This window comes from Dryas octopetala, chromosome 3 (assembly GCF_963921425.1).
Source record: "Dryas octopetala chromosome 3, drDryOcto1.1, whole genome shotgun sequence".
Classification (NCBI taxonomy): Eukaryota; Viridiplantae; Streptophyta; class Magnoliopsida; order Rosales; family Rosaceae; genus Dryas; species Dryas octopetala.
This window is the reverse complement of record NC_141368.1, coordinates 26,682,283-26,754,371: the sequence shown is the minus strand read 5'-3', so window position 1 is coordinate 26,754,371 and position 72,089 is coordinate 26,682,283. Positions and strand designations below refer to the sequence as shown.

The window sequence follows — 72,089 nt, the reverse complement described above, 5'->3', positions numbered from 1 at the left end:
CACTTTACTTCTTCCGGCCTTCTCTCACTTTCTATTGGTTGTCTGCATATTATTTCATAGACATTTCAAAATTCATATTCTTGTTACACTGGAGACAAGATTTGGAAGGCTTGTGCAATTTTTCAAAATTACAATATTTAAATGATTTGGGTTGTTGAAATGCAGATATATTACGAGTGATGAGGTTGTGGAGTTGAAGGGAAAGGTTGCTTGTGAAATCAGTAGTGCAGATGAGTTGACCCTGACAGAGCTCATGTTTAATGGGGTTTTCAAGGACATGAAGGTAGAAGAGATGGTGTCTCTTCTCTCATGTTTTGTGTGGCAGGAGAAACTTAAAGATGCTACAAAACCAAGGGAAGAACTTGACCTGATCTTTTCACAATTACAAGATACAGCTCGGAGGGTTGCTGATGTTCAGCTTGAGTGCAAGGTAAAGAAGTAACTTCCTTTCTTTTGCAGTTGAATTTATGATTGAAGCTTTCCAACTCTGGATAACAGGATATTATTTGTCACTTAAATGTTTCATACTCAGAAAACATAAGGGTCAAATGAAAGTTGGATGCATGTTGAGTTGTCTAAGATAAAAGGACAAATTGAGAAAGTAGCCAAACTGTTTTTTTTTTTGGGCCTTATTGATTGCAATCTTAAGATATTGCTAATTAATTTACTACACCTAGTCTGGTGATTGCAGGAACCATATGTTTAGAAGATATTTGATACAAGAACTCCCTAAAGTATTTTCATGATGCATTTGAATGATGTCCTTGTAAAATGACATCTTATAACTTGTCCATAAATTAAGGTCAATATCCATAATCCCATTCTGCCATTCTATCAGCCCGAGCCCTACCCAAATTTCTACTTCCCTGCATATTGAGTAGCTACTACCAAAACTGGAACATCCTATCATAGATGCATAGTATCATAAGGAAAGGAGTTTGATGATTATTCGAGTTATAATCTAATAGCTTGTGTTGAACAATCATCCTGCCCTGATCAACTTGATTAGAAAATTAAATAAAGTATGTAGCCACTTTTTTAAAAGTAGCATATTAGTTCTAACTTCATTCAACCCATGTGTATATGCATGTGTCTTTTGCAATACAATTTGTGAGAAATGAGATCCCTTTTTGTGTAGAGTAACATTTAGCCTACCAAGGGATTACAATTCATAGACTAATAATATAAGATGAAATGACTATAGCCTATGCACTAGCATAATAATCTGAGCCTATTGCAAATTACTATTATCTTTGCTCAGTGCACAGTTTATGTATGACCCAACTGGGCTACTTCATAGAACATCTAAAGTGGTGTTTGCCCTGCTTGATTTTTTTTTTTGGTATGGTATTTCAAATAGTTGATTTTTACCTTTCTTTACAGCAATTGATTTTTTTTTTTTTTTGTGTTATATATATTGCAGATCGAAATTGATGTTGAGAGCTTTGTGAGTTCATTTCGGCCTGATATCATGGAGGCTGTGTATGCTTGGGCAAAAGGGTCCAAATTCTACGAGATCATGTCAATTACACCAGTTTTTGAGGGGAGCTTGATCAGGGCAATTAGGAGATTAGAGGAGGTTCTTCAGCAACTTATACAAGCAGCCAAGTCTATTGGTGAAACTGAGCTTGAATCAAAATTTGAGGAGGCTGTTTCGAAAATCAAGAGGGACATTGTCTTTGCAGCTTCCTTGTACTTGTAATTTTCCTGGAAAATGTCTTCATCCTGTCCTTTTTTTTTATTTTTTTTTTGGCCTTTTTAAGCTACTAGGGAATTTTCAAAGATCCCTGTAGGAATGCACTGTCAATTGACCTGTGAGTGGATGCATTTCATGGGTAACATCTACAGAAATTTTGGGTTGAAGATGTACATATTGTTTCCAAAGTAAAATATCATTTTATTTGTGTTTGTGACTTTGTGTTACTCCTACCGGAACTTGAAGGGGGGTTCATTATTGATGTAATTGTAGCACAAAAGCAAGTTAAGTGATACAGAATCCTTGTCAGAGTACTCAAACATTTCTACAATGAGTTTTAGCACGTCCGTATTGTATTATACCAAAAATACAATAACACCTACTTGCACGCATGCATTTTGATGCCAAAAATACTGTTCACCCAGAATGTAGAAAATTGGTGTCTGCATCGATCTTATCCTTTTTTAGCCGCTCAAATTTATGAAGTATTATTAGGATGAGTTTGTACCTGAAAATTCATAGATCACCATGAGATGCCACTCTGCCTTAGATTACACAATTCACGGCAAAACCAGAATCCACGAGAATATTTACAGAAATCAAACAAACTATATGTATTTAGGGCATTTCTTTGCATGACGTCTGTGATTTAATTAAAGATGGGACATAAATTTTATGGTTTTTTTTTTCCACCTTTTGATCATAATCTTAGTTGGGTTTAATATTTTAGGGTATAAATTGTCAATTGAGACCCATTCATTGGTTCAAGATTTTGAGCTCCAATTCCTCCAGAGTTAAAATTTTAATTATATTATCCAACAATGATTCTATACTCTAAAATATAAAATCATATATCCTAAAATGTGAACCTTGTCAAAAATTGAATAAAAGATGGTAAAAATGATAAAAAGAGCCAAGTGCGTTCTTTAGTTAAAGAAAGAATTTTTGTGTATATATACATAGAGAGAGAGAGAGAGAGAGAGAGAGAGAGAGAGAGAGAGAGAGAGAGAGAGAGAGAGAGAGAGAGAGAGAGAGAGAGAGAGAGAGAGAGGTATACATCATTTTAACCATAATGAGGTATACCTTGTGGGACCCACTATCACGCTTCAATTTTGGGTGTAGAGGAATATTTGACTCGTGGCAAACGGTGTACTTCCTAGAAGGCGTACTTCCGTGGTACATTATCTTTACATCAACTAGAAAGCACAGGCCTTTAAAATTACCGTTTTACCCTCAGAGGATTCAGGTAGGAAGAGTCTACAAACATAACGTCTCACAATCACATGAGCTCATCAGAAGATGTGTCTCTAATTCATTTAATTAAAATTAGGCCCAAGTTGATAATTATTATCATATTAATATGCAAATTAATATGTCATCATCAGATACTAAACCAATCAAAGTAACTATAAGCCAGAAGTGTAAGTAATTAACACACTATATAATTACAAGAGATTAATGTCATTTTGCTCCCCAGACTATTACACTTGTATCAGTTTGTTTCCCAGACTTCTAATTTGGAAAATTAAGAATCCTGACTTTTTCAATCTTTCCAATTGAGGTTCTTTCGTCAATTTACACATTTTTCATCCTAAATGTCGGGAATGATCAACCAAAATTTAGTCAGAAATAAATAAGAGAAAAATGATGTATGAGGAAAAAATGGTAAGATCTAAATGGAAGAGACCATTTTGCCTTAAAAAATTTGGATGAAAAATGTGTAAATTATCAGGAGAACCTCAATTGGCAAAATTGAAAAAGTCAGGGTCCTTAATTTTCCAAATTAGAAGTCTAGGGAACAAACTGATACAAATGTAATAATTTGAGGAGCAAAATGATATTAATTCCTAATTACAAAACACCCTTGTAATATCAAAGATCCAAAAAATAATTATCTGCTCTCAAGACTATCTAAGTAGTACTTATCTGTCACACATTAACTACTATTTGACACTGTTTCCAAGTAGAAGCTCTAAGCTTTTAGTTTTTTTCAATCATATATAACCTGCAAAATCTGTTTAGGGGTGATCGAGCTTAACCATGGCTCAGTAATTAAGGATATGGATACCACAGTTATGTGTCACATATTGAAACAAATAAATTATAACATGATATCAAATGATACGGATGCATGAATGTGACTCTAGCTAACTCTTCTCTTACTCCCGTTAACCCACATCACATCACATCAAACTCAAATTCCCCTTTTGTTAGTCATCTCGTCTATCATTTGATCTCTAGCTTTGAAATCCAATATGATAATTTTATCCCCCTTTTATCAAAAGAGTTTCACTCTCCATATGTGCACTTGTAAGCTGACTTGAAGTCTGGTGCCCCGAAGACTAGACTCAACTACACAAAAATATTTCTTTCCTATATTTCCCATCATCGCATAATTTCCATCTCACCATGAATTTTTCTAACTTTTCTCAAGTCACTACAACCATATAACACTATCAAGTATCATTTAAATTGCACAAAAATTTAATATAATAAATTGCCGTAAGGTTTCCCCAAAACTCCCTACCTTGATTCCGACCTAGCTAGCCTACTCAATTATTCTTCCAGGACCTCTAACACCACACCCAAACCTAACCCAAACACACAATTAAGTACCCAACAATAACAAAAAATATAAATTAAAAAATAATTTAAACATTTTGAATAAACTAGATCAGTCTCTCTAATTAAAGTATAAAATATAAAATAAATAGTTGCAGGTCTCAGATCACCTCAAAATCAGGGCCATTAGATCTGTATCGAAAAACAGAGTGAGGAGAATAGCACAAACATAGGCCGCACACGCCCCCACACGCCGGCAGTGCGCATTGGTGTAGTTAATGTTCATCTTCTTTCTCAGACCTCACATGTTTTGGATAGATTTTTCTCTTTGGTCCTGAATTTGAGATACCAAATCTTAATGAATCTTATACGTACTCATTTTAAAGTTTGTAACACCATGTTTACAACCGTAATTTTATTTTTCAAAATGGAGTTCTGTAGCTCAAGATATATATGAGGTAAAAAAAGATGGGTGAAACTGCCTTTTTTTTTTTTTTTTTTCCAGAAAAAACCCACTTTTATTCAAAGTTTCCACTTTGTTTTCTTTCAATTATAACACTCCGAATCTGTTTATGTATAGGACTCAAAATCATTGTATAAGGCTTCATTTTTAATTCTAATCAACTAAATCACAAGGCTGCAGCTCAAAATCAACACAACCAAAATTCTGAAATCTGATGTGGACATCCAACCTTCCACAATCATTTTCAATTCCATTTCTAATCTGTTTCAATCAATTTTTCAACTTGTTTCCAAGCTTTACAACAGCATAAACAAGTTTCTTAAGTTCTGAATCAAACCCAGCAAGAACACATGATTCTATCTTCTTCTTTCTTACATCTCTCTCTCTGTTTTTCCCTTCTCTCTCCATTCTGTTTTGTTTTCCTTCTCTAGCTTTCAGTAACCAACGAAACAGCTCTTCCTCCTCTCTCTTTCATCAGCTGGCAATACATCCACTTCATAGCCCTTCCACCACCAGCTTCCTAGACCTCCACCTCAAGCTTCCTAGACCTCCAATAGCAGCTTCCTAGGCTGCTAGCTAGTAGCTACTCTCCACAAGCTCAAACACTCAGCCACAAGTTTCTCTTGGCCACCCACATACACACTTACGTCTCCTAAGCTACACACGAGCAGCACGAATTGGTTTGCTATGATTCTTGTATAGGTTGGCATCTTATTCACCATGTCCATGTTGGATGTGTGAAACTTGCTTGGAGTACTTCCTGTTGTACTTGTACAACAACTCTAGAGTTAACACTCCTAATACTTTGGATGAGGTTATCAATTTGGTAAATAACTTCCTAAACTAAATAGAGATGAGATAAAATTTCAAGTAGGCAATAATGGTGTTTAGTACCAAAGTCTCCACGGGTGGACTCATACACCTTACATTATATATAGAGTAAATTTATATATACTAGATAGCACCGGCCCCATAGTAATATAATGTTATAAGGGCTTCTCTATAGAAGTTGTAGTGTGGTAGGAATATATAGGCCAACGGTACCCTCAAATGAATACATTTATATTCTCAATGCATCTAAAACATGTGAATTAAATCTCTAATGTGATCTCTATTGAATATTGCACACTTATTGACGCAGCGTAACTCGCAGTTAAGAAATATTAGGGAAAACCAGCGTTAATCCCTAAGAAAGAATCTGGAATCCACCAGAGAAATGAGAGAAATCTCAAGGTTTTTCTGATTGAAAAATAATAAAACTGAAACTTACAAACAGCCAAAAGGTTTCTTAAATACGTTCAGAACCCTAGACGTTCGAAATTCAAAACGAAAATAAAAATGGAAATAAAGTGCAATTTAGGAAATTTATTCTAAAACACTAAATTGCTTATTTGAAGCCCTAAACGAAGGAATTTGTCTCGTCGTTCCCTTCGAATCGGTATATCATGGGCCCATTTCTGACACCGGGCCGGGCTGAAGCTTGTTTCTTTTCTTGGGCTTCTGGCGGTCAAGTTGTTGCATGAACCGTTCTGCCATTTGTTCTACATCACTTATTGGGCCTGCTTAAACAAATAAAATTTTCTCATTTTTCTTTTCTGAAAATTCTAGGTTATTACATAGGGCTCGCTTGTAAATTACACTAATTTCATTTGAGATCGGATTGGGGTACGTGATTCTTATTTTGAAATACTCATTAGGAAGTCTAGTTTTAGTGATCATAAGGTTGGTTTAAAAGCCTTTTCCGAATAGTACTAAATTTTAAAAACTTGCAATAAGGTCAGTCACGTACTACCATTTGAAGACAGTTTGGGGTTCTGTAGATAAAAGAAATGTTTTTTGGCCAAGCTACATATCAATCGGTGGAACAACATTTTGACTTACCTAAACTGAAATAACAAAAAATTTTGATATTTAAAATGAAAAAAAAAAATCTTATTAATTTTTTACCCAAAATCCAGGCACAAACCCTTAATAAAAAGGTAATCACGTTCAAAACCTATTGAATAACACAATTACACAACATAAAACTCACAAATAATATATAAGAAAAGAAAAAAACAAATGAAAGCTTACCAGCTGGGCGAGTATTTTCTAATTGAATCTCAGATTGTGTGCCACTTATTGATTGTACACACAACATTTTTAAGATCTTTGATATGGGTCCCCATGCTTTAGCTGTGTATTAAAAAAATTAAGAACGTGTGAGTAAAAGAGAAAATATATACCCATAAAAAAAGAAAGAGAAAATGTATAACACTTGTGAGTGTGTGCGAGTCATATTTATGAATTTTCTTAATCACTAGATATGTAACAACTGAATGAATGGAAATAAGTAAGAACAACAAGAATATCGAAGAATCCAATCTAGCCTACATATAAAGATTGAAATGCCTACAAATTGTAAGACAAGGCTTTGGTATGCACTGGGAATTGGTGGACTTTTCTTGGAACCTATGTTGAATAACTAAAGGATAGATTGATAAAGGAGTCTTTAACCTCTTTCATGTATGTTATTGCTTTAATTTTCTGCTGACTTTATTATTTTGGTTACACCTTTAAATATGTGATAATTACAACTAAATTAAAAAAGTGTAAAAACATGCAAACAGCCCTCTAACGCCATCTTCCAATAAAGATAGGAGAAGCTTACTCCACTAATATTATCCTATCTGCCCACAAACTAGAACTAACCCAACTCCTATCTGACTAGGAATCTAAATTATTCGAACTAAAAAAAAAAAAAACATTCTAAATCAAAATTAAAAACGAAGTAACATTTATTCCCTCTTAACAAGGGGCATTGTCCTCAAGGCCCATGTTGCAAGCTTCGACCGTAGTCAGGGATGGATCTAGGAATTGAAATTGGGAGGTCCTAGTCAGGTAAAGTTTGGCGCCACGAAGCGGTGGCGAAATTTTTTAGAAACCGGGTTGGTCACCGGCTGAGGCAAGTCTCCAAGACTGGGTTTTGATTGCAAAGGCAAAGCCAAGTTTAATTCGCAGCTCTAATGAGCTTTGTGAAAGGAGGAGAGATCTTTTTTGTCTCAATAGCTGCCTTCTCTGCAAGTGGATCAATCTTGTCTTCAAACTTCTCATAGAAAACAGGCACAATATAGAGCAAAACAAACACTGTTTTCCAAAATGGGGAACTTAATTATGTAATTATTGGCTTGGTATAAAATAATAAAATTGAACACAAACCTATTTTGGTCAATTAATATAGGCTAGCATGTACAACATTGGGGGGCTAATAGGATATTTAATGTAAGAAAAAAAAAAAAAAAAAAAGATAGGGGGTGCTTTAGACCTCCTAGCCCACAACGTGGGTCCGTGCCTGACCATAGTCATCTTGTTCTATGCGCACATCATAGTCGCCTTCCTCCCAACAAGGTGAAATCATAAATAGCTTTTTGCACCAATGCGCGCATTTGAATTGTTCATCGTAATTGAAACATAGCACCTTAATTTTATGTTCTTGCATCTCACTTGTTGTTAGTTGTTTAACTGGAATGGTTGGAAATTAAACTAGTCGTCAAATTGAGAGTATGAGAATTTTAACAAGATTGAGATCGACAAATTGCATGCCTTATATAGACGTGCTAATCTAATTGCGACTATTAAGGAACTTGGTCTAGCAGCTAGAACATCTGCCATGTCATCTTTTAAGCCACTAACAAAACAACTCAAATGTCGGATTTGTGGAAGAGACGTCCATGCTTTGGCAATTAGGAAGTTTCTCAAACTGAGTTTGATACTCTTGTACTGAATTAAAATTAAAAACAACTCAACATCATGCATAACTCTTTACGTTTGACATCACTCAAGCCAAACACGTAAACAACAAATATTAGGTGATGTGGTAGTACGTGTGACCATTTTTTTTCTCTCTCTGTCTCTCTCTGTCTCTGTCTCTCTCTGTCTCTCTCTCAATCTATTTCTCTATTTCTCCTTCATCTAAAGCCTCAAAAATTGCAGTTATACGACCCCAATAAGTGACCGACCCGTTTTGCGCGTCGAACACTAAGAATGCACGTTCTTCACCGCACTATTCTCATTCTCATTTTTCTGATATTAGTTCAAAACCAAATCCCTGCTTATCACAAAAATGCCATTTTTTTCTTTGTTTCCCACCTGGGTTTTTTTACCATGTTTCTTCAACTGAACCTCCTGAACAACATCATCATTACCATATCTATCATGGATTCAAGGGTGGGTCTTTGAAACCCTAATCAATTTCTAAGAAAGAATACATTGTACAGTTAGAAAGAACCTGAAGGTGCAAAACAATATATAGCCATGCAATTGTCAAAGATCTTTACTATATGAGTTGCTGAAAAAGTGTGCATTAGAGAAACCAAAGAGGAAGATTAATTTAAGCGAATTCTGGGAAATTAACAATGAAAAATTAATTGTTAGCAATTAACAATTAACAATTAACACAAAATTGTATTAGTTAAAACTAATTGTCCAACTATCTAATTGATCACAGTATCTCCAAGAATCAAGAAGACAAGAAAAAGAGATAGAGAGAGAGAGAGAGAGAGAGAGAGAGAGAGAGAGAGAGAGAGAGAATCTTGAAGAAGAAACTGTGTTTTCATTAAGAGCAGATCGTATTACAAGAATAAGGAAGCTAAGGACATTTTATACTAAAACAACTGCAATAGCTAAAGCCATCTGGCTAATAAGCTTGCTAACAGAAAAATATCTAACAATTCCTAACAGATGCTCTAACTAAAGCCACATGTCATATACTAATAGGTCTTCAAATAACCAATACTCCAACCACTAAGCTACTGATAGCTAGACAGTCAACACCCCCCCTCAACCTCAGCAAGGGAACCGAGTCTGAGGTTGCAGCAATGATGATGATGCAAGGGACTATGAAGACTCTTGGTGAGCACATATGCTGTGTTGTTTGAAGTAGAGACATACTCCAGTTCCAGGTCTTTACATTGGACCTTCTCTCTAACATAGTGAAAATCTGTGTCAAGGTATTTTATTCTAGAATGAAAAACAGGATTCGAGCCAAGAGCTATAGCTGACAGATTATCACACCTGATGATCGGAGGAAAAGGAAGACTGATATGCAGATCCTTGAGAACATTTCTAAGCCAATAAAGATCAGACACGGTATTAGCCAAGGCTCTGTATTCTGCCTCAGTGGAGCTGCGAGCTACTGTGCCTTGTTTCTTGGACTGCCACGAAACAGGATTTCCTGCTCGATACACAATGTAGCCTGTTGTAGACCTCCTGTCATTAATATCCCCACCCCAGTCAGAGTCACTGTAGGCAGTCAACCCCATGAGTCCCGAGTGATAGTGAAGTCCATGATGCAAAGTACCTTGCACATACCTTAAGATCTTTTTTACTGCATCATAGTGAATCTCAATAGGTTGGGCCATAAATTGACAAACTGTGTTAGTAGCATAGGCTATGTCAGGCCTAGTAAAAGTCATACTGTAGAGCACCTACTAAACTCCTGTATAGAGTTGGATCAGAAAGTAAATCCCCTTCATCTTTGGCCATTTGAAGGTGAGGTTTACAAGGAGAATTGCAAGGCTTGCAGGTAGACATGCCAGCTTTGGTCAAGCTGTGTTGACTGTCTAGCTGTCAGTAGTTTAGTGGTTGGAGTATTGGTTATTTGAAGACCTATTAGTGTATGACATGTGGCTTTAGTTAGAGCATCTGTTAGGAATTGTTAGATATTTTTCTGTTAGCAAGCTTGTTAGCCAGATGGCTTTAGCTGTTGCAGTTGTTTTAGTATAAAAGGTCCTTAGCTTCCTTATTCTTGTAATACGATCTGCTCTTAATAAAAACATAGTTTCTTCTTCAAGATCTCTCTCTCTCTCTCTCTCTCTTTTTTCTTGTCTTCTTGATTCTTGGAGATACGGTGATCATGGTATCAGAGTCAAGTTCGATTCTTGATTCATTCCCTTTAGTACACGGTTTGTATTCTATGAGCTTCTAGTCTGCGATATCGATCACAATGGTGGTTTTTGGAGATTTCACGATGAGTTCCTCTGTTCAGTTCTCAAGACTACCATTGAAGCACAAATCGAAGCAGTGGATGTTGGTATTGTGTTTCTTCTAGTTTCTTTACTGTTGACTGAGAAATTTTTTTTTTCTTTTTGGAGTTTTGGTACTGAGATTAATTCGAGGTCAATTGGATTTGGGTTCTTGAAGTTTTTGCTGCTTTCTTTGAAGATAGTTGTGTGTTTTCTGAAGGGAAGAAAAAAAAAATTCTTAAAGATTGTGATTTCTTGGGTTCTTGAAAGTGTGTATTGTTGAAGATTGTTAAAGATTGTTGAAGATTGTAACCATGTCAATTGCGAGTAAGATTCATGGATTGTTTCCATTTTTGACTTTGAAATTGAATGATTCGAATTATCTGAAGTGGAGTTTTCAAGTAAGAACAGTAGTGGGAAGTCATGGTTTATTTGACTATTTGGATGGGTCTATTGTGTGTCCCCAAATTTTGTCGTCAATGAGCATGGAATGGGTACACTTGAGGTTAGTCAAGCTTACGTTGAGTGGAATCAAACAGATAAGGCATTAACCAGTCTATTAATGGCCTCTGTAACTGAAGATTCTATGGAGTATATTCTGGATTGTGCTTCTGCTCATGAAGCATGGATGAGTGTCAAAGAAAGGTATAGTACTGATTCCAGAGCAACAATCATGCAGCTCAAGACTGATTTTCAAACTCTCCAAAAAGGAGTAGACACTGTTGAAAGATTTCTAATGAAAATTAAGCATGCTCGAGCCCAATTAGCTGTTGTGGGAGTCCATGTTACTGATGAAGATGTCTATGTTGTAGCCTTGAATGGCTTGCCTGATGAATTTGATCCTTTGAAGGTAGTCTTAAGAGGACATCAAGGTCCAATGTCAATGAAAGAATTTCAATTTCAGTTGCTTGCTGCTGAACAAGATATCAATAAAAAGTTATCTCTTGCTTTGGTTTCAACTCAGACAATGTCTACTATGGTTGCAAAGCTTCCCACTTTACATGGCAATACTAGCAATGGCAATTTCACTAGTTCAGGATTCAATGGTATTGCAGATTTTACTAGTTCTAATGAGTCTGTCAATTACAATGGTACTGGTGACTCAGGTAACTCATCTGCAGTGGGTTTTCATAATGGTGGTGGTTATAATAATGGTTCTGGAGGTCGAGGTTATCCCAATGGTGGTAAATGGAACAGTAATTTTCATGGTAATGGTAATAATGGATATTGGAACAATGGGGGCAGGAATGGTGGTCGAAATTGGAATGGGGGAAGGTTTCATACTGGCAATGGACGAGGCTGGTCTTATGGTGGTAATGGAGGCAGATATAATAATAATTGGGGTAACAGTTGGAACAATGGAGGGTCTTGGAATGGTAACAAGCAAGTTCCTGAATGTCAAATCTGCTCTAAAAGGGGGCATACTGCTGCTAACTGCTATGACAGAGATAGAATCTCTCAGAATCATACTTCTTCAGTGGTGGAGTGTCAAATCTGTGGGAAAAAGGGACATGTGGCTTTGGATTGTTACAACAAGTCTAATTATGCCTATCAAGGGTCTGCACCACCTCAGTCACTGAATGCGCTTACTGCTCAAGCAAATGTAGGTTTTGCTTCTGAGGATGTATGAATTGCAGATACCGGAGCCACTCATCACATGATTGCTGACCTTAATGGTAATAATGGATATTGGAACAATGGGGGCAGGAATGGTGGTCGAAATTGGAATGGGGGAAGGTTTCATACTGGCAATGGACGAGGCTGGTCTTATGGTGGTAATGGAGGCAGATATAATAATAATTGGGGTAACAGTTGGAACAATGGAGGGTCTTGGAATGGTAACAAGCAAGTTCCTGAATGTCAAATCTGCTCTAAAAGGAGGCATACTGCTGCTAACTGCTATGACAGAGATAGAATCTCTCAGAATCATACTTCTTCAGTGGTGGAGTGTCAAATCTGTGGGAAAAAGGGACATGTGGCTTTGGAATGTTACAACAAGTCTAATTATGCCTATCAAGGGTCTGCACCACCTCAGTCACTGAATGCGCTTACTGCTCAAGCAAATGTAGGTTTTGCTTCTGAGGATGTATGGATTGCAGATACTGGAGCCACTCATCACATGACTGCTGACCTTAATAATCTCACAGTTGCCGAACCATATGATCCTAGTGAGAAGATCACGGTTGGAAGTGGTGAAGGTTTGGGAATCAAGCATGTTGATTCAACCTTTTTATCACCTTCCCTTGCATTAAGCTACTGACAGCTAGACAGTCAACACTAATTACTATGTTTTTCCTCGATCTCTTAATTATTAGTGGGAATATTTCTTGTCTATAGAGTCTTGAACCGCAACTTAATTACTCCCACAAACTCAAGACTGATTCTACTAAACCAAACAGCCATTGCAGCTCAGTAGCTAGACTATCCAAGCTAAAACACAGTCGTATGACTAATCATGTGTTTGCATCCAGCATGCTACTTGTTAGAGCAATAAGATGGATTTGCAGAGAAGTTTATAAATGGATTTAAAGAATATTTTCCTATACAAGACTTGAAGGAGGATGTTAAGAACATGCATATATATATATGTGTGTGTGTTGTGTGTGTGTGTGTGTACGGTCCGATTCAAGTGCAGACGTTTGCACTGTGTGAACGCCGCATCTAATCGTTGGATCAGATTAGCCGACCGTGATCCAACGGTCAGATGCGGCGTTCGCACGGTGCGAACGGTCTGCACCTGATCGGCTCCGTATATATATTGGATAATTAATAGATACACAAGCTTTCCAAAAACGTCTTGCAAATATTAATGGTACTCTTTCTTCTTCTTTTTTTCCCAAAAAAAAAAGAAGACAAAAAAAAAAAAAAACCCAAATAATGCTACATAAAATTAATCTTATATAAAATAAAAGAAGATAAAGAAGTTGTATATATGTGTAGACAGGGTACCTGGGGAGCTGGATTCAAGATCAGTGGAAGACATCAGTGTAATGAAAACGGGGGGACAGATATTTTTCTCTTCTGGGCAAACAAGAAGACAGAAATATGAATATTGCATGTAGAAGGAAACAATCCATCCGTGACATAGATATAATCGGTCAATCTGTAAGTTGTTACTCCTAGGTCAATTAAATATTGTTTAATATAAGTTTTTGTTTTATTTTGTATGATTTAATCTCTAGTTTTTATTTTATGGTGCTTTAAATAGAAGTTCAAAATAAAAAGAAAGATAAGCCATAATCCAGCCAGCCCAAAACTTAAGTAGAAAACCAATCTATTCTACCGAGCGCTTGACAATTCTACAGAGAGTTCGACAATTCTTATCTAGCGCTCGATAATTCTATTACTCTTGTATCAATTTGCTCCCAAGATTTCTAATTTGAAAAATTAATTAAGGTATTTAACTTTTACAATTTTGTCAATTTAGGTAATTCTGCCAATTTACTTGGTAAATTGATACAAATGATGAGCACATGACTACCATTTTTCCTTCAATAAGGACTCTTCGTGATGGGGATTTCATGCACTTTGTGTAAACGAAACTTTGGATGGAAAGCAAGCAAACTCATAAAATTACCTCAATTGGCAAAGTTAAAAAATCAAGTACCTTAATTTTTGAAATTAGAAGTATGGGGAACAAACTGATACAAGTGCAATAGTTACAATTTAATTTTGCAGTTCCAGTTGAAGAAATTATCATATTTGATGTAGCTAGCTACAATTTCAGTTTGCAGTTTTAGTTGTAAAAATTATCATATTTGATCTACCTGTTTGAATTTAAAGTCTCATAATTCTTAGTTTTTCATTACTATAACAGTTTTAGAAAGACTTGCTCTTATCTTTTTATATTTGCTGTGATGAGTTTGTTTTTTTCTGGCGCCCCTATCTTAGGTCTTCTAAAAAGTTACCTACAAGTTAAGTTTTGGATTAGGGTGATTTTGGTTAAATTTTTAAATTGTCAGTACTTTAAAATTAACAGACTCTTAAAAGCACGTAATGCTAAATTTTCTCTTGGATATTCTCAATTGCATTTTTCTTGACAAGTTCCATTAATTGGAATTGTCCAATCTTGAGGCTATCGATCTCCCTCTCTCAAAAAGAATTATCCACTCGTTGGAATAAGTCAACAGCCAATCAATCTTTTAGTTTATCTATATTCTAAATTGGCATATAATCTTTAGACTTGCGCATTGGTTTATCCGTTTTGCAAATTAAATTCATAATTCTACGTACGAAGATTTTCCGTTCCAACAAATTTGTTCTTTTCCGAAAAATATAGGACAGTCCAACCTTTTATATGGCTAGCTTTAGCACCAAACAAATACAATACAATTTGTCCGTCTTAATTCAATACAGTACAAAATCCTAAGACCTCGTTTGATGCACATAATTGGATTAGATGACAAATAGCTAAATTCATGTGTATTTAAGAAAGAACATAAAAAGTGTTTTCAAACTTGAAGGAAGAAGATAGATTATTTATAAGGAGAAACTTATCCCTACTAGTGCCACCATTTTTTGGAGGGATTGGAAGGGATAAGTTTCCCCTTATGATTAGTCCATTTTCTTCTCATCTTCTCTTTTGAATACACATGAATTTAACCATTATCCTATTCAATCCAATCATATGCATCAAACGAGACCAACAACATCATAGTTCGTATAGTACAATACAATTGAAATAACACAATACAACACAATAGACCATGAGTCCAAACTAGAAGAGTGCGATGAGTCCAATTATAAGCTAAACTTTACAACTGTTTGAAACAAGCATGCATCACGATACTTTTCATCCATGATTCTCCATTTTCTGATAAACCTTTATGTTCTTCAATAAATATATCTTTAGGTGTTTTACCTTCTGCGTTTTTCATCTCTAGGTAAAATGGTGGAACAGCCTTTGTCACCGCCTGCACATCGATAATATGAGGCATTATGTTTTGATTGGAAAACATTGAAAATAACCACATATTTAAAATTGTAATATCAATATCAAAGATACAACTTCCATAAAGAAATCCATTAAATAAGGTAATCTTATTTAAGGGATAATTTGTGGGTCCATTTCGCATTATAGTTTAATGATTCGAGTTATCTAGGCTTTCACTCAAGAATCAATCTTATAAAAAAACTAGTCAAATTAAAAATCATTAAGATATCTAATTTTTATCAAATAAATAAGTGAAATACAATGTTTCCTATTAATACAATGATTACCAATTAATCAAATAGTTAAAACAATTTCTGATTTGTCTAATTTTTATATGGTGATTAGTAAATAGAGACCTAAAAATTAGATGATTCATATTATTAAACTACGAGGCAAAGTAGACCACACGAATGATCCCCCAAACAACCTTATACAAGGGATCCCCTAATAGAGAGAGAGAGAGAGAGAGAGAGAGAGAGAGAGAGAGAGAGAGAGAGAGAGAGAGAGAGAGTACTAGTAGTAGTAGTAGTAGTAGTAGCTATAGGGACTTGCATGTAGCTCCAATGGTAGAGCATTTTATCCCACACTTTCGACAAGAGTTCAAGTCTTAATTACCTAGCTTCCATCTCTTAGATACAAAAAAATAAAAAATAAAAAATAAATAAACAAATAAACTAAAATAGAAACAATAAGGGAAAGGATGCTTACCTTGAACCATAATAAGTCTTGTTGCGTTTGAAGGGCAGGTGCTGACAAGGTATTCAATTGATGTGGTGGAGCTAACTTTGCCGCTAAGTGCAGTATGTTATCCTCCTTATTATCTTTGTAGGAGAGTATGATATCCTTGTATAAACCGAACTTATGTACCAAATTGAAGATTCTTGCGTGATGGTATATAACTGCAATGTGAAACACACTCCGATTGCAGTCATCTGTTTCCCATATCAAACCAGGGTAAGAGCCAATAAGCTCAGCCACAAACTCAAAATTTCCTAATTTTGCTGCGATAAATAGTGCATTTGAAGGCCTTCTTAGAATGTCGGTCACCGTTTTGTCACTTTTCCATAAAATTTCCTTCAAAAGGCATTTTAATAATTGAAGTCCTGGAGTTCTCGTTTTGTTTCCCTTATTTATCCCTTCAACAAGTCAAACAATTAAGTTAGTTTTTGAGTTTGAGTTCCAACATATATTCAACAACCTAGCTAGCTATGTCATCTATGGAATTTTTTTTTTTTTGTTTTATTAACTTGCTAAGGTCAAATGTTTAACGTACGAGTCTTAATACCTCTAATTTATGCTTAATTATGAAGAAATTTCAACTTTCAGACATATAAGTACAGAGGATTGACGTGATTAACCATGTTTGAAAAACATTTGTCTAGTCATAATAAATATAAATTCATGCAATGCAACTCTCTCATTGACGAGACTGCCAATTTAGGCCACTAGCTAGACTGTAAATGACTTGAAACCAACATGAAATTGACAACTTGACACAATCTGGTAAATGACATGATCTGATAACACAAATCATAAACATGTAGGACTAATATCAAACACACATAACCCAATTGACATTTCAAACTCAGTTCAACTTGCATCATATGAAAATAATGACTTCACTTTTCTTGATTTGATATTGTATGAATTTTTACACAATTATATGATTATACTTTATGTTTCGTTCGCAACTAGGTTATTTATATTTTTATTTAATGTGTATAAGTTTAAAATTAAGAAAACTTTATTGTTAGGTTTCTAATTCACATGTAATGTAAATCAACCTAACCATGGCACAATTAGTACGTATACGAGTTATGTTACTATTGGTAATGTACCATGAGATGGGATAGCTGGCTAGTATATGACCTGGACACCAAATGCTTATGCCATGAACACAATACAACTTGACTAGATTGCCACCTCTACTGATCAAGTAATATATGGAAAGATTAAATGAAGCTTAAGGTGCAATGAGGAGAGAATTACAAGAGTAAATATTGAAGCTTTTCCATATTCCTGAACTTTTGATGGCAAATGCTGAAGGCTTCCCAGCCAACAAATGCAATGCTGTCTCACTATTCGTATCACGAGCCACTGCAAGCTCTGGGTAGTCGTGAAGCATTTTGAAGGCTAATACTGTATAGTAAAAACCAACAAAGATAGTTAATTTGAGATCAACTAAGTACTTTTGTACAAATCCTGCACATATATGTGACTTATTAATGGTAAAGGGATGAGCATTTGAGCGAGTTATAAACTCAAATGTCTAAGGTCTTAATTACATGCATAAAAACATTCGAGTTTAACTTGTACTTATAATGGTTTTCGAATGATTGTGTTAAAGTTTCTGAGCCTAACTTATCCTAAAAATCAGTTTTTTAGAGGAAGATACCCATGCAACTGTATGTATCATGCTCCCACTCGGCAGTTCCCATCCAAATGGGTTAACTATCGATCGGGCCCAAATGCCTAGGAATACACTAAGCTCTGATACATATTAAAGCCCCATGAACCTAACTCGATCATCCTTAAAATCTGGCTTTAAGGGAAGAATTGCCCAAAGCTTATACACTGTACACCCCATCTGTATCATGTATGCACATAGTTTTTACCTTACGGTCTTCTACCCAATGCGGAGTAAGTTGTAAATATTTTTACCCAAAATCAATTTCATCCTCTTCTTTTATGAAAAAGGATCCAATGGACTGAGAAAAGTAAAACATGTTAAATAACATGCATGCTAATTACCATATAATTCATTGGTGATGGAAGTGAAAAATATGCCAGCTCGTTCCCCTTGGTCGACATCTTTGATAAGTTTAGGGTATAGATACAACGCCATCTCACCACGTCCAAATAAAACGGCAAAATAAAGCGGTGTCCTTCCTTGACCACCTCGAATATCTAGCAGCCTTGGATTCATTTGTAGCATAATATTAGCCACTGGTACAGTTCCAGCTGCAACAGCGCAACTAAAGGCTGTATTCCCATTTTGATCTTGCAATACCAAGTCGTCTTTGTTTAACAATTTCAGCAACTTCTCCACAAAGTGAACATGTGTTGCTCCTGCAGCGACATGAAGAACAGTCTGCCCTCCTCTTATGATATGCAAACGTAAAATAGTCTTATCTTTATCTATGATTTGTTTAGCCGCTTTCCAGTCACCTCTTATTGCAGCGTGGAATAGGTTCACAGAGTCTTCGAAGAACTTGTTGTTGTATCTTGATTCCGATGTAAAGATTTGAAACATGCATGAATATATAATGTCAAAATGTCACACAAGCTATATATGGTCCAACATTTGTCTGCATGCGCCAGATAAAAGAAATTAACAACTCTGGAAAACAATTAATGAAAGTTCGGTAGTACTGGTGGACGCTGGGAGGCTGGGTGGCAGTGTCACTGCAGTGGGGACGACAATATATGGTCGGAAAGTTGGGTGGAACGGTGGAGGTGGTCCAGTAGTGGTGAGGTGAGACTGCATGTTCTACTGAGAATGTGGTTGTTTGGATGTAGGGTTAGTAAGAGAACATGTTTTTGGTTAATGAGTTAAAGGGTTTAGAAAATAACACTTGTCAACATTTTATTTGACCACCTAGGACAAGAGGGTCCTCAAAAAGCCTAAACAAGGAAATTAGTATAAAGGTACATATCATTTCTGCAGAATTTTGTCTAAAATTAAAGTGTTTTTCTTTATCCAAAATCACGAATATTTTTTTATCCAAACAGTCTAGGCCTTATTAATTGAGTAAAAAGTGGGCGGGAGAGAACTTACGAATATGTCTAGGAAGGGACGCTGTTATTCTAGGAGCTGACACCCTGGGCGAAGGGGGTAAGCTAACATCTATATCACTGATCTCGGGTGCATCCTCTGGTTGAGACTTGAAATGTTGTTCTGCCATTTCTGCGGATAACATACATACCATTAAAGAAACAAGTTAGTTTTTGTAAGAATTCTAACTTATGTCGACTTAATTACCATTCAATATAGATTTCTAAACTCTCAAATTGTTAATTTCAGTTTCTTAGATCAGAATATTCAAGCACTAGCTTGATGCAGACCAAAAAATGTCAATACATTTGTAAGAATCAAAGCATATATGTAAAACATGTCAGTTTCTTAAATTTTCATCCAAGGGCTGCTTATATATATACATATATATATATATATACAGTCTAACTTGTAATTTCTTCACTCTTTCAAATGTGGCAATTGATTAATGAAAATTTGTGTGACACACACACACACACACATATATATAAGTTCAAGTACCGAGATGTCTAATTGTCTAGAGTTCATGCGGTTGTTGGCATTGCAGGTTATAAGAGAACATCAATGTTAACAAGCAATTATTGCATTGTCAATATTCCGCTATATATTATGTTGTGAGCCTAAATAGGTGGCTAGCGTTCGATTGTTTTTGTTACATGCATTAGAGGGAATCAAACTCTGAATCTATTCTAATCTTAATCTTTATCGATCTCACTCATTCTCACTACTTGAGCTAACTTCAAAGACTTGATTAGCGCTCTATTATTTTACTAACCAATTAACTTTAGAATTTATATATATATATTATAATTTTTTAGTACAAACAAATAACTTAGAAATTAAACTTGTACCAAATAAAAAAGAATAAGTTAGAAAACCAAGTTGTTCATCCATAATATATTATGCTGACAAGAAAAATCCATGATATATTATTTGAAATGCTTTAACCCATGTTGCCCGGCCAGTATATGCCAGCTTTAACCCACGTTGGGGTCTTTCTTTGGACTGATGTTTTGCCCACTTTGCTAATTGATGCTGTGTATTATGACACTTCTTGATTAATAACATAGCTTCTCTTTCAAACCAAAAAAAACTGATTTTTTCTTTTTTTATAAAAAATGCTTTAACTGATTAAAAATATATATTTAAAAAAATAAAGCATGATAGCTATACACAATCTCTAACAATATTATATAACTCAAAAGATTAAACTGCGACAAAGCTGATAGTAGCTAGAAAATTCCTACCTATATATTTCGTTTTCCAACACAAAAATTGTATGCTTTCGATTATATAGTGACTGCTTTCGGCTTTCGTATGACCGTGAAATTAGTATATATAAGCAGCCCTTGGATGAATTTTCTGTGAAATTGTTTGGCTTCTTATGGTTATGGACTTATGGGTAACGTAAGAGCATCTTCACATGTTATAGATAATTAGGTATTAATTATATCCACCAATAAGATATAAAATTACGATACTGCAAATATTATATATTCGTGATAAGACTAATGATAAGAACGATAATAATAATAAGTTTAATAACATATATATCGATGACCGTGATGGTCACAGAATATAATCTATCAAAGAGGACAATACTTAGGTCCACGTCCACCAATGAAGACGTGCTCCATCCTTACCCATTGTTGTGACCCAAAATATTGTCACACCTGGCACATTTTAATAAAAACCCTCTTTAAATAAATTAGTAAAGTGAGAAAATTACAAAAATGGTCCACTTATTATTCGCTAAGTCTCGTTTTAGTTCACAAATTTTTTTAAGTTTCATATTAGTTCACGAATTGTCTGATGTGTTCCATTTTTGTCCAAATCGGGCAAAATTGGACAATTTTGCCCCTAAGTTTTGTACTAATGAGTTGACTTTGAGGGACCAAATTGTTCATTTTGGACCAAAATGGAACACATGCCTCAGATAATTCGTGGACCAATATGAAACTTAAAAATATTTGTGGACCAAAACGAGACTTAGCGAATAATAAGTAGACCATTTCTGTAATTTTCTCTTAATAAAGTACTCACAAGAACATAAAACGTAAGTTCTTTAACTAGACATACACCTAAAATAATAAGCTAAATGACATTTTATATGCGTAAGCGCAACCGTCGGCGTAAAAAAGATTGTCGAGCGCTCAGCAGATGCATTTGTGCATTTGCATCTGCAGTTTTTATGCATTTTAGCCAATTTTTAAGTTGCAGTTGTAGTGCATATATTGAGCTAATTTTTGAGTTGCATCTGCAATTTTGATTTGCAGACACAGTCTGCAGCTGCCGAGCACTCGTCGCTAATTTTGTCCTGGAAGGTATATTCATAGATTATTTTACATGACAGTAAAATGCTACGTAATATTACTATCATATATAATAATTTTTTAAAACTATTTCTCTTACTTTACACGAATTTTTTTATTCCACTGTTATCTTTTGACCAACGCAGGCTCAAAAAGTTTGAGCAAGAAATTATGAGTTAATTGAAACAAAAACAAAAAATATTGGCTCAAGTACCTTTTTATATACCAACTATATGGTCCATTTCAAGTTGGTCCATGAACTATAAAACATTTCAAATTACCCCATTAACTAACAAAAAATCTACAGAATGGTCCAACCGTTAGGAATTCTGTCAAACGGACTGTTAAATACCACGTTGGATGGAGTCCACTTGGCCTCCTTAAACACTAATTCTCATAATATCTAATAAAATATAAGCCTTTGCACTGTATAAGATTCAATTTGCAGTGGAAAATATAGACAAAACTATTGGGTGAGCAGAAAACCATAATTCTAATGGTTAAATACGTTGTTTTTAGCCTTTAGAACAAAAACTCAATTTTTTTTAAGTTATGGGCCTTATCGTTTCATTCACAAAAGGGGGGGAAAGTGGTGGGCCCATATCAAAGTTAGGTACCATGTGTCGTCATGGAATGGGCAAAAAATTATTTTAGGGTCAAACCCATTTTTTCCTCCAACCAGTCAATGTCACGTCATTAAAAATGCCAGATGGACTACGTCTAGCGTGGCACTTAACATTCCCTTTGTCATAATTCCTAACAGATGGACCATTCCGATGTTTTTGTAGTTAATAGGAGAATTTGAAATGTTTTATAATTCGTAGACCAACTTAAAATAGATCCTATAGTTGGTGGATGTAAATGTACTTGAGTCAAAAATATTTATGCTTAATATGATTTGTAAATTGCACAGAAATGAAACATGTTTACCAGAAAAATTAGGTGAGAGAAAATAAAGAAATCCTTATTTGGCGAAAATTAATCTCATCCAACCAAGAAATATGTCAGTACCTATTTGGCTCCAATTACAAACTTGTGTGTATTTCATTCCCTAAATAAGGAGCCAAACCCTAACTAATCACTGGTCGTTGACTCGCCCCGTGAGCCTACTAGTGAAAGACGGTCAGGACTTCTCGCCGGCATTAACCTCGTGTTTGGACAATCTTTGTGTTAGGTTTTTTGGCTGTTGTAAAAGTGTTTGTACGTTTGAAGAGTTTATTTTATCAAAAATGTCAAGTGCAACAATTTTATTGGGCCGCGCTAACACTAAGGAAGGGTAAGTCATCACTAGCATATTTGAAAGAGTCCTGCCAATTAGCTAGAGAAGTTATTGTGTGTAACCTTAACACCACATATTATACTAACGTGGAAAAATTATTGTATGAGACCGTAACACCACATGGCTTAATGACGTGGTATTATCAATATACTTAAATTATAACATGTTTACAATTATTAATAATTAAAATTCTAGACTTTAAATAATATCGTTACAAATTATATACGTGTTATAGTTTTACTTTGAAAATACCAAATAATGTTATAGTCATATACAATAATTTTTCTGCTAGCTCAATCATATGACTTTAGTAATCACTTATGAAGATATATATATAGTAATGATCACTCGTTCACCATAGAGCGGAAAATTTCTCGCTCACTTAACCACCTAGCAACGAATTTCAATGATCAGAACCGTTCATATTTTAAAGCATCATTCAAAGATCACCCTTGTAAAAAATCAGCCAAATCGAAAACTGTTTAGCTAATGTATTATTGTTAACATCATTTTAATCTTTTCTGACGAACTGTATTTATCTGCAAAGTTTGGAGGACCAAACAATTATCGATTTGGCTGATTTTTTACAGAGACGACCCTTAAGGATGAACCTAAAAAATGGACAGTCCCGATCATTGAATTCCCCGCTCTATGGTGAGCAAGTGATCATTTCTAGTATATATATATATATATATATATATATATAGAAGGAGTGGAAAAATCAGCCTCCTTTTTTTTTTTTCCTCTCAGAAAAAGGTTAGAAGGGGAGGAGCAAACTCTAGTGTTGGGTTAGAAGCCACCATAAATCTTTTAAACCCAACAAAAAACAAAAGGAAGAAACCATCGAAAAGCCAAGAGAAGCAAGACTTACGGGCAGATCCGAGAGAAGAATCGATCAGACGGCAGAGGAGATGGTGACAGAAGGGCCGGGTGGCCCGGGCTATATATGTAGCAAACAGACGGTTGAGTGTACAAGAAGAGAGAAACTGAAAACAGGCAAGACCATGTCTGTGAGAACCTCTTATACCATCAAAGGTTTATATGTTGATTGCATTTTGTCTATTAATTATACACAATTCATGATATTTATATTCCATATGGCCCATACCGGATACAAGATTTATTATATATACAAAGGATAAGAATCATAAGATATGTTGATTAATAATTACTACACTATAGTCTATATGTAATTGAAGAATAATAAGTGGCACCAAAAAAAAAAACAACAACAAGAAGAAGAAGAATAAATATAGCAGGAGAAAAAGATCATATAGCCTTAAAGAAGAGAATAATAGCAGGACGAAGAGAGAACTTAAAACTAACTTAATTAGGAAAAGTTAAGTAAAACATTTTCAGCTGCTCTAGTTCCTCCAAACATCATTTTTGTAGATCATTTTTTGATAATTAAAGCTAGCGTTTGAGTTTCTCTATCAAACCAAAAAACAAAAAACAAAGATATGGTGACCATTTAAGAACGACGTACGAGCATAAAATGAAGTATATGGATTTGCTAGCTGTTTGATATTTGAGATAATTAAATGCCTGGTAAAACAAATGAAACATCATATATAACATCCATAACTGCATACAGAATATCTTCGTAATTGCATTTAAACTCCAGTGAAGGCTTTTCTGATACACATGCATATATAACATCCATATATAACTGCAGAATATCTTCGGAATTGATCAACATTGATGAGGCCATGCATGTATATATATATGCACGTACGAAACACAAAGTAAAACAATAATTAGAACTCGTATGATATATGCAAAATTAGTTTCTGAGAAAAAAGAAAATTATACCTGGAAATTCAGGGGTCCTTTGGACAACTTAGGATCACCTGCAAAACTGCTACTTAATGCTCTTGGTCTACACAGTTTTGTCCGTCAAGCGTATCACCTTTCGAAAAAACAAACAAAAGATGCGATCGAATAGGTGTAAAGCTACTATTAATATTTACCACTATATATATATAGTTTTGTACCAAAAAAAAAATAAAAAATTTACTACTAGTCAATTATTGAGCTTCCACGATATATGAGTTCAAGTAGCATCCCCAATCCGGTGACGGAACACGTACTGATATTGTAGAGTTATCAAGACAACTATTTGAACTTTATTTGGTACTATTTACTTGGACTTTATTTTCCTACTATTTACTTGAACTATTGGAACAATAGTACTTTCCTTTTTTTTTATTTTTTTATTTTAAAGTCTCATAGAAATTAAGCTTAAATTTCATCAAGAGACACATTGCGGTTTTTTCTTTTTTATAAATATACGATAACAAATCAAGAAAATAAATACAATATATCTTTACTTCTTCTCCAAAAAAGAAATAGTCTTTACTTGCACAGCTTCTTGCATTATAAAAATCTAGCAGCCTTACGCAAAGTCAAAATCAATCCCAATCAAGGGTTAAAATAAAACAAAGAAACGAAAATAGATTGTACTCATTTCTCTTGTCCAAGGATTATTATATTTATGTTTTACCTATTATTGTAAGAGGAATCTTAAAAACCATTGTCATTCTTCAACTGCAATATATATGCAAGTGCACATAACATTAGGCTTTTAATCTTTGGAATACATAGATTAACTTTCAAATTTACTTAATTACCCCTAATTAATTTTCAAATTTACTTAATTACCCCTGCTTAATTAATCCAATTGTTTGTTCCTACTTGCCGCTTGAATAAGAACAATGACATACTTTGTAATTATAAGAGAATTCTTGAGTGTATGTACGTTAATCATAGGTAGCTAAAATTTTGAATTTAGACGTAACTTTACAATTAAAAAGTCAATGGGGTTTGAAGCTTGAAAAATAGAGTTTGAGTCAACATTTGTATAACTTAGAATACTTGCATAAACACTTTATCATACAATTATAAATAATAAAATATCTAAATTAACTTTATAATTTGAATGAACAAGCCAAGCTCAAGCTTGGTTCATCAATTTGTCTCGTAATAAGATAAAAGATATTTATGAGCTGAATGTACCAAAACTCAAATTTGACTTGTTTCTTAAACGAACTTAAATCGATTTGACTTAATTTTTTATGGGCCAAGCTTAAACAAGCTAGGTTCGAGCCAACCTCGAGAAGAAATCAAGTTGTATATCGAGCCTATTATAACTTAATTCGCACTGCACCACCACTCCACCACTCCACCGACAGTCTTGATATGTTCAGACAAGAGATCAGACCGGTATTCACAGCTCAATGAGACTTTAATTACAACTTAATTACCGTCCTCGATTTTCGGATGCATAATCTTAATTAATTTGTCTATTTTGGTGAGTACTGCTATGAAAGTCTGGCTAACTGGTATTGTGTTTTTAGACTTGTATTTTTTGGCAGGTATCTTATATTGGATGTATTGAGATGTAGAAATATTTACTGATGAACCTATAGGAAAATTATCTTTGGATGTACCTAAGATCTTTGAAATTCATTTATTTCTCTCAGGCCGGGTTGGCTTGTTGTAGTTTTTGGTTGGACTCTTCTGCTATCTAAAGAGGTTTGGCATTTAAGCTCTTTAACATGATGATTGCTGCTGCTAGCAATGAAGCTTCGTTCGTTGTGTACCAAAAAGAAAAGAACAAAGTTTTTTTATGTTTATATCACAAAAATAAGAACAAAAGCCCAAATAATTAGCATCTTTTACAGACCATGCACCTTCTTGGACATGTGTGTTCATATATATGACTACGGACATGACAACTTCTTTAATTAAATCAGCCCTTTGTTTTACATAAATCTATACAGATAATTAATTTCTTAAGTAAATATGTCCTACACATGCAGTTTGATATCAGCAAGTCAATTATTGGAGCCTATAGGAAAAGCCATCGGTGCCTCGGTGGGAAGAGTGAAATGATAGACTGCAGGGTTTTAAAATTATCTTCTGTTTATTAAGGCAAACAAATTTAATGAGGGGTTGATTGGGGAAAACATAATTTTTTTTCTTTTTTTGGTCGAAACATAATTGAAATTTTCGTTAAATTAAAGACGACAATTTTAACATACCAATTTTGTACGTTTAAACTCATTATTTTGTTTTTCTACTTTGATAATTAAGCAAATAAAACAGGGAAAAAAAAAGAAGGTATAAATGTACAAAACAGGAGTGCAAAAATTACTATTCTAAATCAATAGTATAACTTTATGTGGTTCTTAGTGGCACTTGACAGAAGAATAAAAAAATCTTCACAAAGAGAAGACGCGTACAAAAAAGGGAATACCTCGACGAGCAAGAAGACGAAAGAAAACAACGTGCGTGGCTTTGTTTGAGACTTCGAATTATTGAAACAATTAACTCATGTCGATTAGCGTTGTTGTTTATCCGCCTGACTACTTATTAATATTTCAAATCTTGTCAGAGCCACTATGCAATAAAAAAATTGAAGATATGAAACAAAGTTTTTTCGTCCGACTTACTTTTTTTTTTTCTTTTTTTCAATCGTTGCCGACGGCCTGTTGTTTTAACTTTTAAGTTCTGTTTATTTTAGACCCAAAAAGTAAGAGAACAAATCGCCGGTCTTGTACAATAAATGTATTGATGACAAAGAATAATGGACAATGAAAGTAAAATTGGCACACAAAAAATTATTTATTTTTAAATTAATTTCTCTCTCAGCATAATGATACATATATATTAGACTATTAGTTGTAAAAAAGTTAATCATAATTAAATATAAATACTACACTTGACACATGATAGGCTCATAATAAGATAGTAAATTTGTTCTACAAAATTAAACGGAGCATTTGATCGATTTAATTTCTGCATATTTTATTTAGAGGGCCAATATGAGGAATAAACTTAACACACTCTTCACTCAGCCCAATATTTAATTTCCAGAACAAAAATTTTACCAAGCGCTCTATAGGAACTGCCGAACACTCAGCAGTTACAGATGCGCGCATGCAGCCTGTATCTACAATCTAAACACATGCATTTATACTTTAAACACGTGCATTTGTATCCTAAAAACTGCATATACAAGTTCAAAATACCCTTAAAAGTGCAAATGCAACTCCAAAATTAACTTCAAATGCTTAAAAACCTATAAATACATGTAGATATAGATGCATATGCAAATGCAAATGCAGGGTATCATGCATCTGTATCTACCAAATTCTCGGCAAGAATGTCAGGCACTTGGCAGCTTTTTTTACATTGCTGATCATGTGCATGCAAAATAAAATATCCTCTAACTTAATTTTGTTTTCATGTGAATTTACACTTAAGAACAATTTATTATTAATTTTATGGACTAGTAAGGGAAAATTGAGCTTTAAAGTATCGATCTCTTTTCTTCTTCTAAAATTTTTTAAAAGGAAATTGACTTCGAGTCTTGATGTAGCCTTTAGCTTTCGAGTATGAAATGAAGTAAAACAAGGTTGGACGTGCATTGCAACTCACTAATTATTTTATAAATTTGGCATGTACAAGGAGCATTCTATGAACTCCAAGTCCAATTAATCAGTTAAAACTATTTCACCAAAAATAAAAAAATCAGTTAAAACTTAAAACTATATGTGGTGTTAACCTTCCTCACCGGCCTATACACTGCATGTTTACAAATTTTCACAACACCCCCCTTTTTTATAAACAATAAATCAGATATAAGAATCCCAAGAACTAAGTCTAAGCTCATTTAATTTGAGAGAGTTGAAAAGGGCCGGGCCGGGTTTAATTTGATTTTATAGTTAAATTACTTGAATACAATATTGTCAAAAAAATATGTATTTGTGTGAGAAGAAATTGAGCAAACACATAGTTTTTAAGTTTTAAATGATTTATTAAACCTAATCATCTCAAATTTATAATTAATCCATCAAATCTAATTATCTTATTGGCTATTTAAAATATCACTGTATTTATTGTTTTTCTTTTTTACTCAATGCAATCTTATTGTTAAAATTCAAATGAATTCATATAAACACTTACGTCAAAATATGCTCTAAATATTTATAAAACGTAGAAGTATGTAACACTTTATTTTTTTGATGTGGAATATAATTAGTCACAACATGCCCTCTTTCACATGGGTCGTCACTTAAGCAAAAATTGTAGATAGTTCATTTTAGATAACGTGGAAGCATGTATAACCGTTTGACCTGATAATTAAATGAATAGTCTGTGATTTTGATACCATAAAAAATTGAAGTATCTAACTCAAAATTAATTGGTAATAATACAATTAATATAATTGTTTGAGACTTTGTACTTTATTATAAAGTTTTTTTTTTTATAAATCAATTTGCATACATGAGATTAATTTGAACTCAAGATCTACTCCAACAAAGGAGACCGAGTATCATTTAGGGGTGGGCACGGGATAGGGGGGATGGGACTTACCTCATCCCGTTCCCATCTCATGATTTGAGTTCGGGATCGGTACGGGATGGGATGAGAGTTTTGAGATTATGGTACCATCTCGTCTCGTACCAAAGTGGTTCGGTACGGGTTTGGTACCATCCTGATCCCAAACAAAAAAATTATTAAAGCTGGTGCGATGGCGACGTGCAGTGGTGCGATGCGAGGGGGAGAAAGGTTGCCAGGCTGGTGCGAATGTGCTGGCGCAGTGGTGCGATGCGACTTGATGACCAGAGGCTGTGGCGACGGCGAGGGGGAGAGAGGTTGTGGTGATGGCGACAGAAGCTGGTGCGATGGCCAAAGAAGCTGGTGCGACGGCGATGACGAGAGACTACAACAACGAGAGACAGCAACGGCTTCGTCTGAAGTGGGATGCGAGGGACAGTGGCCGCTGGGAGAGGGTTGGGATGCGAGGGAGAGTGGCCGCTGGGAGAAGGTTGGTAGTCTAAAGTGAAGTCTGAACTTTGAATCAGTGAATTGATTCGATTGAAATTCAGAATTGGGAAATTGGGATTACTGATTTAGGGATCAGGCATTTAGGATTTTAGGCCATTTGGGAGTCATGGGCCATTGGGCCTCACAGGTGTGGGTTGGGTTTTTGGGTGAAAAACTGAAAGTTAAAAAATGAAATGGGTTTAGTGATATGTGGGCCCATTAAATTAAATAAATAAATTTTTAATTAAATTTTAATTAATCGGTACGGTACGGGATGAGACCATCCCGGTATTGAACCTTTAATTAGGACCGATCCCATCCAGTTTGAGATCGGTACTGTACGGGATTGGAAAAAAAAATGGAATGGTACCAAATGATACGGAATGGCACCGAACGGTATGGCATGGTTTCAATATTTTCGGTCGTAATGCCCACCCCTACTAATAAACTAAATGATCATTTGACTATTTTATTATAAAAGTTATGAGATACTACTCACACTTTTGATCACTCACAAATAAAGGTTATGCATTCACCAGGCTTTTACTCAAACATATATATTCTGCCATACATGTCGATATATAAACTAGAACAAACCTTATGTCAAGCCGTAATTAGCTAAAACTTGCTCCTTGATTTTGCAGATATGCTGCTTGAAAGTCTAAGTTTTGGATGTATGCATGTGTGCACCTAGCCACTTTAACTATGATTAGGCATATTCCATGCATGCCTCAAATATTTTTTTTTTTTGCTCAAGTTCAAAATAAACACCAAACTATGGGGTGAATTTCATCTGGGCATACGAATTAAAATGTTTTTCAAAAACATCCACAAATTAACATCTAAATTGAAAATTAGATTTCCATTTGGTAAGATATATGTTAGTGTTGTGGCTAAATGCCAGTGTGGCCAACCATGATGCGGTATGTTTAATGACATTATCTCCATCATCCTCCTCATAAGAGCCATGCACACTTCAATAATCCTTATTAAAGCACATGTTCCCTTCATCATCCTCAAACTCAATCACTGGTCACTACTGCCTCAAGAATTTTATCAACACTAGGCCTAGCTAGAAGATGATCTAGCTTGCACACTAACATGTCATTAAATGTGCCGCGTCATGCTTGATCACGCTGACATTTAACCCTAATACTAACAGCTAACCAAAGGGAAATTAGTTTTTTCAATTTATATGTTGATTTGTGGATGTTCGATCTTGAAAGATTTCTTAATTCATGGACTCAGATGAAATTTACCCCATAATTAGGTGTTTATAAATAATAGGCTTTATTACATTTTACCCACTTAAACTTTGAGCTTGATCTCATTTTAGCACCTTAAAAAACATTGTTAATTTACTACCTGAATTAAAAATTTGTTGCAATGTATCACCTTAGGCTCAATGCGTCTAAAATTTTGTTGAAAATAAGGGCATTTTGGTCTTTTCAAGTCAGTTTTCTTTTGTGTCAAAGTAAGTAAAGTGTATATATTTTTTTTTAGTAATAGGAACTTGAAAAAGACCAAAACACTTATTTTTAACAAAAATCTAGACAAAATGAGTCAGAAGTGGTATATTGCAACAAATTTTTAATTAAGTAAATTAGTAAAAAGTCACTAAATTCATCCTGGTTAAGTAATAAACACCTACAATTAGTTTATTTATTTTCATCGACCCAAAAAATAAAAAAAAGGTTATTTATTTTCCAGCCATTCTTGTATTGTTTGTTACTTGTTTGCAGCCCTTAGTCAAAGCCCTTAGGCTGAAACGCAAATAACTTTTGATTAGAGTCCTAAGTTATCCGAGTCCCTTGGACCCTTTAAATTGAAGTATATTGGGCCTATGAGTTGCTGAAAGGAGGCAGTGTTGAGAGGTTGACGTAAACAAACTGTTATGAATTCTTCATCAAGAAAAAAGAAACTCAGGCCTGTTGGTATTCTATTCAAATTTTTTTTTTTTTAAATAAAAAATAAGTTTTAGTTAAAAAAATACGTTTGGTAGATTATTTTCAAAAACATTTTTTAGGAAAAAAATTAAAAACATGTATTTTTTTAAAAATGATAAAATATCATTTTTTTTTTTTTACACATTTTTCTTTCTTAGCTATCATCATTTTTTAAATTTAAAAATTATTTTCAAATTTCATACCAAATAAATTTTCAAATTTTAAAAATTAATTTTGAAAACTCACATTTAAAAAAAAAAAAAAAAATCTTAATTTTTTTTTTTTTTAAAATTTGAGTAGAATACCAAATGGGCCCTTAGATTTCGTGAGGAGTTGATTGAGTAGATCGAGTATATGTGGAAACAGATTAACCAATTGCTTCTTGAGCTTGATACTCCTCAAAGGAATTTTGGGGCAACAGAAGGCAAGAAATTAATTAATTATGTCATCATCCTTGAACTTAATCAACTTTTGGATAAGGAGGAACAATATAATATTTAAGTATTAACCAAAGATCTAGGCTTAAGTTGAATGTTATTTTAAGAAGCGATTTTCCACTGTCTGTGCAAGGGATTGGCATCAATTAAGTTCTTCAGTGTGACAGTGTGGTTACTTTGTAATAACAAATGAGATGAACCAAAGACTAATCCTCTGTCTTTGGAGGAAATTGATGTCGCTGCATATATCACGATTGGGACACCTCAAAGCTCCAGGACCTACTGGGCTCTCTACCATGCACCCTTTTTGGGAGATTCTCAAACAGGTTGTGCAGGAGAATTTTCAAGGCTGGTCATTTAATTTCAGATCTGAACAAATTAATATAGTGCTTATCCCATGGACAACTTGTTGAATTATGGCTCGAAACCTCTGGACAGCTTGTTAATATGGAGAAATCTAGTCTTTTTTGCAACATGATACTCCAAGGCAGTTAGGCAGGAGATCGATATATCGATCTGTATAATCTTGAATATTAATTCATTGCACTGGCCAACCAAAGGAAATATCTACCAGATTTTGCTCCTAGCTAGAAAGGTTTCATCCCTAATTCATTGGGATTCTAGGACTTGGAACACTAGCTCCATTCTAAAAAAAAAAAAAAAAAAACCATTCCAATTGAGTGTCATTGTAGAAATTAAGGTCAGATCTCTATGGCCATTGGACCCATGCGGCCATGCACTATCCTCGATCTTAAGCACCATCCATTACTTCCCAAACCTCTCATCTTATAGACCTCAAGTCTTGGAAATTGGTGTGGAATTCCAAAATTAAACATTCTGTCTGAAGAGCTTTCTCTAATGCCCTCCCCACCAAGCTCAACCTAGACAAGAAAAATGTGCTACTACTGCTATTTGTTGTCTTTCTTACCCAGAATCTATTAAACATGTCCTCCTTTGTAAGTGAACTGACAGGACAGGGTGTGGGTGTGGTTTGGCAGTGATCTAAGCCTGTGGGACCTGCAAATTGGCAAGCCTAGAATATCGACAATATTGGATCAGTGGCTTCAGACAGTCATTGACTCCCTACCCACATTTCCTTTGTTTTTTGGGCAACATGGTCTTGCGTCGATTAACTACTTCAACCATTTTCAACCACCTCATAGAATTTTCAGAACGTACGTTCAAGGCTTCTATTATTTATGTATGAGTTGATTTCTCGTACACTGCCCGGCCTGCAATGGATCCTTCAATTGACTATGCTAGCGCACTCACTCTAACGGCGTAGCTTTTGCATGATGGGTAAGCCGTAAGCCAGAAAATGGGAACAAAGGCTATAGGATCGATAAACTTGACTAAAGTCAAATAAGAAACTCATGGAATTGACTCTTATATGTGGTTTTCTTATTTCTGAAGCTCAGCATGTTTTGATCCCCTGATGCATGTAGCGTTTGGTTTTGTATGGCCCTTAACTTTTCTGTCTTTTTTTTCTTTTTCTTTTTTCGAGAAGTTCTGTCTTTTGCTTTGTAAAGTTTTGGTGGGCTTTATGTGAAATAACAAAGATACACTAGTACACAAGCCCAAGACCACACAAAAGCTGTGAAGAAGAACAAACCAGAAAAAATGAAAATAGCAGAATAGGAAAAGGCACCAAAATAAACTCTGCTGCTCTGATTAAACCTCAGTACGCTAGTACAGATAAACCTTGTGAGGTCTTAGTTAATGAATGCCAAAAAGCAATCATTAACAGCTGGACCTATTAACTAGACAGAGCCTATAAAGTAAACTAATTAAAAGTTGATAGGCCTTGAGCCACAAAAACAAAACAGAACATAAAAGATGTTTTATGTTTCCAAAAGATACTTTAAAAACTTAACACTTTCTTTCCTATTTTGTTTTATGTTTTTTTGATGAAGTGAGTCAAGGGATCGTTGGGCTTTCCATAACATTAATTTCCTGAGAAGGAGAACTCAAGTTGCCTACACTCTCAAGAAATTTTTTAACTAATCCGACATCCAATATATCCCACCCAAATCTGAGAATGGAATCTAATCAATATAATCTAGAACAATACTTCCCCCAGTGTCTAGTTGGAGGTGCTCACAAGAGCATGTTCTTTTTAGTATTTTCATTCTAAATAAATAAAAAATTCATTCATAAATTGAATGAAAAAACTAAAAAGGACGTGCATGTAAGAGGGAGTTGGAGAAGCTCCTCCAACTAAGGATTGAGGTAAGTATTGTTCTATAATCTATATTTGATTGGATGGTAGCTCCATTATTAATCAAGGCAAAACCTTATTTAAACATAAAAAACTATCATCAAATCAATGGAATGACAGATTCTAACAAAGTCATATGCAAAATGAAATGAATTAAAAGTGCTTTGGTATATAATATACCAATTAATCAAAAGTTTATCAAAAGATTCAAATTACTATGTTTTAATAGTATTAAGTGCCTACATGACCAAAGAAATATGAAAACAAACCATTATATATATATTGATTGAATTGTTTTTGAAAAATGCTAAGAGTCCCAACTATTTTTTAGGTTTTTTATTATTTTTTTATTTTTTAGTGTCCAATATATAAATGTTATGTAAGTTGGGAAAAAAAAGTTGAGATATCTAGCACTACTGTTGATTTTCATATAAAAATTCATCATTCGATCCAATCATATTAATTGGTTTTTAAATTTAGAGATCCAATCCAATCTATTAAAATTCATCAAAAGAAATCCAATCCAACCATATTAGATTGGATCTTGAGCACAACCAATCATATTGTTCTTTTTTTATGCTGGAACAACAGTTTTGTTTTTTTTGTTTTTTGTTTTTTTTCTATCAAATAACATATGTTGCCAGATACTAGCTAGTAGGATAGGAATATATTTAGCCGATACTGATCGTAAGCTACCCAAATGTACCAAATTTGCAAAAGCGTTTGCCACATTGTTGGCTTCTCTAAACGCATGAACAAAGCAAATGAGTTTGTTTACTCTTTTTTCTTGGGCCAAAATTTGTTTCTTTTCTTTCTTATCAGCCCACCACTTTTATTCCTGCGTATACTATTTCCATTGCTAATTTCCTCCCAAATTGACAATGTCAAAGCAGGGGCAAAATGTGTCTTAATTAACCTCTCATTGTTACGGACCCATTTATTCTTCTGGACTTTTATCGTTCTTTGCTTGCTATTTCCTTTTGCTAATTCCTATCTGCAATCAGGAATCGTTGAAGAAAGGAAAGTCACACTTCAGGATTAGGAAACCGTGCTGCACAAGCAACCCTAAACTGTAAAAGCTAGCATGAAGAAGAGAGATGAGGCATGAGAGATTGGAACCGACAGGTGCTTCTGAAACAGATTTATACTGTTTTTTTGTTTTTTTTTTTTTTTTTTTTAATTTGAGAAACAAATTAAGCTATTATTGATTATCAGAAGGGAGTTACTGCTTCAGCTAGAAGCTGAAAAACTAGCCAAGGAGGCACCTCATCTCTATACGAATTTATGAAAGAATTGCTATCTACGTACTTTCTCTTTTTTACCTTCTTTTACAACTTTCTCCTCTATTATTTTAATTTTGTAATGTAAATTCATGATTGAAACCATTCATTTTTTAAATCATTATTTAAAGATCAATATGAAAAAATTCAACCAAACCAAAAAGTATTTGGTCATATAATTATGATGAAATAAACAGACAATTTTGGTAATAATTAGATTTATTGTCTATTTAAAAGATAACAGTTAATTACAAAACCAAACGATTTCCGATAGGCTTTAGCTATTAAAAAACAAATTAATTAGTAGTGTCAGACTTTTAAAAAAATAATTTAATGGGCTAATATCTAAATGACCCTTATTTGGAGTTTGTTTCTATTCGACCACCACCTTAAATAAATTTCATTTTTTATTTTTCAAGGTAATTTGTTTCTAGAATAATTATTTTGGTTATTTATTATTGCAAAATCACCATTATCAACATTAAAAGAAGGGTTAATTACATATATATACCTCAACTATACATCACTTATCAACTGGGTACCTCTGGTTCAAAAACTTTCAATCGGGTACCTCAACTTCAATATTTCGTCAACTAAGTACCTCCGTTAATCTGACCGTTAGTCTGATCGTTATCTGCATACGTGACGCTGACGTGGCACACGCGGACCCCACCATTAAATATTAAAAAATAGCAACGTAAACCAAAAATAATAAAAAATTAATTAAACTTTGAAAATGATATAAAATATTAAAAAATAATTGAATTTAAAAAATAAAATAAAAAAACAAAAGCCCAGAAAGTCAGAAACCAGCATCTCCACCGCCTCCCCCCACCTCCCCTACACAGCCAGAAAGAAGCTCAGAACCCAGAAACTCTCCTCCCTCCCCCGAGTCAGCAATCCCGCCTCACGAAATCCAAGGAATTCCTCGCCAAACAGCCCCACCACATCCTCTGCCTCGACGACGATAGCAAGCTACTCCGCGTGGGTGGGTGGGGTTGCTGGAGATGGCAAGGGTTGTTGTTGGCAGGGGCAGCAGTTCTTTGATTGGCTTTCTTCCCTCCCCGCGCCGACTACGAGCCAGTGTTTGTGAGCTTTCTAGTTCTTTGATTGGCTTTCTTCGAGCTGCAGTTCTGGAGGCAGTGCGAGGGACACTTTGAGATCCGTTCATGGCTTTCTCTCGAGATTGATTCAAGTTCTCTTCAAGTTCTTCGACCTGACACATTAATTTACAAAAATATCATATTACAAAACATGAACAAGAGGAAAAGGGGGAATTTTGTTTGGCTGCTGAGAAAGTGTTGGTATATACTTTACAAAGTAATACCAAGATATATGGGTGAAAAGTTTACAAACTTTATCTACCTCTCACACACTCTCACAAATACTAAAAGAGAGAGAGAACAATTTATTTTATTAGCTAGACTCAATGATCAAGTCTGATTGCCTTGATCGAAACTTACAAACACATATCCCTTATATAGGGAGCTTTCATCACAAAAGTCAGCATACTCTTTATTACAAGCTGGTGAAATAGTAGAGCTAGCCTATCTAGGTGCATATATCTAAAACATAGAAGGGGGGCAGATGAAGGAAATCAGCCACCAATACATACTATGCAAACTAGTATGAAACCATGACAAAGTAAAAAGCAATTGTGGGCTGTTTAATGAAGACAGCCACCAACTCATGTGAACCCACGTGATGGAGTATTGACTTGCTTATTCCAACATTCACCCCCTCAAATCAATAATCCTTCATTCCAAGCATTTCACGTAGCCTTCTGAATGATTCGAATGGAAGTGGTTTTGTGAAGATGTCAGCCACCTGTTCCGTGGTGTGACAATACATCAGCTCAAATGTTTTCTGGTTCACGTGGTCCCTAAGAAAATGGAATCTGATATCAATATGTTTGCTCCTTCCATGTTGTACTGGATTCTTGGCAAGTTTGATTGCAGATTTGTTGTCCACATGAATTACAGTGGATTCTTCTTGTGGGTGATTTAATGACTTCAACAGATTTCTCAACCAAATTCCCTCACAAACTGTTGAGGAAGCGGCCACATACTTGGCCTCACATGATGACAATGCTACAATTGCCTGCTTCTTGGATGTCCAAGAGAAAGCTGTTGAACCAAGATAAAACACATACCCTGTAGTGCTTTTTCCTTCATCTCTATCACCTCCCCAATCACTATCTGAATAGCCAATTAAATTTGCATCTTCACCATAAGTATAAAAAAGGCCAAAATTGAGAGTACCTTTAATATACCTTAGAATCCTCTTTGCGGCTAGCCAATGTGATTCTTTGGGTGTCTCCATATACCTACTCACGAGCCCAACTCCATAAACAATGTCAGGTCTTGTCATAGTCAAGTATCTCAAGCTTCCAACTAGACTCTTAAACAAGGTAGAGTCCACCAATTTTCCTTCTCCTTCTTTTGATAGCTTGAGACCCGTAGCAACTGGAGTATTGACAGAATTACAACTGTCCATCTGGAATTTCTCAAGGATCTCTCTCATGTACTTCTTTTGAGAAATGAAAATTCCATCGCTTTCTTGCTTCACCTCTATCCCAAGAAAATAGGACATCAAACCATTGTCAGTCATTTCAAATTCTTTGAACATGTACTGCTTGAATTCTTCAAACATGGTTTCACTACTACCAGTAAATAGCAAATCATCTACATAAAGACAAAGGATTAAAATTTATCCTTTATCACTAATCTTCATGTAGACTGAATGCTCATATGGACATTAAATAAATCCATTTTCTTGAAGATAGCCATCAATACGTGAATTCCAGGCTCTTGGGGCTTGCTTTAGGCTATACAAAGCCTTCTTCAAACGATACACCTTGTGTTCTTCACCTTTTCTTTTAAAACCTTCAGGTTGCTCAACATAGACTTCCTCCTCAAGAACACCATTGAGGAAAGCTGACTTGACATCAAGTTGGTAAATCTTCCAACTATGATGAGCTGCAAGTGAGATCAACAACCTCACTGTATCAAGTCGAGCGACAGGTGCAAAGACTTCTTCATAGTCTATTCCATATTTCTGTTTGTAGCCTTTAGCTACAAGCCTTGCCTTGTACCGATCAACATTACCATCTGCAGTGCGTTTGATTTTGTACACCCATTTGACACCAATAGCCTTCTGTTTTGGTGGCAAAGTAGTGAGCATCCATGTATATTCTTCTGAATTGCATGGATTTCTTCTTCCATTGCTAACTTCCAGCAATCTTCTTTCTCAGCTTCTTGATAACTTAATGGCTCATGATCTGCATACAAACAGAAGAGATTTATATCTCCTCCTTCTTGCTCATAGATTTCTGTGAGACTTCTCATCCTAATGGGGGTTAAAGAGCTGCTGCTATGACTGGATGATGAAGAATGGGTCGAAGATGACGGATTCAGAGGAGTTGCAGAACCAGAGCCAGAACTCAAATGCGAAGACAGGGGAGCAGACCGATCGCTCGGTTGTGCAATTTGATTAATTGGTTCTGGAGTTTCTTGAACTTCATCTTCAACCTGTACTTCAGTGTTCGCCTCCTCCTTGTTATTCCAGTTCCATGTTTCTTCCTCACTGAAGATAACATCTCTACTAACCACCAACTTCTTTGTTACTGGATTATAGAGCTTGTACGCCTTTGACTCTTCACTGTATCCCAAAAAGATACATTTTTCTCCACGATCATCAAGCTTCCTTCTTTTTGCTTCTGGAATTTGAGCATATGCTACACACCCAAAAATCCGTAGATGTGCAACATTGGGTTTGTACCCACTCCAAGCTTCCTGAGGTGTCATGTTCTTGACACTCTTGGTTGGACATCTATTCAGCAAATACACTGAACATGCTACAGCCTCTGCCCAGAATTGCTTGGGCAATTCTTTCTCTTTAAGCATAGATCTTGTCATTTCAAGGATAGTGCAATTTTTTCTTTCAGCTATCCCATTTTGCTGTGGGGTATAAGCTGCTGTCAGTTGATGCTTTATACCATTTTGTCTGCAAAATTCCTGAAATGCATTTGAGGTGTACTCACCCCCTCGATCCGATCTGAGAGTCACCAATTTGCACTTACTCTCAACTTCAGTGCGAGCTTTAAAATCCTTGAATACAGTAAAAGCTGAAGATTTTTCTTTGAGAAAATATACTCACACCTTTCTACTGTAATCATCTATGAAGGTAATAAAATACCTATTTCCACCAAATGAGATAGGCTCAAATGGTCCACAAATATCTGTGTGCACCAACTGTAGTGGTTCCTTTGCTCTCCATGCCTTGCCACTAGGAAAAGAAATCCTTGATTGCTTTCCTAGCACACATCCTTCACAAACATGATTGGGTGCCTCAATTTGTGGCAGACCATGCACCATTCCACCCGTCGATAAGAGCTTTAGACCATTGAAATGAAGATGGCCAAAGCGAAAATGCCATTTCCATGACTCGTTTTTAATGAGCCCAAGGAAGCATTTCTCCTTCTTAGTATTCAGATTCAACGGGAACATGCGATTCCTCGTCATTGGAACCTTTGCAATTAGTCTCCCACTTGCATCTTTGAGGAAGAGAGAATTATTCTCCATAATAACAATATACCCCTTTTGAAGTAACTGTCCAATACTGAGAATATTGCTTTTCATGCTTGGAATATAATAAACATCGGAGATGTATTCTTCTTTGCCATCTTTTTGGAAGATTTTTATTCTTCCCTTTCCTTCAACGGATAGCTTTGAAGAATCTCCAAGGCTAACATCACCACGAACTCCTTCATTGAGTTCAACAAAAAATTCTCTTTTCCCACACATATGATTGCTAGCACCTGAGTCAAGGTACCAAGCATCTCCTTGTCCACCACTTTCACTGTGAACCAACAGGAGAGTAGAATCATCATTGTTGGAAGACTCTGCAAGGTTGACTTGGTCTTTCCTTTTCTCCTTTTGACATTCTGAGGCATAATGTTCAAATTGGCTGCAATTATAGCACTTAACTTTCTTTTTTCCTTTCCTCACGACTCTCTGCGTTACCACACCCTCGTCCTCGGCCTCTGCCCCGTCCGCGAGAACCTCCACGGTGTGAACTTGATGCACCACTACTTCCTTGTGGTTTATCAAGATTTAGCTTTGACTCCAAAGCTTGGTTGAGTGATGTGGATCCTACATGTTTCTGCATGCGTTGCTCATGGACCTGAAGATATCCTAGCAGCTCCTCTGCACTTATCTCCTCCAAGTCTTTTGATTCTTCAATCGCCGTCACCACATGCTCAAAGTTTTGTGTGAGGGATCGGAGAATTTTCTCCATGACACGAACATCATCAACTTTCTCTCCATTCCGCTTCATTTGATTCACAATTGAAATTAATCGTGAATAGTAGTCGGAGACACCTTCTCCTTCATTCATACGGGCAGATTTGAAGTCGGCCCTTAATGACTGAAGCCGTATTCTCATAACACGATCAACACCTTTGAATATGTTTTTGAGAATTTCCCATACTTCCTTGCTTGTCGTTGCTTCAGTGACTTCCTCGAAGGTTGAATCGTCTAATCCTTGATAGATTAGATACAAAGCCTTCTTGTCTTTCTTCCTTTGTTCTTTGAGAGTGTTTCTTTGCTCAGTGGTGTAAGTCACTTCTTCCTCTGCAGTAGGTTCTAGATAACCATTGCAGACTATCTCCCAAAGATCTTGGGATCCAAAGAAAGCTTTGAATTGAATACACCATTTCTCGTAGTTCTCCTTCTTCAATATTGGGACTTGCATCTGCGCCATGTTAGAAGACATGCCTCTTGACTGCTGTTAAGCAATTAAGGCTCTGATACCACTTTGTTGGTATATACTTTACAAAGTAATACCAAGATATATGGGTAAAAAGTTTACAAACTTTATCTACCTCTCACACACTCTCACAAATACTAAAAGAGAGAGAGAACAATTTATTTTATTAGCTAGACTCAATGATCAAGTCTGATTGCCTTGATCGAAACTTACAAACACATATCCCTTATATAGGGAGCTTTCATCACAAAAGTCAGCATACTCTTTATTACAAGCTGGTGAAATAGTAGAGCTAGCCTATCTAGGTGCATATATCTAAAACATAGAGGGGGGGCAGATGAAGGAAATCAGCCACCAATACATACTATGCAAACTAGTATGAAACCATGACAAAGTAAAAAGCAATTGTGGGCTGTTTAATGAAGACAGCCACCAACTCATGTGAACCCACATGATGGAGTATTGACTTGCTTATTCCAACAGAAAGTGCACGAAAAATGGAAGGAAATATTAAGATGTTGTCTACTGATGAGAAAATAAGATAAAAGCGTATATATTGATAAACTCTTTGGATTCTTAACAACCAAACAAAATAGGATTATGGACGATTCAACTATTTTATTTATCTCATAAATTTTTGGATTCAAATGAAAAACATTGCATGGCTTTAGGATAGATTACCACAAATTGGAGAAACATCTCAATCTGAGCATATAGTGCTTTTGCAGATTTCTAATATTAGTTTTATTTTTCGAAATTTTTGGACAAGTCAATCTGAGCATATAATGATAAAATATCAAATGGATATGAAAGGGAAAAGGAGAAATTACATATTCAAGAGCTTGGAGAGAATCAGCCATGAGGACATTAGTGGTGTTAGCTGGGATGCTGTTCTTCTTGCAAAGAGTCTGGAGCTCATTTCTTGTGAGGCTGTGGAAATCCATGGCAACTAGAAACCCCAAAGGGATACAGTAGGTGTGCTTCGGGAGGGCGATCTCGGACGTGGTAGCGGCGGCGGGGGAGGGATTCTCGGCCGGTGGCCAGAGTGGGGGAGGGAGGTGGGTAGGTTGGGTGGCTATGCGAGGGAGACGGTGGGGATGCTAGGTTTCTGACTTTCTGAGCTTCTTTTTTGTTTTTTTGTTTTTTTTTAAATTCAATTATTTTTTAATATTTTATATCATTTTCAAAATTTTATTATTTTTTTATTATTTTTGGTTTACGTGGCTATTTTATAATATTTAATGGTGGGGTCCGCATGTGCCACGTCAACGCCACGTATGCAGATAACGATCAAACTAACGGTCAGACTAACGGAGGTACTTAGTTGACGAAATATTGAAGTTGAGGTACCCGAATAAAAGTTTTTGAACCAGAGGTACCCAGTTGATAAGTGATGTATAGTTGAGGTATATATATGTAATTAACCCTTAAAAGAACCAAAATTTAAGGAGCAATAAAAACTAGCTGTTATAAAAAATAAATAGTCAAACAATGAAGAAAATGTCTAACATGTAGCATGATGGCATAAAAGAGATTTACAAAATCTGAATTTAAGAAAATGTTGACTAGACAATATAAATATAGAAAGTAGATGAGTTGGCAATTAGTCAAAGGGTCTCACACATAAAAAAAAAAGAAGACATGGGTTTTAATTGGATAAATATGAGTTTAGAGGTGATTTTCCTAATTTATTATTATTTTTACAACGATAATATTTAAAAGGTCATCTAAATAAGAGATTAATAGCATTTTGCTCCCCAGACTATTACACTTGTATCAGTTTGCTCCCTAGACTTCTAATTTAGAAAATTAAGGACTCTGACTTTTTCAATTTTGCCAATTGAGGTTCTTCCGTCAATTTACACATTTTTTATCCAAATCTTTGAGGGCAAAATGGTCCCTTCCATTTAGATCTTATCATTTTTTCCTCTTTTATTTCTCGCTAAATTCTGGTTGATCATCTCGACATTTTAGATGAAAAATGTATAAATTGACAGAATAATCTTAATTGGCAAAATTGAAAAAGTCAGGGTTCTTAATTTTCCAAATTAGAAATTTGGGGAGCAAACTGATACATGTATAATAGTCTGGGAAGCAAAATGACATTAATCCCTCTAAATAATGAAGGGTTCTCATCATGAGATTATATTGAAGAATAAGTATAATAAAGGAGAAAGTAAATAACATTCCTCAATTTGGTCCATGTACTTTTTGGTTCTTTTGGTACAAGTAGAGCAATATATATGCTCTTTAGGCATTTTTTAAGTTCCTTATATTATCTCTTCCAACTAAATTTTGTGTTTTTTTTGTTGGCTTAATTATTATCGTGTGACTTAAATATTACGTGAATCTCACATTACTACTTGTAACTTTTTTTCATATCATTTTGCTACCTGCAATTTATTCTTGTGGCGAAGAAGTTACATATCTCCCATGTGATATCACATGGTATTACTCTCTCTCTAATTGACTCTTTCTTTTCTTTTACTCTATTTCTCACTTTACTTCTCTCATTTTTTGTCTCTATCTCTTTTTTCAAGAAATTTTATATCACTAACATGAAAATAGGTAAGTTTTTTTTTTTTTTCATTCGTGGTCTGTTAACAAATCTGTTAGTTTCAATAACGTGGCATGTAGTGTAAGAATCTACTTCGTCTTTTTTATCTATCTTGTCTCTGTCTTCTCGTCTCTTTTTATGACACCTGTCTTGAGTCTTGACAGTCATATTTAACACCATTAAACCTCACAAAAATTATAAAAATATCCACCCCATGACCCCATCCCCTTTTTATCTTCCCACGTCTCCCTTCCCTCCAACTCTCTAAGTGACTGAAAGTACCAGGGACGGATCCACATACAAAGGTGGGGGGTTGGGCAACCCCCCGGCGGCCAATAGAGAAGCCCACAACACCCCATCTCTTTGGACAGCGACCCCCTGAGTGTCTGGACGGCGACCCCCCGGTCCCCCCCTCTCTGGACGACGACCCTTACGGCCTCACTTCTCTCAGCCTGGGGGTGATGATGATTTGGATGCCTGGTGAGTAGTGAGAGAGAGTGAGAGCTGAGAGTTGAGAGAGTGAGAGAACAGAGACCAAGAGTGAGAAGCTGGTGATGGCGATGATTTCCTGAATACTGCTGACTTAAGGCTACGTGGGCTGGGCCTAGTTGAAAAGGAAACCAATTAAAATGGGCTAATACCAGTTGGTGGAGCAGCCCTTTTAACTAAAATGTTTTTTTTAGGTTGATTGTTGATATTACTAAACCCTTAGGTTCGGCTCTAGGCAAATTTTTTGTTTTTTTTTTTGTTTTTTACACTGATTGACATTGTTAAGAGCATTTAATAAATGACATATAAATATCAATTTAAGAAAAAAAAAATGGCCAAATGGTCTCAACGCCTCACCTGCTCAATATTTTTGAGAATTTTTCCGAGACAAAAAAATTTCCAGAATTTATTAACTTGTGTGTGTGTGTGCAGTGTGCCCCTCACTTAGTCACTCTTATTCTCTTCCTTAATTAAATTTCCCAAAACTCACACCACACAGATCCAACCCACTACCCCAACCTCAACCACCGAAGCCAGTCACCTGCCCGGTCCCTAAAAAATTTTGCCGCTGCTTAGCGGCACTAAGCTCCACCTAACATGACCCCCCAAGTTGGGAATCCTGGATCCGTCTCTGATTGAAACCATTAATGGAGTCATAAGTATTAATTCCATACATCGAATTTGTTATGCTCAAATTTTTTGGCCAGGATGTTATGCCCAAAATTTTAACTCAGCACAAATAGATTAATGTAGTGTATTATAATATATATTTTGTTTTTGTGAGAAATAAAAGACAAAAGTGTGGAAGACAAGAAAATATATGCTCAAAAGTGAACTCAACCTTGTTTTACTGTATTACAACTTAAATAGAATAAATGACAACCGTACAACTCCATAACTAATAGTCACTACATAGACTCCACAATATCTGGGATACTCCTATAAAATAAGTAAAAAATTAATTACATTGAGCTACATTTTATTTATTGTTTGTAACATGTAATAAACATATTTATAATATTTAACAATTAAATTACTCATCACTCTCTTTCTCTCTCCCCGAACACTATCTCTATGTTCTCTCTAGCTCTCCCTCAATGCAACTTTCCTCGTCGGCATTTGTGCACGTCCGGCCATGGGTAGCGACGAGAGGACCACCCCTGAATTCATCTCTCTTCCCTCTTTATCCATGTGAGCTCAGAACACCCAACAACCCCCAGAACACGAGCCTAGCAACCCCCATACCTGATCGAAGCACCAACATTGACTCTGATCCCAGCCTTGTTGCGACTTCCCACCACCTGGGTTCTGTTCCCCAGGTAACGATGAGTCTTCCCATGGGTTCTGATTGCCCAGTAAACCACCGCAATCGGAGGATCGAACCTCCAAAGGTTGGCGGTTTCCGGCGACCTTTCCGACGAATTTGGTAACTCAAATTCAAGGTTTTGGCCTATGGCAGTGAGGGAGATCGATCGAGAGAGAACACGCTAAGTTCCTTACTATAACAACGCCCAAAGAGTTATCGAGGAAGCGAGCTCCCTCTACCTCTGTGCCTTCCTTATCAGTAGCTCAGTTTCTGAAACTGTAGTTTATTGGAGTTGCAAACTTGCAGTTGCAGTTACTAACTGCAAGTGATCAAAAATGTGAAATTGCAGTTTCTGAAACTGCAAGTGAACTGAAACTACAGTTTATTGGAGTTGCAGACTTGCAGTTGCAGTTACTATGGATGGAACTGTAGAGATTGAACCTCTTTTTTTCGTTGTTGCTATAGCAGTTGCAGAAGGATGCTTAAGAATGAAGATAAATAGTTGTTGGTTTGGTAATTTCACCCATTTGAACTTAGGGCTAGATTTAACTTCACCACCTAAAAAAAAATTGTGCTAATTTATCACCTGAATTAAAACTTTGTTACAATGTACTACCTCTAGCGCTTTTTGTCTAGATTTTTGTTAAAAGTAAGAGTATTTTGGTCTTTTTCAAGTTCCTATTGTTAGAAAAAAAAATAATAATAATTTTAAACTTTACTCGCTTTGACACAATAAAATACTGACTTGAAAAAACCATAACACTCTTATTTTCAATATAAGTTTAGACAAAATGAGTCAAAGATGTATGGTACATTGCAACAAATTTTTAATTCAGGTGGTAAATTGACATAATTTTTTTTAGATAAAGAAATGAAATCGAACTCAAAATTCAGGTGAATAAAGTGTAATTGAGCCATTTTTTTAAGATAATAAATTTTTATGTCAAAATACCATATAGTTTAACACATTACACGTTGACCTACTTAAATACCTTATCCCTTGAAAATGCTATTAGATTTTAATTAAACACACAACATCATTGTCTATTTATTATTTAAGACAAGGAAACAAATGATGAAAAAGATTCTTAGCAGTTTTTTGTTATAAATAAAATCCCAAAAACCCTTCAATTCTAATACACAATTATAATTAAGATAAATAAAAATAACACAAGCATATAATCTAAATCCGACCATGTATGCCTTCAATATATATTCATGATTTTCCTCATAGAAAAATATTGGTCATTTTCATTTCAGGCATAATTAGCCAAAGAAGAGAGTTGGACACTTGGACAGAACCCGAAACAAAAGAAAAAGGCAAGACAAAATCATAACTGCCATTTACGTTAAAAAGAAAGAATAAAATGGTTTGAAGGCGGCTCAGTTATGCGAGGTCCAGGTGGGCGAGGACACAAGTACGATGCAAGTGAGAAACCCTCGATCTGGCGACACGTGTTTTCTCATGTCCGCGTGGGTTGTGGCTTGTTCTTTTCCATTTTTTTTTTCCGGTTGGGTCTATTTGACCGCTATACATTGTTATTTGTTAACATGAAATAGAATAGTTGGGAATCTCGAGTAATAGACGGAGCCGCTAAAGTAGATAAAGTTGTGATAAATCCTGTAAGTAAAATAATTAATTAAGACATTGAGAAAGTAGAGAAAGTAGTTTTATTTATCTTCTTTAATTAATTAAGGTGTATGCTCATTTTTTTTCTTAGATCATTTAATTAATTAAGGTGTATGCTCATTTATCTTCTTTAATTAATTAAGGTGTAGTCAAGGAGTGAAATTTCGAAAATTTCGGCGAAATTTCGCCGAAATTTTCGTTTTTTTGGGATCCCGAAATTTTATCACATAACCACGAAATTTCGGTAATATTTCGGCGAAATTTCGCCAAAATTTCGGACGAAATTTCGATCCCCCTTCAAGTGTAATTATGTGAAATTTCGTCGAAATTTTAGCGAAATTTCGACGAAATTTCGCTGTGAAATATTGAAAATTGGCTGTATACAGGCCGTACCTCATCAGTAAAATCCACACACTTAGATAGTTAGATCTCACTTTCTTCTCTCTGTCTTTCCTGCGCCAAAAATTTCTCTCCCCTTGCCTCCTTCTCCGGCGTGCTTCTCTCTCTCTTCACTCTGCGATCTCGGCCTGCGACAGCCGCCTGCGACAGCAGCCTCTTGCCTCCTCTGGCGTGACTTTCTCTCTCTTCACTCTGCGATCTCCGCTTGCGACAGCGCCTTCCTCCTTCTCTGGCGTGACTCCCTGCCGGCGAGACCCCTGCAAGGCTCGTAACCCAGCCACTATTTTTGTTTCTACTTTACTGCTAGTTTCCAGCCACTTCGTCAGCCCACCTAAATAATATGAAGCAGAGAAAGATTGAAAACTGTATAACAGATTAGGGATTAAAAAAACTTTTTTTGCTCTATTTCTTCAAACTGAGAAGACATATTTTGATTGTCAATTTCATTGATTGTTTTTAAATGGTTGAAAACTTGAAATACGAAAAAGAATTAGAAAGTGACAAACTGACAATTACCCATGAAACCAATAATCATGTATAATCATGTATAATCATGCGTGATGTACTGAATCTACTGATGTGTCTTGTTAATGTGCACAGTTCGAGTTTTAATTTTTCTTTGTCTTTTAAACTTGATGATTGTATGTTTATTTTTTTTAGAAAATTTGATGATTGTATATTTGTATGTTAATAAACTTAATATAGTTTACACGTAATAGATTATTCATTTATGATAACAATGATCATTTTAGTAAGAAAAGTTTTTACTCAAAAAAAGATATAAAATATAGAGTAGGAAAGAAATATCCAAGTTGGATAGAGGGAAAACCCGAAGCCTAACATTTGGACTTTTTGAGTGGATATTTGAAATAACTTATATTGCATTCGGTTGTTTTTTTCTTCTCGTGCTAATCTGTCTGCCACAGAGTCATATATCTGTAAAAAAATGACAATGAAAGCTGTGGGAAAAATGATAATGATAATCTTTTTAATGCTAATTAAGGCAAACATTTAGTTCAAGTCAAAGGCAAAAACTAATGCTTGAAGATTCGAATATACTCGCAATTCCTGCTTTGAGAGAAAATTTCAAAGCCAATTTTAACCAAATGGTGGTCTTTGAAAGTGTTACAAGACTAATACTGCATGTTTTATGTGATCTGAGTGGAGAGGGAAAATTAAAATGGGTGTTATCAGTATGTTATCGTATAAATATTCATGAAAATTATAAATTTCATTTTCTTCCATATGCATTTAATTCATGATTTAAAATTGTAATATAAATAAATTTGAGGTGTTATTTATATAATTATTAATTAGTGACCCATTTTTTTAACAGTATTTACCACCAGCGCACATTATATTCATCTTATATCACATAAAACCTACTATATAATTTGATTTTTTCAATGTTTTTTATCAATATAGTAGATAATATGTTAAATAAGCATATGGTCAAGTTTCATTCAAAATTTCCGTATTTTGATAACAATTTCCGTCGTTTTTATCTAATTTTGTCGAAATCGAAATTTTAATCGAAATTTCTACGAAAATTTCCGTCGAAATTTCCATCGAAAATTTCCTCGAAACCGAAATTTTACTCCTTGGGTGTAGTCTTATAGAAAAAGTAGTTTTATTTATCTTCTTTAATTAATTAAAGTGTATGCTCATTTTTCTTCTCACATTATGACATTTGTTTTAAAAATTAATCTGAATTAATATATTATATTATATAATTATTTTTTATTTATTTTTACACAAAACTCTCTCTCTCCTCTGCAGTGTTTTCTCTTCCCGACTCACCTCTGCGGCCACCCTCTAAGAACAATTAAATAATATAGTATGTTAATTCAGTTTTCTCATATCATATCATGACATTTGTTTTAAAAATTAGCCTGAGTTGATATATTATATAATTATTTTTTATTTATTTTTACACAAAACTCTCTCTCTTCTCTGCGTTTTTTCTCTCCTCAACTCACCTCTGCGGCCACCCTCTAAAAACAATTAAATAATATAATATGTTAATTTAGTTTTAATTTTTTAAACAATGTCATGATTTGAGAGAGGTTAATTAAAGGGGTTGGCAAAACTGGCTCTCTCGAAATTCCAACCAGCTCCAAGGCCGTTGGGTGTCCGCCAACGCCAAAGCTGCTCTCTCCTATAGAAATTTCATCCAGCTCCTAGGCCATTGGGAGTCCGCCAACGCGTACATAATGGACCAAACAAAACCTAAAGTGCTATTTGAAAAGAGACAAAGAGGAGGCAGGCCTCTAAGAGACACGAAAATGGGTGTGGGGGAGTCAGAGTGGGAGGTTGCGGTGGAGGACGGAAGTGGGTCGGACCCAAATCTGATTCGGGTGGAGCGTGAAGAAAAATGCAAGCAACTCCTCAGCCGCTGGGTCAATCTGGCCATCTCTGCTCTTGGCTCTATTCTCTCTGCCACCGATGTTGTCCAACTCATTGTACGTCTCTGTTACTCAAATGGGGCCTTGGAATTTGTCCCTCTAACATCAATGAATTTACTATATATCATATTATTGTAATTGGTTTCTCTGAAACATGCAGACTCGAGAAGTAGTACAAACCCATCCTCCTCTGTTCACTGTGGAAGGGAGTGTTCACATGGAGTCCAGTATTATTGAGAATCCGACCTCACTCATGGATAAGTCACTTCATTCCTCCCAAGACCTCTCTGGTATCCCAGACTTCGTCGACCAGCAGGTTCGTTCGTTCACTCTGTTTTTTTATCTGACTTTCACGATCATGAATCAATCACAATTAGATGACCAAAAAAAGAAACAAATTGATATGGGGTATGAATAGAGGCTCTCTATTGGATATTTCCCAACGTTGTAGTGTATTGTTTATTTGGTCTGATGATTTTAGCATTTTGTTTATGAATATATATGTCGTTTATAGACTCTAGTATCTTGTGAACCATTTGGATGGAATGTTTTAAATCTCTTTTTGGAATAAAATATACAGATCTCTCTGGCGTTAAATCAGCCTAATATTCAAGCCTGCTTCGGGATGGGTTCTGGTGGAGGACACTCTACCAGTCTCTGATGGATGGTAAGAAAGTAGCTTCTGATATCATATTCTTCTTGTTCAAAACTTGTTTCAAGTCCAATATCATGAAACATAATTTGTCAAATTTAAGCATTCAATCAGGTTGTATATAGCAGTGTGAGTGTGTCTGGATTTGTTGATTCATAATTAACCACTTGATAGAGCTTCAGTACTGATTTGCTTTCTGCTCTGCTTATATCGATTGGCTACTCTTCTTGTTTTCTGGTTTCTAACCTTTTCATTGATACATCAGTTTACTCCGAATTTGTTTCCTATTTTTTTTTTTTTATCAATAAAAACATTCAACTGTGTTAACTCTTTCCACTGTATAAGCAGAATACATACATATTAAAATGTGTTGCCACAACTACTTTCGAATTTAAATATCTGATGATTGGAGAGTCAGTGTTTCAATTGAGACTTCTTGTTTGTGTTTGGTATTATATGCAACAAAATGGTAGGTAGGAAATTGTGGTTCCTTTGAGGCACTTCATTTTTTTTTTGTTACATTGGAGGAGGTCGAATCCTGGACCAATCCTAATCCTAAGTTCCTAACCCATTGTCCCATGCACCCTCACCACTTGAAGCATGACACTTCATTGACTGATCTGCGTATATAATATACGAGTAGGAATACATGTGCTGTGTACGTATCTCTGAAATGAAACTCTTCTTTTGCTGCCAATCTGTGTGTTTTTTTCGTTTTAGCAAGATCTGTTTGCTATTAATGGGACTGATGCAGGGGAAATTCTTGATTATTTTTATTTGATGGATGGCTGATGGCTCTCAGGTTCTAATCACTATATTCAGTTTTGAGGTTGATTGCTGGTGTCAAATTATTGGCCATGGGCTGCAAGCAACTTTGACTGTCCTTTAAATGTCAAGGATATTAGCTGTTAGAGCTTTGGATATGATTGAGCTTAATTTTTGAATATTTTATCAAGTGCATGTTTTTTTCAGTTCAATGAATATATTCCATAAAATTTGTATTCTTACTCCTTTGAAGTTCAAAGAGGGTTTGTTTAAGCCCTTAAGGAGAGTAAAAGTCAATACATGATGTGGCGTATGCTGGTTTCAGAAAGTTCATAGTGAACTTTTTAGTATACCAGGTCACTTCCGTATTCTTTGATCGATATTATGACACAGAATTCTGATATAAGTTTCCAAAACCGTGCACTAGACATGTCTTGCTAATGTCAACTTTTTGGCTTTGTAGAGCGACCAAGATTTTTATTGTTTTAAGGCTGGAAGACAGAAGGAAAGCTACAAAAGAGCTAACGAGCAACAAAGTGGGTGCCTCTGATGTTGTGACTATTATATTCCTCAAGGATACTTTTTCATTTTCTTGTTTTGAGGTTATTTTTATTGTGTGATTTACTGGAGTATGTTACAGTATAGAGAAGGGTAGCAACTCTCTTGCTCTCTTATATGCACAATTTGATTTACTCTCTCTCTCTCTCTCAGTGCTACTCTTATTGGGCAAGTGTGATGAACGTACAGTCTTTTGGGCCAAAAGAAAATCTTGCGTCTTCCAATATTTTTTAAGTTGTTCATAGGCCCTGTGGCTTAGAACTCAAACCCTATGATCCTAAGTTGACGGCTTTGGAAAATTCTGTTGCTAAATAGGATATGCAGATGCTTTAGCAGTATACCTCTTTATTTGGTTCTACAATTCCGTCTAACAAAGTTATAGACTTTATGGTATAAATTTTCCCTTTTATTTATTTTCTGACAAACAGTTGGAAATAATGGTCAAAATAAAAAATTACTGTGCATAATTATAATATTATGTAGCATTTGACATAGTGTCATACTGTTATTAGTTCATTTAAAATACTACATGTGTACAAGTTTTAAGGATATTATTAGATTTTGGGATTAACGCCATTTTGATCCAGACTATTACACTTGTATTAATTAGATTCTTAGACTTCTAATTTAAAAAAATTAAGAGACTTTTGATTTTTTCAATTTTGTCAATTGAAGTTATTTTATTAATTTACATATTTTTCATTTAAATTTACCGGGAAATAAAGGAAGAAAAAAATGTGCACGAGGGAAAAAGGGTAAGACATAAATGGAAGGGATCATATTGTCCTAAAAAAGAACCCCGCAAAATTAGCACATGGTGCTATGCAAACCAAAATTTGGATAAAAAATGTGTAAATTGACAAAATATTTTTAATTAGCAAAATTGAAAAAGTTAAAGTCCTGAATTTTTTATATTAGAAGTCTAAGGATTAAACTGATATAGGTGTAATAATTTAGAGACCAAAATGACATTATCCTTTCTATTTTTTAATTTTCATCATTAATAAATTTTCATCGAGTTAATTACACTTACACCCCCTGAGATTTATCGTCTTTTCACATACACCCCTGGGGTTTCAATAATTACACATACACCCTCTAAGGTTTTAAAACTGTTGCATATAACCCCCTATAGTGAGACGAGAAATTATGCAAAAAAACATGCTAAGGGGTTAAATGGCTTAATAAGATTACTCAAGATATAAAATTCAACCTCAATACAAATATTTTTTTTATTTATTTATTTTTTCTCTTGTAGGGGGTTATATGCAACAGTTTTGAAAGCTTAGGGGGTGTATGTGTAATTATTGAAACCCTAGGGGGTGTATGTGAAAAGACAATAAACCTCAAGGAATGTAAGTATAATTAACTCATTTTCATCGTTAGGAACTCACGCCCGGTTATTTTGTTAAAAATTATGAATGTTTAATATAATAGGACCCACAAAACAAATGATGAGTTTTAATGGAGGGCGGTCGGCAAGAGAAGACCAATCTGGTCTTGGATGTTGATGTAGGCGCCGAAATATTCTTAAAGAAGACATGAGAATTGTCTTTTCTATTGGTCGTGAGAATTTTTCTTTTTATCTTTTTTTTTAAGACGTAGAATTGTTCTATGAATCTATGCATAGGGAAAAAGCTTCTTAAAGCCTTAGAGTCGTCTAGTTTGTGAAATTGATTTTTTGGGAAATTAATTCTTATATTTTTTTTCAGGTGAAAAGAAATGTAAGATTTTTATTATTATATTTGATAATATTGAGGAAGAAAATCAAGAATTATATTTTTATTTCCATTATTATGTTTGATTTGGATAGAAATAGGAAATAAAAATTGACTAGCTTTTCAATTATAGCCTCAATTTTTAAACAAAATCAATATATTTTTTTAAATTAATTTGACATTTTCAAATATTAATAAGGGTATAGACTGTATAGTTACCAAAAAAAAGTGTAATAAATCCTTTCCCAAATGGTGTATCGAAAGGATAGCCTTATATGAATATAAGGTGGAATGAAGTCAATATATGTTTAATCTTACACCAAGTATTAATCTAAATTTGAACATAAATTCCTGAAATGGAAAACACAAATTTTCTGGGTTCAAATATCAAGTATATATTTCTATTGACCGGAATAAAAAATGTCCTCTCTCACTGTCAAAGTGAAAGGGATTGTAGGCTGGCGTTCTAATAACTATAATATGATTTTTGGTAACGTCTAATAACTATAATATTGTTGTAAGGGGTACAGAGATTCCGTTGGCGTCATCGAAATGTTGACATGCAACGGTGTACGCAAGTCATTCTCGCTCTGCTCATCATATCATCACCAGTCCATACACCACCCAATCATAATTAACTTTCAAGTTAAACTTTTCTGATTTAATATTTTAATAAATGCAATTACATAGGCAAATCATAATTAACTATCAAGTATCTTTTTGTCATAATTAACTATCAAGTTTTTTTGGTTTTAAATAAAAAAAAACATGAAACATTAGCCAAAAATGGAAAGCGTGATTTACATATCATATAATATTTTTGGATCGCAAAAATAGCAAATCATTAGTACGTAATGATGATACGTGGTTAAAAATGATTAGTAAACTTTGGCCAAAAAAAAAAAGATGAGTAACATCGAATTACTTGTTCTGTGTTTTGCAGTCAATGAAAAAGCAATAAACTACATTGGACATGAAAAATAAAAAAGCTTAGCAAAAATTCATCTCAATGCCCTACGTTAACCATAAAATTCAAATGATAAATTTAATCTTGTTCCACATCACTGTAATAAATTCGATTAAAAAAAACATATGCACATATATATTCTTTAAAATCTGAAAATGAACAAAAATAAAAACTCAGAGGCAAAGTTCTATAGAGTTTCTTGGACAAAGAAGAACTTATCTACAACAGGGTATTGACTTAACATTCCTACCATGAGAGAAGGAAGAGTTGAAACATTGTGTTATGAGACTGTTGCTTCTCTCATGTTGGGATGTCACATCACTATCTCTGTTGCAGATAAGTTATTCTCTCTCGAACAAGGCCAGAATCGAGGCACTCTCTTTAAGACGCCGTTATCTCTCAGCTTCTGCAAGCTTGCCTTTACACTTGAAAACAGACACACAATCCACAAAGCCAACAGTTTTTCTTTGGCCTGAACAGAGGTACAAGTGGAGATTAGCAAAATATGACAGAAACGCAGAGTTAATTTGCAAAAGGTATCCAAAAATTCCAGTGTCATGAATTGGTGTGCAGTATTAGAGTGAGATAAAAATTCTTGTTATTCATCTAGAACTGGAAATATATACAGCTCTCATAATTTCTCGATACACCAACAGTTACCACTAAGCCACTTACTAACTAAACACATTAATATTACCACTTAACCCATTAAGTTAAGGAGAAATTTGGAAAACTAATCCATTAAGACTTTTAACCATTTTTTAGAATTTTGACCTTGGAGAAGTGTTCGAATCCCTCTCGAGTAGTGCTTGAGGGGAGGGTCAAATATCTAAATTTTTTTAAAAAAGGTTAAAAGTCTTTAATTGACTTAAACTTGGGTTAATTTTCCAAATTTCTCTAAGTTAAGTAGACTTAAATCACTCAATACTGAGTAAGACCCAACTGATAGTATATTTCAATACACGAGAGTAGCCTATCACTGAGTGAGTAATTATTCTATATAACCATTATACTGTTATGTAGTATAATCACGTGTTATGATATGAGTAGCCGAAGTCATGGAATACTATGAAAAAGAAAACCAAATCCATGAAACCATAAGTACCTACCCACATATAACGCGTACAGGTCATTCAATTGGGACATCGACTCTCGAATAAAATGATGTTAGTTGAACGCCTATATTTCTTAAATCCTGTTTCGTGATATGAAGTTCACAAGATGTGAATGAAACAGATGGAATGAAATATATATATATATTTTTTTTTGGTCAACAACAGAATGATCATACATTGATATTCGAATTGATCTACTGCCATATACCTTTTGTTGACAGCTAACTCACTTGCAGGAGGACTTGATCCATTAGGGCTCGTCTGCGGAGCATTTACCCCAAAGAGCCTCTGAATAGAATGTGGTGCATGATAGCAAGGGTCCTGAGAGGACAATCCTGTAGAGCTATCATGCACCCCGAAGAGCCTCTGAATTGAAAAAGATGCAGGAGGGATAGTTTCTGAACCATGAGACGCCATAGACACCTGTATTATCCATAAAATAAGAAAAATAAACTAGACAACTGGTCTGCCCTCTAAAGCTCTGTTTTAAAAGAAAGACTAATAAGAAGCTACAATAATTGCTATTTTCTAATAGTTATATATATATATATATATATATATACTAGTATAAGTAATTATTTTGTATAACCGTTATACCATATCGTAATTAAGTATAAACTCGTCATACACCCATATTATAACAATTAAACTTGTTACATTACGTGAAAGTGTAACACTTATAAATACATAAATGATAGATTTTCAAAATATTAGGCTTTTATGAAAATCCTAATACAGTACAGGTTTAACGTACCTGATATGGCTCACACTTACGCATAATATAAAGTCCATATATAACCATGTCCTAGAAAGTTAAGTACAGCTAAAGCACATCGAGGCACATAATGATTACAGATTCAAAATATAATGAGCTCAAACAATTAAAACAATTAAGATCACAAATTCACATCAGGGAAAAATACTTTCAATACTTTTTTTTTTTTTTTTCTTTTTGTTATCTCTGTTTGATGCAATTACAATTCTTTTTTCTTTCTGACTTAGCCATGAGAGCATGGTACATGATCACAAGTAAAATACAATACAATTATACAAGTTATCATGTAGTAGGAAATTTTCTTTTTATTAATTTTTTTTTTTTCAGAAAGAAGCAACAGCCAGGCACAGTTCAATTCAACATTTGGAGAAACTTCATTGGGATTTTAAACGAGTAGAGGAAAAAGACTAAGCAGATTGAAGTTGCCTTTATCTGAGCACTTCATCAAGCATTTTAAGGAATTAAGCAACAAAGGAAAAAAAAAAATAATAATAAAAGCACCAGATCGAAGAATGATCTCAAAGGCAACCCCATTTGGCTATATGGGGCAGATTTGAATTTCCCATAAGAAATATGCATCTGCCCAAGGTTCTAACTACTGCATCAATATTAAAGAAGTACAAGAACATCTCAACAAAGATTGCAACTTTGTCCCTTCAGGAGTTGATGAATTGTTGTTTTCTGTATCAGCGATAATAATTAGATTCCAGTGCTACACATATAGCTGATTGAGCTTTCTGTATGCAATATAAATCATCCAACCTAAGACAGGTTATGGAAGATGTGTTAAATTCACAAAGAATATGCGAGGATGATAGTAGGGGAAAGAAAGCTTTTACTTGCATTGAATTAATGAAGATATGTCAAATAGAGGAGAAGATGCACAAAAATTTAAATTAACCCTGAATTAAAATTTTAATTAAACCCTTGCTAAATATTAGATTATGAAAATAAAAAACTAAAAGAACAAAAAAGAAATACCTGGGGACAGTGGGTGAGTGAGTCTGTGAGGCTATGAAGAAGAAGATCGATATCCCAAGAACAAGAACCTCGGAATCGGAAATGAGCCTAGCAATTGGAGGAAAACGGGAGAAGAGGAAGAATTGAAGAGGTGGGCGCGCCGGACGCCTATACAGCTCTAGGTAGAGCCTCGAAACTATATATTGCGGGTGATGGTAACTGCTTGTCAATAAATGCCTTTGGCCCTCTTGATCACCAAAAAAAAAAAAAAAAAAAAAACAAGAGAAATTTAAAAATCTAACACAAATTTAAGTCAATTAAAGATTTTTAACTTTTTTTTTTTAGATTTTTAGAAATTTGATCCTTTAGTATATAGTGCTTGAGCTCTTATCGAAGAAGTGTTTGAATACCAAGCATTACTTGATATGGTTCAAGCACAAATTTTTAAAAAATGGTTAAAAGCCTTTGATAGAAACAAAAATGGGTTAATTTTTCAAATTTCTCATCAAACAAAGTTCTTGTGAATATTCATGGTATTAGTAAATCAATTAGTTTCCACATGTTTAAATATTTGTAATATCAAAATAAGATAGTTTTGAGAAATTTGGAAAACCAATGCAAATTTAAGTCAATTAAAAAATTTTAACCTTTTTAAAAAAAAATTTAAAATTTTGACCCTCAAGTAGTGCTCGAGGGGGAAGAAGGGATTCGAACACTTCTCAAGGGTCAAACTTCTAAACATCTTAGAAAAAGGTTAAAAGTCTTTAATAGAAATCAAAATAGGTTAGTTTTCCAAAATTCTTGATGGTTTTAGTCCTATAAGAAACCTATTTTTATATTTATACCGGAAAAATTTGAATTTTGTACTTAGTCTAATTCTAACTAAAACTTATGAAAAAAAAAAAAAAAGCCTTCAATTAATCTCTTGGAATTAGTATAGTGGTGAATGCCTGAATGAAAGTAAGAAAATGAATGATTTAGATGAATTGGTCATGCCTCGATTCAGTCTTCAATATAATAATAATAATAACAACAATAATAATAAACACTCGATTAAACCATGCGGGTTTATATGGATCGGGTTTTTATCCGTAGAGATAAGGGAAGTTTTTAAAGCACATCATTTTTAGCTTTTTAAACTTCACTGTCACTTTTTGTTTGTTTTATGAAACTTCTCATGTAGAGTTTAAAAAGCAAATAATAGGGTACTTTTAGAATTTCATAGCTAAAGACAATCCATTTGTGGACCAAAAATCAATCGGGTTATTTATCCCAAATATCAATCGGGTTACCAAACTTTTGTCAAACATCATTTGACAATCTATAAGGAGAGCTGGAGAGGACATGGATGAACACACAGCCTCTTCAATCGCAACTGATTGACCAAAAATTAAAAAAACTTGGCCCAAAACGATATCCTGAATTAACATGCACGGAAGGAGGTCTGAAGGAAGAGGAGAGTACCATAACCATTAAAGAAAAAAAAGTATGAGAATATCACAAACCCATAAATTTGAAGTAATCCAGCCGGTATCGGTAATGATCGAGAAATCCCATCATCGCACGCATCTTCACTGCGGCTTCCACATGCACTGATGATATGATCATTTGGCCATCGAGAAATAGCAGCAAAAAATTCACCAAAAAGAGAAGGAAACATATGTGCCAATGTCTGCAGAAAAACTAGTGAACTTTCTTTCACTTGAAACTTGAGAAGCTGAGTTCAGTGAGGTGAAGTCAAACTCATGATGCTTAGTTTTTGAGGGTTGAGCCACTTTGTCGTGTCTTTATTGGACAGCATCAATAGATTTATAATTTCTATCTCAATCGGCATGTGAAATGACATATATATCTACTTCTCCCAACACATAAATTATTCTTAGTTTCAAGGACAAATTTGTTATTCCACCATTTAAATTTCCTTATAGAAATACTAGCTTTATCTTTTTTTTTTTTGGCCAAGATACTAGCTTTATCTTTAAATCTTCACATAAGGATAAGGCTCGACAAATGATCAGTGAGCCACTGCAATTAACTACCACTTTTATTCAACGTTTATCGCCAGTTTCATTGTACCACGTATGTGCATGGTTGTGTTTTATCTGTAAAAGGGTGCATGAATCTGTTCCTCATTTGAGTTTGCATTGTCCAGTTATCTGGGAGACAAATAACAAGACTTGACATCAAACATCCGATTCAACACTGACTTTTTCCCACAAGAAAAATAAAGAGTTCTGATTCAGCACTATAATTTTAAGCTAGTGAATTAGAAAAACTGCAGGTTGCATGAGTCCCACAAATTCAACCCAAAAGTTCATTGAATCTTTCAATTCATGCCTGAAAAAGCCGAAGCTCAAGTTGAGGTTATATAGAATTATGGGGAATGAGGTGGCACAGATCAACTAATTTTATGGAGTTAACAAAGCACTACATTTGTGAAATTAAAATCTAGCCAAGTATTTTCTGCTACCAGTATCATACATCATAAATTTATAATACAAGTATACAATCAAACTACACTAGACTTCAATAGCTCATACAGAAAAAATCATCAGAAGCATTTCCTATGAACAACAGAAGGTCCAGTTTCATCATAATCTGCTTTGGTTATATGCTGATTTTGTGGGAACACAACTTTGGCGAGTATAGCACCTCCCACCCATGCTGAATACATTGTCAAATTCTCTGGCATATATTCTGGAGGCTGTATTGAACCCACACCAAGAAAGGATTAGAACAAGAATTTAGCAATGCAGTTACTGCAAGAAAACAGTGCCGGAAAAATGTTACATAAACCGTAAAGTATTTTTTCTCATGCAACTTTCAGACCTCGGAATAGAGAGTGATTCAGTGATTGTTTCACCTTGTTGACTTAATTATATTAATTTTATTGCAGGCAATTCCTTTAGAGAAATCCAACAGGAATTTGTCAGTAGACCACTGGCAATATCAACATGTACCCATATCAACCAAGAATATTTCCATTTTAGCATATTTAATTAAGAGATAATCTATACAAATATAGGGAACAAGCCAGTTTGGTGAAACATTCAAAATTCCGAAATCTACCCTTAGTTAATTGAAAAGTTGAACCAGAAAAAAATTTTGATATGAAGGGCAAAATCCTACAAAAATTAATTCTTTACATTAAATAATAAAAAAGACATGACCCTAAAAAAGAGGAACCTCCAACAATCAGTTAACAAAATTAAAAAAAAAAACAAAAAAAAACTTGGGTATGTACCATTGATTTTATCTATTTACTTTATTAATTATCCATTTAGGCTTTTTTGGTCAGAACTATGCATTTAGCTACTCATATTAAATAAATAATCGTTTTAAATTTGTCCGTGTAAACATCTAAAAAATGTATTATTTTTCTATGAGTTTATATATGCAATAAAAAAATGAGCCAATCTAGCGCAAGCGGAGCGCATGCCAAGGGGCTAGTTAATTAAAAACATATATAATCAAATTTCAAGCCTGTTTTATATCCAGTAAAAGGTTTGTCAAAAATCACTTCCTAATCAATGAACAATGAAAATGCTAATCTTTTTAAACAAGAGTGTCAGCATACATTCTATCAAATTTAACAGAAGCAAGAAAAAAATGCAATCATGATTGCAAGAGTATACAAATTTTAGAATGGATTTCCAAAGAAAATGAATGAAAACTTCTGGTACTGTTGAAAAGATAGGAAACACCAAACTCTCAACTGTCTGTAAGGAAATGATGAAAATTGATGATACAACGATTTAGCATAATCACTTATTAATGCGTAGCAAATAAGATAGGGATGCCATAAAACCATCAGAATGAACTGTGGACTTGGAAACAATTAGGGAAACCATATATAGCTATAAACATAGTATGTGGACAACAAATTTGACATTCAAGAGCTTATTTCATCAAAATTATTAAGAATTTGCAAATTTTGGACACGGTCCGATCACTATAAACAAATAGGTGTGATGTCATGAAGATGACATCATGAGAAGACAGCTGACAATGTTTAGCTAATTGCAGATTTTTTGCCTGGCTGGATTTGAACTTTAAAGCTACCCCACCCTCAACTCTCAAGCTAAAACCTAAATGCAATTTTTCATGAGAAAATAAATTACCTTAACTAAAGCAGGACGGACAGCAGATGAGCATAGACCAGCTTCTTTCTGAAACCTTTCTTCAAAACCTGTGGTAAGAAGCAATCCAACTGCCAATCAGCAACAACAGAGCAAAAGTTTATATTCTTCTGAAACAAGAATGTCAAACTCAAATTTTACTATATCAGTTGTATTGTAAAATATTTCCAAAGAAGAATCGTATAAAAAGAACTTTAAACCCAGGAAACCCCAAAACTTGGTGAATCCATTTTTTAAAATAATATAGACGACAAGGAAAATGAAAAGGGTCCAAAGAAAGGGCCTTGCAGAAATCTATATATAAACAGTCCCATGTTTTCCAACACGAGCAAATTATTTAAGGAAAGAAAAAAGAGACAAAAAGATAAAGGAAAAGATAACATACTGATTACTGCATCCGAAATGCACAAGCAACAATGACTATAAAACTCACCACTCATAGAAGCAGTGCCACCACACACTACCGTATTTTCCAGCAATTGCCGGTGACTCTCAGATGATACTGTTGAAATACAACGAACAAGCTGCTCAACAATGCCATGAGCCTCTAAACCCAATATAGATGGTTGGAATAAAGCCTCACCAACAGTATATCTTTCTCTTGCAATCGTAATGACCTAAAATAATAACTAGTGTTACATTGATCAGACAATAAGCATTCAGAAGATTAAAAAAGAACAGATTATAATGAAAAGGGGCAAAGGAGGATTATTGGGAAGAGACATAACAGAGATGGTTATACTTAGAATATACAAACAGCAGGTGACCTGCATGCCTTGAGATGGAATCGCTATCATTTTGTGTTCAAACTTAAAGGAAAAAAAAAATAGAGATTAAAGAAACCCACAGCTTCTGCTCCAAAGAATTTCATAAAATATTAAGTGTTTGAGAAGATTTCAGTGTGCTGGTAATTTTTCGGATTAGAACTCTTTATACATGTAATGTTAGAAATATCTTAAGTGGACTTGACCGTTTCTTTGGCATGTAATCAGTTGTTTGAATTCACAAAGAATCCTACACGTTTGAAGTTGAACTCATACTAGATACAAATCAAAGAAAATCAGCAAACTATGACAAGTGAAAGCCAGTTACGAAATAAACATAGGTGAATTATAGGCATAATATGATGTACACAAGTGAACGTATCCTCAACCCAAACAACCCACATATGCTACATGCCTACATCTGTATATTTTTTTTTTCCATCCATTTATCCAAATTATAAGTTCGTTAAATTAACCAGACCTGTCCATCAGGAAGGGTATGTTGCTCTGCCTGGCATGAATTTTTGGTCTTTTCATAAGCAAGCTCATCTTCAGCACAACATGAATATTGCTCTTTTATTTTCTCAACATCAGACATCTTGATATTCACTAAAGGATTGGTTTTCCCAAGCTCTTCAGCAAGTAACTTCGTCAAATCAATACCTCCAATTTCAAACCTTCTTGAGGCAATGTGCTGAACAGCACCTTCAATTACTGGCGCAATATCTGTTAAAAAATGGCCAAAAATACAAAAAAGGCACAGTTAAAAGACAATCAGTTTGCTTCCATTTTCATATCACAGAGTACCATTCAATTGCATATTTACTCACTAGGTTGCACATAAAGATGAATCAAATGCCATTAACAGATCATTCTGGTTAACTAAAGTGTGCAAGCTTTAGTTCAGACACCAACACATCTTTATGACTTATTATCATTCCCTAATGCACTGAATTAATGTGTGGATGGCTATAGCTTGGCATAGCAAGTTAGCAACACAGTATGGATAATCATTAATATACTTTGTTCTATTATTACAAGATTCATACATTATAAAAAATGACAAATTTTGAAGTGCAAACTGAGTGATTATGTGTTAGACAGGATAAATTGAATTTTTATGAGATAGATTTATTAGCTTTAGATTACACAAAACTTAACCTTTAGTAAAGGAGATATAAGGATAGCTCAATTATCACTATGTATTCAATAAACATCTCATTAACTAATATAGGTTCCCTTCTGCAACGTATATGTACCTATCTTCCCATGGCCAATATCAACAGTGCATCCTGAGATACGTCCTACAGCATAAAGTGACAATACTGCTTGCTCTGATGCATAGAAGCCCGATATGTTAAATGTTTCAAACATCAGTTGCACCAACTGTTCTCTCACAGCCTGGAAAAAATTGTATTTTAGTTTTTCTTAAAAATAAATATATTAACTAACAGAAATTAGAATTATGTAGCACCAGGAAGTTCAATTTCTAGGCTTTTTCTTTTTAGAGAGAGAGAGATTGAATACTTCAATTCAAGGCCATCAAACATGTAACAGCACTTCAACACCACACAACCATTCCCCTGCCTCCCCTACAAGAGTTTTCATACCCACAAAACTAGGCAGTCTGTGTGCATGCACACACAAAGACACGCACAAAAACAGTGAAATGATGTCACAGAGGCAACTCTCACCACTATGCACTGGCAACAAACTGATTCGCAACATACAAACTTGTAGCTACAGAATTTCTTTTTCAAATTAAATTAAAAAAGAATAGTGACTACAATAATGACAAACATGATACTGAAACTTTTAGAGTTTATAGAATTTGCACAACGACACCATTCTAGACCATAGACTTTAAACATAATCCATTTCTGTTTGAAATTTAATTCTATAAGAATAATTAAAACAACAACAATAACCACAATACTCACCTTTTCAGCATAGAATTGCATAATAGCACCAGTCTACATCATACTCTTTAAATAAATTTAAACATTATTAACAAAAGAAACAGATTAGCTAACCTTGGGAGTACAAAGTGGATCAGTAAATAATATCTGCCCTTCATTGCCCATTTCCCATCCGAGGCCCGTATATAGGACATGATGCAACAAATCTTCCATGGCATCCCAATCTCTAATAAGACCCCGCACAACTGGATCAACAATGGTATCTTCAAGTGTTGAAGTGTCATTCGTTAGTCCATCATCAAGCATGCGTTTCATTTGGTTAGGAATTATCTGAAACATATGGACAGAAAATTAAAATTAAACAACAAAGAAAAAAAGAGTTTGGACCACAGTGATTTCCTCAGCTACTTCTAGGTTAGTTGAATTGAATTGTCATTCTATAAAATGAAACCCATTATAACATTAAGTATAAGTGACTCTCTGCTTTCTTTCATTTCCCCGAAACCAACAAACAAGAGACAATATACCCAAAATTTACTTCTTTCTTATCTTTTTTTCTTTATTTTCAAAATTTTCTCAGCAACCAAACGGATAACATGAAAAGGCCCTAGCTTTTCACATGGGATGTACAGCACAATAAATATAGCTTATCACAGTTGGAGTTTCCATTTCCCCAAAAAAAACAAAAAACCAGAAACTTTTCTGAGCAACCAAAAGGAGAATAGGAAGTGAGACCAAGAAGATGGAGCATGATTTGAATATTATTACCAAGGAAGGAGCTTGATCGGGAATGGCGGGTCCCGCTTTGAGGTGCTTGGAGCCAACATCGACCACCGCGGCCTCCATTTGCTCTTTAACTCCAAAACCCAAAAAACCTAACCTTAGATTTCAGTTTCAACGGGCAAAGGGTTGGCTGAGCAGTTGAGAAGTAAATAGCCCACACCCACACACCCAGTTACAGAGCACTCGACCTGTTTCCTATTATTATCTAGAACTCAAGCGGGCTGTGTATTTTCAAATTTCAGGAGTATGGAGCTGGACTATGGACCTATGGTATGGAATGCAATTTTCATTTTTTGACAAATTATATTTTTTCTTTTCCTTTTCTTTTTTTGTCATATATTTTTGTTTTTCTAATTTGATTATTTGACACAACTTCCACTAACGGAAAAAGCAATTTTAGTCCTTGTAATTTATGCCGAAAACATATTTGGTTCATACAAGCAAGGAATAAAATTTCGGGTTTCGAGGAAATTTCGATGGAAATTTCGATGGAAATTTCGACGGAAATTTCGAAGATTTTTAAATTTCGACAAAAATTTGAAGGAAATGATGGAAATTTGAATGAAACTTTACCATATGTTTATTTATCATATTATCTACTAAATTGATAAAAAATATTGAATAAACCAAATTATATAGTAGGTTTCATGTGATATAAGATAAATATAATGCACGCTGGAGACAAATACTGTTAAATAAAATTAGTATAAAATGAAATTAGTATATTATCTATACTCTATAATATATACACTAAACCCTATATATTCTATATTGTTTAGGATATAGTATATGATACTAGGGTTTAAGCCCTTTAGGGTACTTTAAATTATTTTTTATATAAAAATATATTATAATTTACTAGTTTAGGGTTTAAAAATAACTAAACGAAACTCCAAAACGGGCAAACAAAACTCCAAACTATTTTTTTTCTTCACAATTAACCCAAAGGCCCCAAATCCCAAACAACCCTAAACCTTTTTTTTTTTTTTTTTTTTTCTTCTTTTTCTTCTTTTTCTTTTTTTTCTTCTTTTTTCTTTTTTTTTTCTTCTTTTTCTTTTTTTTCTTTTCTTTTTTTTCTTTTTTTTCTTTTCTTTTTTTTTCTTCTTTTTTCTTCTTTTCCCTTTCCTTTCTTTTCCCTTTCTTTTCTTTTCCCCCGAGGCTCCACTGCTCCAGATCTGTTTTCTTCATTTCTTCTTCTTCTTCTTCTTCTCTCTCTCTCTCTCTCTCTCTCTCTCTCTCTCTCTGCAACTCCCGCCGCCGTCGCCCCCTGCCCTTGCCCCGTCGCCTCTCTGCCGTCGCCCGTCGACCCCTGCCCTCGCCCCGTCGCCCGCATCGCCTCTCTCCCTCGATCTCCCCCTGCCGTCGCACCTCTCTCCCTCGATCTCCCCCTGCCGCCGTCTGCCGCCACCCCTCTTTCTCCCTCGATCTCCCCTCTGCCACCTCTCCATTTTTCTGCAAAAAGCCAAAAACCCAGCTCCAAAACCAGAATACCATATCTCAAATTCAATGGGTTATGGGCACCGTCGAAATTTCGATAATTTCGACAATTTCGACGAAATCATCCCGAAATTTTAACAAATATGGGTTTCGATTTCGACACCCCCAAAAATCGAAATTTTCGGCGAAATGTCGCCGAAAACTTCGAAATTTAACACCCTGCATACAAGGAGTGTAATTTTGGTTTCGAGGAAATTTTCGATAGAAATTTTGATAAAAATTTTCGCAGAAATTTTAATTAAAATTTTTATTTCGACAAAATTAAACAAAAACGATAGAAATTACTATCAAAATATGGAAAATTTTGAATAAAACTTGACCATATGTTTATTTAACATATTATCTACTACATAGATAAAAAATATTGAAGAAATCAAATTATATAATAGGTTTTATGTAATATAAGTTGAATATAATGTGCGCTGGACGCAAATACTATTAGAAAAATGGGTTACTGATTAATAATTATATAAATAACACCTCATACCCTAAACTCTAAACCCTAAACCATATACCATCTATATACCATATACCCTCTAAGGCTATACCCTCTATATACCCTATAAGACTATAATCTCTATATACCTTATACCCTATAAGGCTTACCCTATATATACCGTATATTATTAAATTTACTCAACCCTACCTCCTAAACCACAAACCATCAACAATACACCACTTCCTAAACCCTAAATTAATTATATTAAACTTATATACTTACAAACTTATATAAAATTATAAACTTAAATACTCCATAGTGATATTTAGTTTATAAACTTATATAAAATTACTAAATCCATATTATAGTTTTTCCAAAAGAAAAAAAAAACATATTATAGTTTATATTGTTTTAAACTTTTACTTAGGTTTTATTACATTTTTAATACCCTAATGTCTGACAAAAAAACATATTTAAATATGTAATGTATATAGTTTTAGTACAAAGTTTTTAATTAAACTAGTTAATACCCATAAATTATGTAATTATGTTTTTTTTGGTACAAAAATTATATAATTATGTTTATATAGTTGTTTAGTTTATATTTTTTTTATTATTAAATTTTTTATACTCGATATTCCTAAAACTCTAAAACTCTAAAAAATTATAAAACCTATTACTTCCACCAATTTGTAATACCCAATATGCTGTTGAGTGTTGAAGCCGAAGTGTCAAACCCGCTTAAAGCTAAAGCCTTTCAAACCCAAAAAATAAAAAGCTAAAGCCTTGAATAAGAAACTAGAAAGTATATTATATTATATATCAAGTTCTTAACCACTTAACCCTAAAGTCCTAAACATATCTCTTCACTCTCGCCGCCGATCTATGTTCTGGGGTCACGGGGGGAAGCCGACAGGGGGGCACTGGGAAATGCAAAGAAGTCGTCGGGGGGGGTTGGGAAAAGTAGAAAAGTCGTCGGGGCTGGAAAATGCAGAGAAGTCACTGGGGAGGGCTGGAAAATGTTGAAAATGGATGAGTTTATCGAAATTTCAACGAAATTTGGGTAAAATTTCGCCGAAAGTTTACAAAAATATATGTGCGGTAGCTTCGAAATTTCACCAAAAAATTATCGAAAATTAATTGATATGTTATAAAATTTTGGGACCCCCAAAAAATGAAAATTTCTGTGAAATTTTGCCAAAATTTTTGAAATTTCATTCCTTGGGTTCATATGATTTTAAAACTCCATATTAGGTATATGTGTTTTATATTGTTTGCAATCTTAAGCCAATTAAAAAAAAAAAACTCAAATTTTTAAATTTCAAGATAAATTATCTAATTTTGTTTTCAAGAAAAATTTTGTTGGTAGATTGAAAGACTGTCTTATATATGAGTTTTCTAAAACTAATTTTAATTTTCATCTTCATATTTATTATTAATTTGTTGAAGAAATTGAGGCTCACAAAATAGGGGTTAAACTTTAAGTTTGGAATTTCCTTGAATTTTTGTTTGAAAATCAAATTCAAGGTTACATACATAATTTTTTTTTCATTCTTGAATAAAAATCACGAATTTAATTAGTTTCAATTTGAAAAAAAAAAATTATATATATATATATATATGTTGGGTGCAAATTGTCCTTAGATTGCAAATAATATAAAACACATGGACCAAATGCAAAATTTTGAAACTATAGGGACCAAATATGTTTTCGGGGTAAAAGACGGGGACCAAAATATTTTTTCCCCTAAGTTTATATAGTTTGAAGGTTTATTAAAAGTTTAAAACAATGTTTCCCCTAAAAATAGATCGAAATCTCACATCACTCCTTGAAAGTTTATTTGCCTCATGTTACCCCCTGAAACTATATTATGTTTTGCACATAACCGGTTCCATGTCCTTGAATATCTACATTTAGAATTCCTAATTAATGTGGCGTCCACATGTGCTTGGAAATTAATTAAATATTATTTTAAGACTCTAGTTTTTTATAGAAATAAAAAAAATTTGCACAAATACCACCAATACTATGAGCCCGACATGCAATTACCATTTTATCTATTTACCACCCAAACTTTCTCTCGGGTGCTAGTCCACCACCCTCCACCCACTTCTGTCCACTTTTCTGTAAACTTATTAGGATATTTTTGTCAATTCCCATGACAAATCATTTTTAAAAATGTTTACCTAAAAATATTAAAAAATTAGTTAATTATTACTAACCCCCATTTCGGAGTTAGTTTAATTCAAAACCCCCTCCTAGATAACACTTAATTCCTAATTCCCTATTTACACTTAGATCTTTCCCAAAACCCCTAGTGAATATACATAGACCCAATTCTGATTTTATTTATTTATTTTAATTTCTATTTACTCATTCTCTCTCTCTCTCTCTCTCTCTCTCATTCTCTGTGTTCTTTTCTCTCTCATAGATCCCTCAATTTCTAGAGATCCTCGATTGTCTGGCGGCCGATGCGGTGACAGCAAAGGTGATCAACTTGCTTCCTTCCACTCTTCCTCCTTATATAACTTGATTGCCCAAAACCCAAGTCAAAGTGGCGGATCGAGGCTTGACAGACGCGATGGTCTTCTCCGGCAATCCATCATTTCCGGAAACGACGAGACATCGGACCACCAGGGATGTTTTTCTATCTTTGAGCTAATCATAAAGGTGTTCTCTGATGCTCCAGCTGACCATATAAGGCGATTCGAAGGAGAGAGGCCGATGGGTTCACGGTGGCGATTTGATTTTTTCCGACGGTGTTGTGGTACGTACGTGGCTCACTACCATGGGTTGATTCTTCTCATTGAGTTGAGATTAATGGTGTAGTAACCTTGCCCATCTTGAACTTCTTCCTAGCAAAATCTTTGTCATAGTGTAAAGGAACAAGCTCACCTTTGGTGTTATTTGCCAAGAAGGTTTGCTTGGAGTCACCCTTTTCCACCCTGACCGGAGATTCCAAGCATGCACTAAACACGTGATGGCTCATGTTGGTGGTGTCATAAATAATTACAATAATTGCAAACTACCATAACAGGCATGAAGTAGCTGCCATCCTCATTCATCTTGTAATGAAAGCGTTTCTACCTTTCGGACTTCTTCTTTCCTGGCTTAAATTCTTTATTGGCTTAAAGATTGTTTGTGTTGGTTGAGATCCACTACTAGCACTCACACTAACTTGAGGTTGTTCTTGAGGTTGAGAGGCTTGAGATAGTTAAGGTTGTGAGGTAGAAGTAGAAGCTTTAACTTGTTTCTTCGTCATTCTATAATCAGTCAACAATAAAAATTAATCAGTAAACTCATATTCAACCAAAGTTTAAACTCATATTCTTTTAAGCATGTAAATGGATTCACAAATGACTAAAGCATATATGTGTAAGTGAATGAATAAAGCATGTGACTCAAAGGATATTTCAATTAATGTGTATTATACATTAATAGGGCATAAGCATTATTCACTACACTGGAACTCTAGGATCATCGTGTAAGTGAATGAATGTGTCCATGGATATCTAAGAGAAGAAACATGATGAGTTCGGAGGTCATTGAGACTCGTGTTATCGGATTCTTAGATTCCTAAATGTTCCTAGTCGATAAAAGGAATGTTAACTGGACATTAACATTCCAATAAGTCAAGACTAGCACATACGCTTGCTTACTCCGGGTTGGTGAGTCTCATGTCATAGTGTAGAGACAATGAAGCAGGTATGTGAGTGCTTGCATAGAGACACGTCCACTGAACTTATCGAATAGAGAATCCTAGATGGAGCTTTATGGCATGTCAAATAGGAATGGTTATGATAGATATTGTTAGTCCTCAGACCTGAGATACCACTGATGTCTTGTGTGTGTATTCAGTGTACTTTGACTGCACAAAATGGACCAACGCAATCAAACGTGGGTTACATATGTATGTTGGTCCATTGACACACATATGTAATGTAGGTATGTGAGTGTGCAACATGGAATCTCTCACCTTTCGTAAAGAAGGAGATTTCTCAGGATAGAAAGACTTGCAAAGTCTCTGGCCAGAGCATATGCATATATATATGATTATATCCTGTAATGGGTTTTGACACGAGTTTCATACCAATGATGTAATCGGGACATAGATGAGAGAATGATTGTACTGTATTATAATAATAATAATTGAATAGGTTCGATGCTAAATTCTATTTGGTTTGGGGGCTATAAACTATGGCTAGGTGACAATGTGGTTTGTAAAGTCTAAAGAGCAATTAACTAAAAAGAGTTTTTGGTTAATTGTGATTTTACTGCCAAATCAAATAAGAACCTAAAGGGTCACACACATACAAGTATGTGGAAGACCAAAAGGAAAGGATGATACTGAGAATCAGTATGTTCGATTATTGATTGCAACTATCGTGATAGTTAGTATTGCCTAAGACTGATCGAGAGTTCACACTTCACAGTGAGTCACCTATCCTAATATTGCTCTAGTGTAAGCTCACTTAATTGTGAGATATTAATGGGGACCATGAAACTCTATGACTTAATTACAAATTGATGAGGACAATTACGCCCATAAGTCAAGTGACATAATTTTTTCTTAAGTAAGATTAATTAGCTAATTAATCTACTTAGAGAATAAGATTGGAAAGTTAAAGCTTGAGCTTGTTCACCCAAGACTAAATTATTAATTATTAGAAAATAATTAATGTTATCTTATTAATTAAGATAAATGATTAATTAGTTCATCATTAGTCCTAACCCAAACACTAAGC

At 34.6% G+C, this 72,089-nt stretch overlaps 4 protein-coding genes and 1 long non-coding RNA gene across 6 annotated transcripts in view; 2 read left to right on the top strand and 3 right to left on the bottom strand.

Moving 5' to 3' along the window:
* MTR4 (RNA helicase, ATP-dependent, SK12/DOB1 protein) overlaps positions 1–2,015 on the top strand; it is a 7,928-nt gene extending 5,913 nt beyond the window's left edge. The window contains exons 12-13 of the mRNA XM_086235708.1: positions 166–430; positions 1,424–2,015. Coding sequence (XP_086091834.1) covers positions 166–430; positions 1,424–1,702 — 544 coding nt within the window. The 3' untranslated portion in view covers positions 1,703–2,015. The remainder of the gene's footprint in view (positions 1–165; positions 431–1,423) is intronic.
* Positions 2,016–15,477: 13,462 nt separating this feature from the next.
* LOC147292134 (uncharacterized) lies at positions 15,478–18,909 on the bottom strand. The gene is made up of 4 exons (XM_086236135.1): positions 18,408–18,909; positions 17,646–17,795; positions 16,365–16,792; positions 15,478–15,636 (listed from the first exon to the last, which is right to left on the bottom strand). Exons 1-4 carry the CDS (start codon positions 18,907–18,909, stop codon positions 15,478–15,480), a joined length of 1,239 nt encoding a protein of 412 aa, XP_086092261.1.
* Positions 18,910–50,172: 31,263 nt separating this feature from the next.
* LOC147292133 (putative isoaspartyl peptidase/L-asparaginase 2) lies at positions 50,173–50,953 on the top strand. The gene is made up of 3 exons (XM_086236134.1): positions 50,173–50,349; positions 50,453–50,608; positions 50,873–50,953. Exons 1-3 carry the CDS (start codon positions 50,173–50,175, stop codon positions 50,951–50,953), a joined length of 414 nt encoding a protein of 137 aa, XP_086092260.1.
* Positions 50,954–55,088: 4,135 nt separating this feature from the next.
* Positions 55,089–57,997, bottom strand: LOC147292132 (uncharacterized). The gene is made up of 3 exons (XR_015121508.1): positions 57,824–57,997; positions 56,276–56,490; positions 55,089–55,424 (listed from the first exon to the last, which is right to left on the bottom strand). It is a non-coding gene; the product is annotated as an uncharacterized LOC147292132 (long non-coding RNA).
* Positions 57,998–60,132: 2,135 nt separating this feature from the next.
* On the bottom strand, positions 60,133–65,646 carry LOC147292131 (actin-related protein 7-like). Of its 2 annotated transcripts, none has more exons than XM_086237435.1 (7): positions 65,393–65,646; positions 64,739–64,954; positions 63,965–64,106; positions 63,187–63,431; positions 62,375–62,558; positions 61,924–62,012; positions 60,133–60,506 (listed from the first exon to the last, which is right to left on the bottom strand). In XM_086237435.1, exons 1-7 carry the CDS (start codon positions 65,468–65,470, stop codon positions 60,354–60,356), a joined length of 1,107 nt encoding a protein of 368 aa, XP_086093561.1. In that variant the 5' UTR covers positions 65,471–65,646; the 3' UTR covers positions 60,133–60,353. The 2 variants fall into 2 exon arrangements, with proteins under 2 accessions (XP_086093561.1, XP_086093562.1); XM_086237436.1 differs by having other exon boundaries at positions 61,924–61,991.
* Between the last annotated feature and the right edge of the window lie 6,443 nt (positions 65,647–72,089).

Bases quoted from the DNA above. Each gene is read 5' to 3' on its own strand.
- LOC147292134 (XM_086236135.1), bottom strand. From the start codon at position 18,909: ATGTTTCAAATCTTTACATCGGAATCAAGATACAACAACAAGTTCTTC. The intron at 17,796-18,407 runs GTAATTAGCATG...TTTACTATACAG, and splicing joins CATCACCAATGAATTATATG to TATTAGCCTTCAAAATGCTT. The intron at 15,637-16,364 runs GTAAGCATCCTT...ATCGATGTGCAG, and splicing joins AAGACTTATTATGGTTCAAG to GCGGTGACAAAGGCTGTTCC.
- LOC147292133 (XM_086236134.1), top strand. From the start codon at position 50,173: ATGGGTGTGGGGGAGTCAGAGTGGGAGGTTGCGGTGGAGGACGGAAGT. The intron at 50,350-50,452 runs GTACGTCTCTGT...TGAAACATGCAG, and splicing joins CCGATGTTGTCCAACTCATT to ACTCGAGAAGTAGTACAAAC. The intron at 50,609-50,872 runs GTTCGTTCGTTC...TAAAATATACAG, and splicing joins CAGACTTCGTCGACCAGCAG to ATCTCTCTGGCGTTAAATCA.
- LOC147292131 (XM_086237435.1), bottom strand. From the start codon at position 65,470: ATGGAGGCCGCGGTGGTCGATGTTGGCTCCAAGCACCTCAAAGCGGGA. The intron at 62,013-62,374 runs GTGAGTTTTATA...GCTGATTGGCAG, and splicing joins TGGCACTGCTTCTATGAGTG to TTGGATTGCTTCTTACCACA. The intron at 60,507-61,923 runs GTAATTTATTTT...GGTTCAATACAG, and splicing joins TCCGTCCTGCTTTAGTTAAG to CCTCCAGAATATATGCCAGA.